Source organism: Dipodomys spectabilis, unplaced genomic scaffold (assembly GCF_019054845.1).
Source record: "Dipodomys spectabilis isolate Male_0828 unplaced genomic scaffold, ASM1905484v1 ptg000783l, whole genome shotgun sequence".
Taxonomy (NCBI): domain Eukaryota; kingdom Metazoa; phylum Chordata; class Mammalia; order Rodentia; family Heteromyidae; genus Dipodomys; species Dipodomys spectabilis.
The window spans coordinates 4,703,021-4,775,109 of NW_024871460.1; the positions used below are offsets into that span (position 1 = coordinate 4,703,021).

A 72,089-nucleotide genomic window follows, 5' to 3' on the forward strand; every position below is an offset into this window, starting at 1 on the left:
TAAGTGACTTTTCCTTTTTCTTGTTTCTTTTTTAAATTTCAGAGCTTTCCCTTTTCCCCATCTTAGAATAATAGTTCCAGGTTTTGGTAACTTGTCTTGTGAAGCACAAACTCTTGAGGATAGATGTTGTTGGCATTTAAATAAAAGGCAGAGAGTTGGTCCTGTTCTGTAATCTAGGTCTGAGGAATACTTGTGGTAAAAGATGTCTTTGAGGATATGTAAAATAACTTCTGAAACAGACCTGAATCTGGAGAACATTCTTAAACTTTAGGTAATAATATAAGAGACTAATTTAAGGGAAAGCTCCAAAATACAGGGCTTCTCTTTTGTTTAAAATAAATAGCTGTGGCCTATGTTAAGTTAGGTGAGGCAAGCTCAGAGACCCAAAGGGCACATACTTTCTCTCCTATGTGTTGAAACTAAAAGGAGAACTCTTAGGAGAACAAGAAGGCCCAATGCCTGTGTGCATCTGAGCATACAAAATGATGTCAAAATGAACTCCAGGAAATAGAAAATTTTTGTCTTTGTGGTTGCTTTCATTTTCTCTTCTCTTGCTTGTTTATCTGTCTTTGGGAGGGCAAGGGGGGCACAAAAATGGAGGGACAAAGAACGAATACATGCAGCAAGGGTGTTCATCATGCTGAAAATGAACTTTACAACTTGTGGGAGGGGATGGAAGGGAAAAGCTGTGAGAATGCCAGAGAAAGGTGACATTGTTCACAAAGAAAGGTACTCACCATATGATTTATGTAACTGTAATTCCTCTGTATATCACCTTTACAATAACCATAAATGGTATGAAATGACTGTGCATGATGGGATAAATCTATTACCTCAACACTTGAGAGACGGAGGCTGAAGGATAGTGAGTTTAAGACCAACCTGAGCTGCATATTGAGAAGTTTCATAAAAAGGGAGAACTGCCAGGCAGTGGTGGCTCACGCCTGTAATCCTAGCTACTCAGGAGGTTGGGATCTGAGGATCGCAGTTCAAAGATAGCCCAGGCAGGAAAGTCCATGAGGCTCTTATCTCCAATAAACCACAAGAAAACCCCAAAAGTGGTGCTGTGGCTCAAGTGGTAGAGTGCTCCCTTTGAGCTGAAGAGCTGAGGGACAGTGCCCAGGCCCAGAGTTCAAACCCCATAACCAACAAAAAAAAAGGGGGGGGAGAGGAACCCAAAATCCAGATGGCTTTGGTAGATTTTGTTGTAAATCAAAGCATAATTATTTATTTCCCATACATTTTTGGGGTTTTGTTTGTTTGTTTTTTGTTTTGCTTGTCCTGGGCTTGAACTCAGGGCCTGGGCTCTGTCCATAAGCCTCTCTGTGCTCAAGGCTAGAGCTTTCCCACTTAAGCCACACTAAAACTTTTTCTGTTTATGTGGTACTGAGGAATCAAACCCTGGGCTTCATGCATGCCAGGTAAGCATTCTACCACTAAGCCACATTCCTAGACCTTCCCATACATTTGAATGTCTACTTTTGGGAGTTTATCCTAACATATAATATTAAGAAGATTTTTCTTCATTTATATGCTTTCCAAGAACCAACAGAGTCACCATAGAAGACATGAAAATAAAGAATTTACTTTTGCATAGACGGGTACACTGTCAGCCAAAAATCTGACAAGCAAGCACACAAAGCAGGCAGTCTGCTGGGGTATTTATCCCTAGTGGATTGGACCCTGCCCCTCTGCTCAGATTGGTTGAGCTCAGGTTCACAATCTGCTTATGATTGGCTAGTTTGAATACAGTAAAATGTATTACATAAGGCGATTTTGAAATAAGATCAGCAGTTTTCAAGCAATCTCAAAATATACCCAAACTCTTTGCCATTTCATGAACCAGCTGGGGACCAGTTCCTTCCTTCCTTCCTTCCTTCCTTCCTTCCTTCCTTCCTTCCTTCCTTCCTTCCTTCCTTCCTTCCTTCCTTCCTTCCTTCCTTCCTTCCTTCCTTCCTTCCTCCCTTCCTTCCTTCCTTTTTCTTTAGAAATTATTTTATGTTAAGGGTGATTTCAGAGGGGTTTCAGTTACATAAGTAAGGTAATGAGTATATCCCTTGGTGAACATTGTTACCCCCTCCCTTGTTTTTCTAATTCCTTTCTTATCCCAAGGCAGTTCTTTTCACCTGACTGATGCAGGAACATTTAAGCAATACACTTTGATAGAAAAGTTCATTTTTTTTCTCACACAGATGATATGGTTTCTAATGATTTTTGAATTTTTGTTTCTTTTCATTTTGGAAAATCTGAAAAGGTAGCTCAAATAAGAATCAGCATCTAATTTAAAATGATTGAAGAAAGATTGTCAAATGATTACTCGGATATAGTAAAGTCTCCAGAAATTATGAGGAAAATAAAATCATCCTTCTTGAGCTCCATCAATGGATCAAAAGATATTTTGACCTCTTCCAATCTGTTCACCCTAATGTTCTAAGTGTTTGATACCCAAAAAAAAGTATCTCATTACTCACACTGTCAAATTTGGAACCATTATTAACATAGCCTCTTCAAGATACTTTCTGAATTATTTCTAGAGGCATCAGAGATCAGCCTTTTCATTAACATAAGGTTAAGTAATCCAGTTTTATATGTGATACTGGAAATCCCTTTATATCATGTAAACTTCAAACCTAAGAACTAAATTATTACATTAAAAGTCTATCCTTTGCCATACTTACTATAACTCCTAGAAAGTGTACTATGTAAGAGTTTTCTTTTCTTGGACTTGAATTATTTTTTCAAATATTTTTATTATCTTCAAGTAGTTGTACAACAAAACAATTTATGAATATACTGCATATTGCTCAAGATCATTGCTGTCAACATTCTTACCATCTCAAACCACCTCTTCCACCAGTTCTTTTTTTTTTTTTATCATTTAACAAGCAGTTTATGTATATAATACATATAATCTGTATCATCTCTTCAACATTTTCAGCCTCCTTCAACTCACCCTTTCCATTATTTTTCTTAATTTTGTGGTATATACAATAAATTCTTGACTGCATTTTATTCCTTCCTCCATTCTATCTCTCTCCCCTTGTGCAAGTACCCATTTCCTGGTACTTATTTTGTTGGGCTTTAACTTAGTGTTTCCAAAAAATATACTTTGAGATCTCCATAGACTTATTATACTTCAGTACATTCCTTTGTAATTGTTTTGCATGCCACCTGGTATGTATACTTATAGATTTATAGGTACATTCTAGTTATCATAAATGAGGGAATTTATGCATTGTTTTGACTCTCTGCCAATTTACAGTATTTGAATCATGGAGAATGTGTTAACTCTCACATACATATCCAAAGCAAAATAGGTCTGTCATGTTCTCTGACCCTTCCTGTCGTACAAAAAGTGATAGATAGCAGTTAGGTAGGAATAATGGGGAAATGGAAAAGAAACCTAAAATAGAGGATTAGATCACAAGGTCACTGGATCAAACTCCCATACTTAAACTGCCCACCAGCCTGTGAGGCTCACCAACAACCGAGACTCTCAAAAGACAGGTTGTAAGTAATCACTTCACCCACCTAAGGGTTAACAGTAGGCTTCAGAGCAGCTTAAGATGGGTTAACAAATAGCTCCTGAAATAATAGATCTTATCTACCCAGGTGGGGATAGCACACTTAAGACATCAGATGAACTCAGTAAACCTCTTTAAACCAAGCCCTAGTAGTCAAATATACATAACTCTATAAACATCCCCAATACTTAGAATAATTATTCTGTCTGTGGGCAGAATCTGAGACCTGGCTTCACTACTCCAATAAAACTTTTGTGTGGAGGAGAATCATTGTCATTCTCTCCCTGATGATGAGCTGCTTTTGACCTATTGAAAGTACATTTGTTTGCTAATAAACTTCCCTATCCCTTTAACCTGACTGTGATTCCTTCTTCTGTTCCACCCAGGGAATGCTGTAGATAGCTTTGCTGACTTTCTAGTAACACAAAGCACAACTGTTACCAGAAATCCAATAGAAATTCAATGCAACTATTCAACCTCCATTATTAGAGTGTAAGGGACTTGGCATATCAGTTCTTCCCAGGACCAGCTTTGACAGGATTTTTCACCCAGGATAGGGTATGGCTTAGTGGGGATGAGTTAAAGATTGGTTGTTTAAGGACCTCTGTATTGATTGAGCCAGCAATGAAATGGTGGAGGACCCAAAATACCCATCTGTGGTAGTCTGTGACTTTCGTGGGTCATGGGGGCTGGTTGGAAAGTTGAATCACAATGTTTTCTTTCAGAAACTTGGTGATCCTGGCCTCCATTTTAGGTTTCTTTTCTGTTTCTACATCCCCCAGGTTTCTTTCTCAATGATTATTTTCCACAGCTGTGCATCCTATGACAAAATTGCTATGATGTGAAGTTCCATTCTTATTTAGAACTCAGTGTCTGTCTGTCCTCTTCTTGAATTTTGCTTTATAAAAAGAAACCAGTTGAAAAGCAGTGCACTTAGCATATAAAACGTAAGCCATTATTTGTAAATGGTGAGTTTATAAAAACCCTTGGGGGAGCTGAGTGCCGGTGGCTCACACCTGTAATCTTAACTACTCAGGAGGTTGAGATGTGAGGATCGCGGTTCAAAGCCAGCAGGGCAGAAAAGTCCGTAAGACTCTTACCTCCAATAAGAAAAAGCTGAGGAGTTCAAGCCTCAGGTCTGGTGGGAGAAAAAAAAAATCCTTGGGGGAACCAAGACTCCTTCAAGTGATCAAAACTATTTAATTTTTAAACTATTTTGATTTTAATATTAAGAAATTATTTTCATTTTTTACTGTGTGAATATGTATAGAGACTGGATAAGTTAAAACTTACTAGTGTCTTAGCACAAAAGGGGTTTGTAGGTACCCAAAACATCAAGGGTTATAAAAAGCATGTTTTATTTATGTTTCACTAAGATCCTTGATGAAACAGTGCAAATGACTAAACTTATTAATTTTCAGTCCTTGAATATTTGATATGAAATTACAAATTCACCAAAAGCACTTTTTTTGTTGTTGTTGTTAGTTATGGTGCCTGAACTCTGGACCTGGGCACTGTCTCTGAGCTCTTCAGCTCAAGCTAGTGCTCTACCACTTGAGCCAGAGCGCCACTTCCAGCTTTTTCTGCTTATGTGGTGCTGAGGAATTGAACCCAGGGCCTGATGCATGTAAGGCAAGCACTCTACCACTGAGTCACTTTCCCACCCCCACTTTTTTTTTTAATACATGAAGTTATCTACCTTGTTGCTCACAAGAAAAGCTTTGGCATAGTTGAGGTGTGGATCCAACTGACTTTATTTTTGTCGGTCGTGGAGCTCAAACTCTGGGCTTGGGCGCTGTCCCTGTGCTCTTCAACTCAAGGCAAGCATTCTACTGCTTGAGCCACAGGGCCACTTCTGGTTTTCTAGTGATTTATTGGAGATAAGAGTGTCACAAGCTTTCCTGCCTGGGCTGGCTTTGAACCGTGACCCTCAGATCTCAATCTCCTGAGTAGCTAAGATTACAGGCATGAGCCACCAGGCTCCAACTGGCTATTTTAATTCTCAAACATCAGTGCTATTATTCAGATTTGAGCGGGTGGAAGACTTTCCTTATTTTTTTTTTAATTGAAAGAAGTAAAAATGTCCCTACAATGGAAGCAATGGAAGAAATAATGCTACTAATGAAATTACTGAGCATTTGAGAAAAGCTCAGAGTTTTGGAAGACTTGTATTTGTTACCATGGATGTGACCACTTTGAACATTTGAAGACCTGTTGGACAAGATTGGTGGCAATATTAGTGATTGTGAGATTTGTAAAACTTAAAAATAAAAAAAAATTAGAAAATCCATATACTTCAATAAACTGATGTTTTTGCTGATAACCACTGTTACCGAGAATTCAGCACAACCATCTACCTCTGCATCTGATGAGAGAATTCATACAGGAAATGAAACATAGGGAAAGTAATTGTAATGTCGATTAGGGAAGAAATGCACTTTCAATAGACTGAAAGCATGTCATCTCTATGGTCAGAATGACAATGATTCTGTCCCAGGCACAGGTTTTTCTGGAAGTATATGGAGCTTAGAGCTTGTCCAGGGACATGAGTCACTGCCTTTAATAAACCTGGGCATGATTTGAGGATCTATTACTTTAGAACTATTCATTGACCCCCACCATAGGATGCAATGAAGCCATCATTAGTTCCTAGGTAGATAAGATATCCTCAGAGAACTCATCTTGTGACCACATGCTGATTGGAATGTTAATTACAATGTTTTGTTTTGTTGTTCTCAGTCACCATGCAATCTCATCCTCCATTTTAAAGTTTCTTTTGCATTTCTCCACCACTCCAGACTATTACTTATCAGCCAACTCATGATATTACAAATATATGAATGGTTGTTTGAAAGACATGGGTTTTTTTAGAGACAGGGCTGGTTCAGTTGTCCAAGATAGTCTCCTGATTATTTTCACTCAGATTACCTAGGAACAGAGCAACTCACCCAGGAAAAGATGTACTTAAAATGTCAGACCAATAAGAGTTCTTTATGACATTTCTGTGCTTGTATATATTGTATTCCTGTCAAGTCTCTCCTGATTCCCCCTTATCCCAGCTCCTCTCTTCCTAACACAAATTCAAGGTATTTCATTTTATCTCAATAGTTGCCAACAATCTATTTTGACAATATCAACCCTCTTTCCCTTCATTAGCCCAACTTCTGCACCCTACACCTTGCTAGTAGTACCCATTCCCCCAACAGAGCTCATCTCTCTCTTTCTTTCCTCTCCTCCAACCTTCACTGAGGGGCTTTATGTTATTTTCATAGACAGTTGCAGTGTACTTCAAAATTATTATCTTTCTTTTCCTCTATGCTCTATGTTTATCTATCTAACCTTTCTTTTCCTCTATGCTCTGTTTATCTATCTTTCTTTTCCTCTATGTTCTATGTTTATCTATCTATCTATTTATCTAATTACATATATGTTCAATTCATGAATATGTATTTTAGTACATCAACATATTTTTATTGTAACAGTTTGCAAAGTTCATTCACATTGTTTTAGATTTAGCACAGCCACTTACTAGCTTTTGATGTAAATAGCAGAGAAGAAATTCTAAAGACTATTTCAAAGACCCACATTTTTTTCATTAATAAGTTTTTTTTATTGTGAAAATACTGTACAGAGGGGTTACAATTACATGAGCAAGGTAATGAGTACATTTCTTATCAAGCATTCTTGCCTTCTCCTTTGTTTCCCCTTATCATCCCTGCTCTCCCATTCCCCCCACCCCCCGCCCTGCTGCCAAAGTTGTAAAGTTCGTTTTTTGACATAACGTCTGTCTTGTACATCTCATTGTTGCAATGGGTCCACCTGTATCCCTATTTAAACCATTTGTTTTTTCCCTTCCCCTCTACAAATTATACCAACATCAAATACAGTGAAAGCAGGGGTTATACCGAGGGGGAGGGACATACAAAGCAACAAAGAATCTTATAAATATGTTAGAAACAATAGCAAGAAAGAAAAAACATTTGAATCCTTATCTTGGGGTTCATTTCACCTAACATCAACTTATCTGACTTTTTCTGCTTGTCTCAGAGTTTATTTGGTCCTGGCTTACTTCACTTAATATAATTTTTTCCAAGTCTTTCCATTTCCTAGTAAATGGGGCGATGTCATTCTTTCTGATGGAGGCATAGAATTTCATTGTGTGTATGTGTATATATATCACATTTTCTTGATCCATTCATCTACTGAGGGGCATTTGGGTTGGTTCCATATCTTAGCTATGGTAAATAACGCTGCAATACATATAGTTGTGTTGGTAGCTTTAGTATGGTCAAAGACCAACATTTTTTTTCATATCCTTCCACAGAGCAACAATTGAATGAAAAGCAAATACACCTCTTTTCCATATAAGTAGACAAACTTTTTTCTCTTTGCAAAAAAAGCAAACAACTTTACTTCCCTGAAAATGTTTTCCCTCCACTATCCACTAGAAAATGAAGGCTCAAAAAAACAAACAAACAAACAAGAAAAATAAAAAAGGAAAAAAAAAGGACGGTCCACAGCAGTGATCTACCATCCTAGAATCTCACAAACTATAAATAGGCAAGCTGGGATTTCAATGGAAGTTCTCTCTTATTTTAGATCCCTTTTGTCCACAAGGAACTATGTCCCCCAGCTGCAAATTGTGCTAGCCAGATATAATCCTTGCTGGAGGAGGGAAGGGCAGAAGGGTCTGGCTATATCATAAACTTTTATAGAAGTCCACAGCCAGAGGACATGTTAGTTTTGCTTTATAAGTTATGAATTACAGGGTGTTTGTCTTTAATAAAGACATCCTTTTCCCTAAGTGTTCACAATTGCTTGAACTCCTAGCCATAGATGCAGTTTAAGGCTGCTAAGCAATAGCTGCACTCCTGCATTTCCTGTAATATTCATATGGAAGTTTAGAGTTGGGAAGTGTCCCTCTGGTAGGTGTTTGGCACCCCGCAATTTCTACACTACCCGTCAATCAAATGAATGTGCATGATATGTCACAGGATAGAAGTTAGATGATATATTCTAAATCGTAATTCACCACGTGAAAACTACCAAAAACATTAAGAAATCAAGGAAGCTCAAGTCTGCTTCAGTAAGATGAAATTGTACTCTGAAATTTAAGCCAGTCTCTCCACAGTTGAGCCACCCCTGGCAGAGTTCAAACAAAGGCTGAAGGCAAACAGGTTTGTTGGGGGGAAATGAGTAAGTGGGTCTCCCTGGAGCAGTGTGAAGTCATGTGGTCAAGGTAATGCTTCCCAGAGGTGAAACTGCTGTGTGTGTGAGACAGGGTAGGAGTGGAGGAAAGGTAGAGCAGAAAGCAGAAAGCATAGCAAGGCCCAACTGGGATGCAGTGCAGACTCTGGTACTGCTGACCCTCATCATATTCCTCAGCACCACACCTAGTCTGATGACTTGCATGCATCACTCCAGTTGACCTACTTTTCTGTTTCTCACTAACTCCTTTATCATTGCCCACATTCCTAATAATCCTGATAAGAACCAACCTTTGCCCAGTTATCAAGACCTGGTTGAACTGAGAAAGGGCACACTTCAGAGGTCTTTGGAAGAGAAAGAGAAAAGTCAAAGAGATGGGAACCAAAAAGGAAAGTGATGTTTTTAATCCACTACAATTTCAGCAGATTCTCGGGGAAAAAAAAGTTAATTTGGAAACTCATTTTCATTTTTTCCTAAACAGTGCCACCTACTGTCCATTTTGAGTCATAAGGATTTTTTTTTCTTCTTTTTTTTCTTTTCCAAGAACAGAGAAAGAACAGCGAAAGGAGCTAGGGAAACGGACCCATCAAACCAACGTTGGGAGCATTAAAAGAAATATATGATTTCGAAGCAAGAATAAGTATGTTGAGCATTCGTAGAAGGCTAGCAAGAAGCAAAGGTCACTGAAGACATTTCTTCAGAGATTACCGTATTTTTTTAAGCATGCTATTCAACTCTGGCAGTTTTTCTTTTTAAATTGAATTGCATTTTCATTTTTCATGCATGCTGCTTGCATATTTCAGGCTTGGGAATCACGTCGAGCAATATACATTTTCCTTTTTTCCCGCCCACCCACAGCGAAAACTTGGGCACAAGGGAAGCTTTTGACATTTGATGTCCTCAGCTTGGAAACTTTGGGGTTGGCAAAAAAAGGAAAGAGTTAAAAAGTGGCACCCTAAGTCACAGTCTTTTTTTTTTTAAGAGTTCGGGGTGACTTGGGGGAAGCCTCCAGGTTCGCGCGCTCACCCCTCATCTTCTCCGTCCCAACCCAGCGATCCCGCCCCGCGCAATTACTTAGCCAAAGGGCACCATTTGGCTTTCAAACAAATTACTTCAACGCCACGGGGAGTCGGGCGCAAGGAGGGGGGTCGGGGAGAGACCATCCTCCAAAGGGACCCGGGATTTGAGGACCATCGACAAAGCGGGGCCTCCCAGCGCCATCCGCCGCTGGAGGAGAGGAAATCAGGTGGTGGCCAGAGCGTTTCTGCTGCACACGTTAACAATCAAGTTAATTGAATTCATTGGCGTTCAGAATCTGCTTCTACCTCCGAGAGGGCTTTGAATGGCCAATTTCTCTCTCCTCCCCCCCCCCCCCATTCCCCGCAATCCCTCCCTCCCTCCTCCCCGCCTCGCGCCCTCCCACACTCCCAGTTCCCTCCCCTCCGGGTTTCCCAGTCCACACCTCCCTCCTCCACTCCCCTCACCCCCCACTCCCTCCTCCGCCCTATTAAAACACCCACTAGCTCACTTGTTAAGACCCCCTTAAGTTGGAGGAGGCAGACAGGCAACAACAGCGAGGAAGAAGTCAAGACGTCTGGAAAGAATTACCCAGTCCTGGCTTCAAGCAGTCCATTGAACCAGGGACTTGAACCAGCCCTAGCCAAAGACTTTTCTCTTGATTCTGTGCTCCTTGGGTTCTGCTGAGGTTTCTCCTCCCCGCCAACCGGCGCCTTTTTTTTTTTTTTTTTTTAATTTTCTTGACACAAAAAAATAAAAAAAAAAAAAGGGAGAGACACGCAGAAAGAGAGAGACAGAGACAGAGAGAGACTTTTCCCACTGAGGGGAGGGAAACTGGAACCACAACAACAAAAGTTAATTTATTTTTAAGGCACAGCTCGTTTTTTAATATTTTTTAAAACAATGAATTGCAAGGCTGAAGTGCAACGGACGTAATTAAGAGACTATTAGTGATTTTTTTCCTTTGAAAAGTGGGGGAGCACCAAATATTGAAGACCCCCCCTCCTCCCCACACACCCTATCTTTTTTTTTTTTTAATGCTGTTTTTAAATTTCTTGTTTTTCTTGGCCGATCGTCTCAAATTCATCTGATCTCTTATTACCTCAATTTTGGAAACTGCCTTCCAGCGACCCACCGGGACCACACAGCCAGCCTGCCGACGATTTTATGACCAAGAGCCGAGCAAGGTAGGGGAACAGCAGGCGTGTTTGGGTGAAGGAAGACGATCCTTCCTTGGGTCCGGGAGAGGGAAGAAATAATCCATATTATTATTATCATCATCATCATCGTCGTCGTTATTAATTATCAGTTTCTATAGAAAAGTTTGAGGTCTGAACATTTCCAACAGGCTGAAACCTCTAGAGCTGGTTCCGCATCCTAACGGCTTTTCTGGGTACCAGGTCACCTCTGTCTGGCTGAGGCCAGTGTTCCCTCCAGAGGTGTACTTTTCCATCCTGCCTTTTCCGGACGGAGCTGAGTGAGGGAACAAGCTTTTTTTTTTCCCACACTTGGTCCGCACACGCCTTCTTTCCCCCCTAAACCATCTCTCTCCCTTCCCTCTTCCCCCCACTTTTTTTTTCTCTCTCGCGCTTGGTGAGGGGAGAACGATCCTAGAAAAGCCTGGCCCATTTGACCTGGAAGTGAAGCTCAGTTCTTGCTTGGGAGGACAGGGTTAAGCGGGTCCGGTCGGGCAGCTCGGGTGGGGGGGGGGGGGGGGAGGGTCCTGCGCCACCGGCCTCTTTCGGCCACTCCCCCCTTCTCCTCGGGCCCCCCCCCTCCGTCTAGGTGTCAGGATCGTTGTGCCCAGGGGTGGGGGGGGGGGGGGGTCGGCTCCGCCGGGGATCCCCGCGGCCGGCGGTGGCCGGAGGAGGCGCGCATCCCTCGGTGCGCGGTCCCCACGCGCGTCCGGGGCCAAGGCCGACGTGGCACGGGGTGCGCGGGCGCTTCTCGCCTCCGCCTGGGCCGGGGGCAGCGCCGGTGGGGTGGGGTGGGAGGTGGGGGACACGTCGGGAGCTTCCAGCCCCGGGTGGGGTGGGGGCGGCCCTCAGGGCCCGCGGGAGCCGGGCTGGCGCTGGGGACGGACTCCGGCACCTCGGGCGTGAGCGCCGGCTGGGGAAGGGGGTGTGGGGGACCGGAGGGCGGGTCTGAAAGGAGGTCTGTGTGAGGCTGGGTGGGATGGGGGGGGGGGGTGAGAGCGAGCGAGCGGGTTCCCCCAGCCAAGAAAACGCAGCCCGGGCTCACGGCGCTGAAAGGATCGTTCAGGCTGAAAAACCCGAGCCGGGTCCGGTTACACAGGGCGAGGTGTCGGTTTCCAGCCGCGCCCGGCCCGCCGGAGGGCTCAGCGGGTACCCAGCGCCCAGGGCGGGGGAACGCCAGCAGCGGCAGCCTCAGTTTCCCCTCTCCCCGCCCCGCGCCGTCGGCCCCGCCCCGCCTCCAGCTCCCCACCCTGGGCGGGGGGGACGCAGCTGCCAAATGGGACTCTCCAGCCGTGGCGCGGAAACGCGGCTCTGCTCCACCCCACGTGGCCGAGCTGGGATCGCCTCTGACGTCACGGCCAGGGGTGGGGGAGACGTGACGCAAGCCGTGCGGAAGCCCTGATTGGCCACCAAGGGCATCCCCCAAGGAAGGCCTGAATGGATCTAGAAGCTGGGGGGGGGGGGGGACGGTGGGGTGGCACTGGGGGAGTCGGTGGGTGGGCTTCCATGGAGTAAGAGGAGGAGACTGAGAACTTCCCCTCCCACCCCTTGTAGATTTTAAGTGTGGACCTCTGGCTTCTCACCACCTATAATAAACGCAGCGCTGGGGATGATTAAATCAGATAATATTTTTAAGCGTAATTTTAAGATTCCAGATCCTTACTGGCCTATGTACATTCAAACTCAGAATATATAGAGCTTTAAGATTTTTTTTAATACACGAAGCTAGAACAAATACATACCTATACCCCTCAACCGATTTGTAGACAACATTTAAAAATTTTTAAGAGAATTGATGTGAAAAGAGCGCCTAAACTTTAAATGCTTTCTTTTCCTTCCAACGTGTGTGTTAACCTTTTTTTGTCTACAGAATTAATAAGAATATATGCTGACATAGTGGTTTTTGTTCATTGTGGTTAAATATATATGTGTGTATATATATATATGCCAATATGCCATCATGATCTAGAGGTTTCCCTAGTATTTGGCTATTCTTTTACATTTTCTATGAAAGCTAATACATTATAAAATACTTAATCTAGTGTGTATGCATATTTATATATACATACATATATACTGCATGCATATCAATATATATAATGTGTGCATATAATGTGTATATATTATATTACAGGCACACTATATATGATGTATATGTCTGTAGTTCTGGGACAGATAATTTCAAATTCTATGTGCACTTTTTTTATTAAAGCCTTATAGACTATTATTCTTACAGGTTTCATTTTCTCATATGAGTTGGCTGAATAGAGAAACATTGCAGATACATTGACAGATAAATGATTTTTTAGTACATAAAAATGAATTCACATATTACCAAGAAGAATTATACAACATATTAAAAACTCAAGAATTTAACCAATTATCAACTAGCATCAAATTTAAATATCACTCTCAACAAACTAAACATGATAACTGTCAGCTACTATCCTTGCCAACAAGAATTGTACCACAAATGAACAAGAAACTACTACTAGAAAGTAAGTTAGCATGTAAGTTTCTGGGCTATAACTCCACAATACTGAATTTCATAAATACTTTACCGTACGCAGTTTCTGTTTTCAATATAATTCTTTTTTTTTTTTTTTTTTTTTTTGTCAGTCATGGGGTTTGAACTGTGGGCCTGGGCACTGTCCCTCAGCTCTTCAGCTCAAGGCTAGAGCTCTACCACTTGAGCCACAGTACCGCTTCTGGTTTTCTGGTGGTTAATTGGAGATAAGAGTCTCATGGACACTCCTTCCTGAGCTGGCTTTGAACTAAGATCCCTCAGCCTCCTGAGTAGCTAGGATTACAGGTGTGAGCCACCTGCTCCCAGTTCATGATAATCCTTTTTTTTTTTTTTTTTCCAAATCCTGAGGCTTGAATTCAGAGCCTGGGCTCTGTCCCTGAGCCTCTCTGTACTCAAGGCTAGCGCTCTACCACTTGAGCCACTGCACCACTTCCAGCTTTTTATGTTTGTGTGGTACTGAGGAATCGAACCCAGGGCTTCATGAGTGCTAGGCAAAAGCACTCTACCACTAAGCCACATTCCCAACCCGCACTATAATTTTTTTTTTTTTTTTTGGTTGTGGGGCCTGAACTCTGGGCCTGTGTCCCTCAGCTCTTCAGCTCAAGGCTAGCGCTGTACCACTTGAGCCACAGCGCCAGTTCTGTTTTTTTCTATATATGTGGTGCTGAGGAATGGAACCCAGGGCTTCATACGCATGTATGAGGCAAGTGCTCTACCACTGAGCCACCTTCCCAGCCCCTTACTATAATTCTTTTAAAACATTTTTCAGCATGTATCTTTCTCATTCATTTTCTGTTCTTGTCAGTAGGAAGAAAGCCCTTTGCTTAGGGAGCAAGGTGGAGATCCCTGTTGGTGAAATTATAGTATACAATTTCATTTTAAATCTAAGACATAACAAGTAGTTTGTTACGCTATTAGCTTCTTGCATCTTGCATGAAGTACAATCCATAAATTATGAAATGGGAGAGTAGAGAGTAAATCCCATTTTGGGGGACTCTCCTTTCTAGCCAGGTTGTGTTTCCTTTAAGAGACTACAGGGACAAAGCTGGCACCTGCTACAGCATCAGCCAAGTGGGCCAGTTCTGGCTATAGAAAACTCATTTCTTCTACCACAACTTGGCTGTAGTAATCCTTCTCTTCACAATTGGAATGTGGTAAGTATCATCCTCTCATGTCCAGTTTTAAATAATCTAAGAATAAGATTTCACAGAGACTGGACAGTTATGCTATGTTTTGCTACCTATGGTTTTGACTTAACATAGGTAGTTTGTGAGAGTCAATATAGGTAATACAGCATATCAAGTCATTGTAATATTTGCCTTTAATGTGAATTAAGTTTAGGATGGTGAAGCTCAGGAACCCAGAGAGCATTTGGAAAGGTTGACTTGCTAGGAGTAATTGATTGAAGTTGATAAGGCAAAGGAAGAGAAATCTGAAACTTGAAGCTCTGGATGAGGCCACCAGTGGGTTAAGGCCTTTGAAAAGTTTGTATACCAGCCTTGTCAGTTTGGCTCCGGGATCTCTGCTAGGAAAACTCCAGTGGGACTGGGGAGTAAAGCCAGAGAGGAAAAAGCTATGAGAGAGAGAGAGAGACAGAGACAGAGAGAGACAGAGAGAGACAGAGACAGAGACAGAGAGACAGAGAGAAAGAGACAGAGAGACAGGGAGACAGAGAGAGACAGACAGAGACAGACAGGGACAGAGACAGACAGAGACAGAGAGAATGAGAGACAGACAGAGACAGAGAGACACAGAGAGACAGAGAAATTGAAAGATACACAGAGAGACAGAGGGAGACAGAGAGACACAGAGAGACACACAGAGAGACACAGAAACAGACAGAGAGCCAAAGAGAGACAGAGAGAATGACAGAGAGACACAGAGACAGAGAGAGAATGAGAGAGACAGAGAGAGACAGAGACACAGAGACAGAGAGACAAAGAGAGACAGAGAGACAGAGACAGAGACAAAGATAGAGAGAGGATCTTCCCACACCACGTGCTAAAGGAGTAATGTTCTGTAATGCCAAGATGGGAGGAAATTCAGCTAGGTAAGTTTACCTCAGATTTCGAGTTCAGAACCTTAGCAGAGGACATGCTGAATACTGAATGAAGTTACACAAATGCAAATGAGGGCATAAAGTTGTTGACTTTCATGCAGTGTTTGCCAGACTGGGTTGTACATTAGATTTCTCCAGGGGAGAGTTTCCACTTTGTGATGACCTGGTCACAACTCATGAATGCACTCAGCATGTTGAAACTACAAATCCATAACATTTATGAGTCATCTGGTAATTCATACAAGCCACAAAATATTGGAATTGCTATTTTCCTTTAGCCATGTCTTCACTATGCCTTCCTAACCTACCGACAGAGAGCTACCAAGGGCACATGTCTGATTACAAAGAAATACGTTTGCCTTCTCCTTGCATGTGTCACCTGTCTAGATCAACATTCCCAATTCCCAGTGGCATGCATGTGTCTTAGGCCTATGGGAATAAAGATTCATATTCACATGAATTTACAAATAATGAGGGCCTATGTCCTCCAAACCAAGTTTACTTTTAGATGTTATCTTGAGCAATACCTTGGGTGTCTTCTATCAGTTTTTGGTGACATATTGGTTACAAGCTGAAAAGGACACTGGCCCAGTCTCCAGTAGATTTGAAAATATAATGAGAAAGGTAGGAAGAACAAGTGGACTTTTTACCTTTAGCTATTCTTTATTTGGATTAAAATATTGGCTTACCTTAATAATAGTAATGAGGATCAACCAGTCATTGGATGTGTACCATGTTTTAAGTCCTGAGCCTTCTACGTGCTGTATTTACTACTTATAGAGATCCAGCCTGTTACCTGCTGTTTTATTAGCACAAATAAGAAACTGAGGTTTAGGAAGTAGCACTGTGGCTCAAGTGATAGAGTGCTAGCCTTGAGCTGAAGATCTGAGGGACAGCGCCCAGACCCTAAGTTCAAGCCCCACGACCGAACCCCCCCCCCCAAAAAAAAGAAACTGAGGTTTAAAGAAGGGGTGCCAATAACAATTTTTACTCTACTCTCAAGTGATAGACCAAGGCACAGAAATAGGATTCATTTTATTTTTTTAAGCATTTTTATTTTACTTTTTTGTCAGCCCTGGAGCTTCAACTCAGGGCCTGAGTGGGCACTGACCCTGAGAATATTTGTGATCAAGGCTAGCATTCTGCCACTTAAGCCACAGCTCCACTTCCAGCTTTCTTGGTGATTAATTAGAGGTAAGAGTTTCATGCATGTTTCTATCCAGGCTGGCTCTGAACTCTGTTCCTCAGATCTCAGTCTCCGGATTAGGTAGGGTGACAGGTGTGAGCCATTGGTGCCTAGATGTAGCTGTTCTTTTAAGGAAGGTTTTAAAAATCATGCGTGTTCACTGCCCGACGTGAAAATAGACTTTCTCTACATTGACTACTGGAGTCAGCAGTCTAGTCATTTATTCCAAATATATTTATCTATAACTACCAACTGTCAAGTTCTGCTTTTGGTCTAGGGACAAAACAGTCATCAACACACACAAGGCCCTGTGGTGTAAGTAGGTACAACTTAGAAAATCAAGCAGGATAAGGAGAGAGCAGGGGACACCAGAAAGGGAGTTGTGAGCTGTGACTTCTCAGAAGAGGTAGCATCTGAGCGCATCTCTGTAGCCTTTGTTCAGATGCTGAATCAACACATCTGAACGCACTTCAGCTCCTCCCGGATCAAAAGTGAGAGGACTACTGTATAAAATCTGTGGGGACTCCTTTCTCGCCACTGCCCTAGGCCAGTGAGTGCAGCTGATATTCTTCCTGTCTTGGAGCTTCCTTTCTAGTTAATGTAAACAGAAAGATCAAGGGAGGGGCTGGGAAGGTGGCTCAGTGGTAGAGTGCTTGCCTTGCATGCATGAGGCCCTGGGTTCGATTCCTCAGCACCACATAAGCAAAAAGAAAAAAGCCGGAAGTGGTGCTGTGGCTCAAGTGGTAGAGCGCTAGCCTTGAGCAGAAGAGCTGAGGGACAGCGCCCAGGCCCAGAGTTCAGGCCCCACAACCGGACCCCCCTCACCCCCCCCCCCAAAAAAAAGAAAGAAAGATCAAGGGAGAAGGAAGGGCTCTGATTCGCTGCATTCTAGAGTCCCATTTGGAATAGATAAGGTAAAGGAAAGCCTGGCTATCTGCTCCACAGATGGGAGCAGGAGAAACAGTAGTACCTTTCTTATGATGAGACATGATGTTGGCTGCTAGCTTTAAGAGAATTGTGGTTGCGTAGACAGACTAGCAGTGTCTTTTAAAGCAATACCATTTCATATCCCTCTAGGTTGGTCTCATGAGGAAGGAATTCTACCTGGAAATCTTTGAGCATTGGCTGGCCTTTGTACATGAGTGTGTGCTCATTCCATACTTTCCATATCAGCAGGGACACATGGATACACTCTTTAGATATTGTACAACATAAGGGATCTTCTTCTTCTTCTTCTTCTTCTTCTTCTTCTTCTTCTTCTTCTTCTTCTTCTTCTTCTTCTTCTTCTTCTTCTTCTTCTTCTTCTTCTTCTTCTTCCCCCTCCTCCTCCTCCTCCTCCTCCTCCTCCTCCTCCTCCTCCTCCTCCTCCTCCTCCTCCTCCTCCTCCTCCTCCTTCTTCTTCTTCTTTCTTCTTCTTTCTTCTTCTTCTTCCCTCTTCCTCCTCCTCCTCCTCCTCCTCTTCTTCTTCTACCTCTTACCTCTTCCTCCTCCTCCTCCTCCTGCTCCTCCTCCTCCTCCTCCTCCTCTTCTTCTTCTACCTCCTCCTCCTCTTCCTCCTCCTCCTCCTCCTCCTCCTCTTCTTCTTCCTCCTCCTCCTTCTTCTTCTGCCGGAAACAGAAGGATACAGCCTGTTTCATTACATGGGTTTAAATCTGTTCAGCAGATTTATTGAGAATGCTTTAATCATTTGACCTCAGGCTGCTGCAGGGTTTGTTTGTAACTTTGGGTAATTTCCTTGTCTCATGCATACATGATAACATACAATTAATAATATCTTTGGCACCTAAGCTATTAAGATTAAATGTTGTTAAATGAGACAAAAAACTTTCCTCACTGTTTGAAAGAATGAATAACTAACTATTAGCTGCTATTATAGCCATGAGGGTGAGGATCATAAAATTGTATGAATTCAGCAGATATTTATTGAATTTCCAGTAAAACAAGGCAATGTTTTATGTCACTGGGGCACATTAGAGAAAACAGACTGTATACATGCACATACACTCAAACACATGTTGACATGGTAGAGCTTGCATTATTGTGTGTTAAGCCATTCTGTACATTTTGGTTTAGCCCAGAATTCTGTGGAGACTATGTTATTAAATGATTTGATATCATGTCCAGTAGCAATTTAAAAATAAAAATCTGATACATCCACATTTTATATTTTGAATATTTATAGAATGTAGATTTCCAAAAGCATATTCTATCTAACAATAAGCCGTTAGGATTTAAGATTGAACTAACCTTGTTTTTCCAAGTTGACAGGGGAGAAAAACCCACACAGTTTTAAGTGTATTTGTGAGACAGAGCATTTGAATTAGGGATTGTCTCAGAAAACCTTTCACATATGGTGCCCATATCTGTGAAATCGCCTAAGGGAATTAAAAAAAAAAAAGCAACCACACATCCTGTGTGTCACTCTCTGAGATCAATGTATCCCCTCAGCAAAGCTGTCTCTAAAATGTGCCTTTTGGCCTCTGGCCTGCACTGAGAGATGCTCTGTGTCACACCAGGCAATGCTGAGGTATCTAGCAGGAATATAAAGGTTCATGTTGTTGCACTTAGCTAGCAGTTTTTCCCAGGCTTCAAAAGGACATTCTGTGGACTCCTATGATGTAAGAGGGTGTTCCCACTTCAGCTGTGGCCAGCAGATGTGATGTGACCATTTTATGTCCACGTGTGCTGATAAAAGCAAGGAAAATGTGAATAATGGAAAAGAATGGCAGACAGGGTGGGTTTTGGTTGTGTTTTTTGTTTTTTTTTCTTGCTGGCAAGGGAGATTTTTAAACGTAAGCGAAACACACACTTAAGCTTCTCCCTGGTGAAGTGCTTTAGTCCCCTTGAAAATTTTCACTCTTGTGAGAATGACTCATGTCTTGGAAGTGACAAGTTCCAAGTCTGGTGCTTGCAGCACCTTTAAGCAATGGTTCATGGAGCCCTGGAGGAGTGTTCAGTGTCCTGCCAGCTGTGGTAATTAACAAGGGATGCTGGTCTTGCTTGCCTGTCACTAGAAAGGAAGCATGTCTCTGTTTTCCCAGAAGCCTCAACTTGCCATTCCTGTTATGGCTGCTTTTCCCAGGCATATACTTTCCTAGACAGCTGCTAACAGTGGAACACAGTTTGTGTTCTGTTTTATTTTTTCTTCCAGCTTCCTATGTTAGTGATCCTTTACACTGCATGCATTTCTGATTTCTAAAACCATTTCCATGTACTCGATTAGCTCTTCAGCAAAGCCCTGTGGAAAAAATCTTTGATAAGTATCAATACCACCATTTTTTTCAAGTGGTATCCGCAAGTTAGAATCTGGTCTCTAGATTGCTTTGCGTTTCCTAAGGTAAACCGGTTAGGGTGAAGCAGACTCTAAAATGCATAATGACAAACAAGAAACAAGAAGGGAACAAACAAAAATCTGTAACTTATTTGGGCATGTGTATATGCATGCGTGTACGTGTACACACATGCACCCACACATCAGTAATACTGGGGCTTGAACTCAGGGCCTTATGCTCTTGCTTGGCTTTTTTGCTCAAAGCTCTCATTTTGACCACGTTCAGCTTTTTGGTGGCTAACTGGAGATTAGAGTCTCATGGGCTTTTCTGCGTGGGCTGTCTTTGAACCATGATCCTCAGATCTCAGCCTCCTAAATAGCTATGATTTCAGACATGGAACCACCAGTGCCCAACTAGAATTCAATTCTTGCTCATGGAAGAGTCCAAGCCAGGTATCCATATTTGTGAGTGACTCCTGTCTTAATGACAATTCAAGAGCCAGGCTTCTTCTTTCTTGGGTCTATGCAGTGCCCTAGGACCTTGTTAATACACATTTAGGCCTGTGGAAGAAAAATAACTCTCATAGGAGACACAACGTCCCTCTTCAACTGGCCCATCTCAGATTTCCAGACTGCACCATATAGTTTGTGCTTGACATGGAGAGGTATAACACAACCTTTGAGCACCATACTAAAATCTCCCACAATTGAGGACTGCTTCCTTGTACAGTTACAAGCAATGACATGGGAATACATGAGCAATATCTTTCTAGAGCTGAGCAAGGTGATGTCCATGCAAGTGTTTACAGTCCAGAGCATCTGTGTTCTACTGGACATTCAAATGTAGGGCTTGATGTGTATTAGAAAGTTATTATGGCATCCTCAGGAGGAGCCTTTACAGAGTTACTTGTATTCATTTAACATAAAAGTATTCAACGTTCAAAACTTAGCTGGAAGTACTCGTTGTACTTCATGGTATCCTCAAAGATACCTTGAAGGTCTGAAGACAGGAAGATTACATTTATACCAATAGTGTCCCTTAGAAGATAGTTCTTAGCTCTATTGTTAAAAGAAAGGGAAAATTCAGTCTTCAAGAGAAAAAATAAGCCTGTTATCCTAGCCACTTAGGAGGCTGAGATCTGAGGCTGGAGGATTGAGAATGCAAGTGTGGTCAGCAAAGTCCATGAAAGTGTGAGACTCTGTTCAAGCTCTAGTGCCAGCAAACGGAAAAAAAGAAGGAATGAGAAAGAAAAGAGGGAACATAGAGAAATGTCTTACCTGCTGGTTCTTGAGTTGTCTAAAAATCTTATTGGGGAAAAAATGAAAAATCCAGGGTGAGGACAAAATTATTAAGATCAGAGGTAGTTTTCATTTCTAATGTTCTAGGCTTTTATCTTTTTTATGTACTTTTTTCATTTGTGAGGCTTGAACCCAGAGCCTCAGCACTGTCCCTGAGCTTTTTCACTCAAGGCGAGCTCTCTACCACTTTGAGCCACAGCACCACTTCCAGTTTTCTGGTAGTTAATTGGAGATAAGAGTCTCAAGGACTTTCCTGTCAGAGCTGGCTTTGAACCCTGATCCTCATATCTCAGCCTCCAGAGTAGCTAGGATTATAGGCATGAGCCATCAACACCTGTACTAGAGCTTTTAAAGTAGACGCTCATCTGCTGGCATCAAACATGCTGTTATTTCTTTTTTAATGTACTCTTTTCTTTTTCCTTCCTTCCTTCCTTCCTTCTTTCCTTCTTTCCTTCCTTCCTTCGCCAGTCCTGGGGCTTGAACTCAGGGCCTGGGCTCTGTCCCTGAGCCTTTCTGTACTCAAGGCTAGCGCTCTACCACTTGAGCCACAGTACCACTTCCAGCTTTTCCTGTTTATGTGGTACTGAGGAATACAGGGCTTTATGCATGCTAGGCAAGCACTCTACCACTAAACCACATTCCCAGAGTTGTGCTCATTATGTCTAAAAAATATTCATTTTGTGCTTACTGTGTTTCAACAAGGGTTCTGACTCCCCAGTATCTAGCCAATTAATTTTGGGGATGACTGACAGAAGCAAGGATGGCATCTCAAAATCACAAGGACTTTGAAATGTATTTGTTTAGAATCTCTAGGGATGAAGCCTTATCACTGTAACTGGAAATTTGGAAATAACCAAGCATAAACACTCACATTTAGAAGATTAAAACAAAAGAACACCCTGAGGCCCAGTGGGGTCAGATGAGTCACACAAAGTCAAGAGCACAGAGCTGGTTTATCACCAAGGACTAGCATCCAGGTATTCTGATCTCCACTCTCAGCTAGCTGCATGGAAAATATGTAAATTGTGGGATTTCACTAGAAATGAGATGAAATCACACATGAGAAACTTAGCAACATTTTGTGTGGATTTTTAGCTTTTCAAGGTCCTGACAGAGAGCAAGAACAAAGATCTCTTGGGGCTTTAGGACATTTTGGTTCTATCTCTAGCTGTGATAACATACATAAAAAGCAGGATGAAACCAAAAACTGATGCCTCCAGGTATTTGTGTTTACATTATGATGTGCAGTTGAATCCTCACCTCTTGGAGAAAAGCATCCTTAGTCTATGCCTTTCTTGCAGATGGACCAAGTGGGACCACACATAGGTGACGTGAAAAATTTAGTGTTATGACTCCTGCACCCTGTCTTGTATAATCTTCCTCCAAGTCTATAACAAACTTAAGTCAAGAATGGTTAACCAAGAGTGTCATTTGATTGCATTTACAGATGCATTGTGAGAGGTTTCTATGCATCCTGAGGATAATTGGAACCACACTTTTTGGAGTCTCACTTCTCCTTGGAATCACAGCTGCTTATATTGTTGGCTACCAGTTTATCCAAACGGATAATTATTATTTCTCTTTTGGACTGTATGGTGCCTTTTTGGCATCCCACCTCATCATCCAAAGCCTGTTTGCCTTTTTGGAACACCGGAAAATGAAAAAATCCCTGGAAACCCCCATTAAGTTGAACAAAAAGGTTGCTCTCTGCATTGCTGCCTATCAGGAAGATCCAGACTACTTAAGGAAATGTTTGCAATCTGTGAAAAGGCTCACCTACCCAGGGATTAAAGTGGTCATGGTCATCGACGGGAACTCTGACGATGACTGTTACATGATGGACATCTTCAGTGAAGTCATGGGCAGGGATAAATCAGCCACTTATATCTGGAAGAACAACTTCCATGAAAAGGGTCCGGGTGAGACAGATAAGTCCCACAAGGAGAGCTCACAACACGTCACCCAGTTGGTGTTGTCCAACAAGAGTATTTGCATCATGCAAAAATGGGGCGGAAAAAGAGAAGTCATGTACACAGCCTTCCGAGCGCTGGGACGAAGCGTGGATTATGTACAGGTGGGTCTCCAAAACGCCTGCCAGGGCAAACATATGTTTAAATAAAGCAGCTTTTGTATCTCTTCAGTCATATGCTATAGCCCATCCTTGTTCCTTCTGAACACAGAGCTTCTTTCAGTTCATTTGAAAACAGCACGACTGTGGAAAGCACATTTCGAAAGCCAGAAAAAAAATAATCTCATAAAACTGTTAAGGCTATCTATGAAAATGCTTACGCGTGCCATGCGATTGGTTAGAAATCAGGATTATTTTTGACAGGAGACCCTTCCTTTCCCTCTTCTTTCCCGGCTCCTTGCCTTTTTGATCCATTTAGTCCTGCCAAGATAAACCCAACGTCATTTCCCATACTCTTAAGAAAAAGAAACAAAAAAAAAAGTCCTCCAGTTCTGCAAGAAAATAGTGTCTGCCTGAGCAGAAAAATTTTCAGGCTGAAAGAAAAGGCTATAAAATGATTTATACAGAGACTCGATATTAGGGAGGAAGCGAGAGTAACTTTGATTTAAAAGAACACAGAATGGAAAACTAAGAGTGAGAAAGAAGGAAATGAAAAGAAACAAAAAAAAGAGTGTTAGAGCAAAACCAAAATAATGTTTGTTTCTCTCCTCCTCACACAGCTTTACCTCACTCATTTCAGCTTGACCTTTGAAAGCATTTGAGATGGTGTTTGCTGCTAGGCTAGCTGTGTCTCTCATCAGTTCCCTGACAGCTTAGAGTAGTGTTTCTTCTGTCTTGGTTTCTTTTTTTCAATAGGTATTACCAGCTTTGCACTGAGTACGTTCACCATCCTTAGCCTCAGTTCACTGAACAGAGTAAACTGATGCCTTTAGTGACCCGAGATAGTCGTGTCATACATTCCAAGTCCTTAGGTGGCTCAGTGGTAGAGTGCTTGCCTTGCATGCATGAGGTCCTGGGTTCGATTCCTCAGCACCACATAAGCAGGAAAAAAAAAGCCGGAAGTAGTGCTGTGGCTCAAGTAGTAGAGCGCTAGCCTTGAGCTGAAGAGCTGAGAAACAGCACCCAGGCTCAGAGTTCAAGCCCCTTGACCGACCCCCCAAAAAAGAAAGTTATAGCTTCTATATAAGCCAATAAAAAATCGTAGCATCTGCCATTTGTCACCATTAATAGCTGAGGTTGGTGTATTGTACTGATACCCTTTTGGCATCTCTACTGCTGAGTCAGCAGAGATTCTTTCTCAGGTTCCCTAAAAATTTCTCAATGGCAGAACCTTCCTAATGAATGCATATTTGCTAACTCAGGACAACCATGTTTCTATACTCACTTTGGGCCTAGCTGAGAGGATGCTAAGGTATTTGCCAAAAAAGCCACATTAGACAATCTCAGAGGACATGAAGACCAAAGCTCTGTGCCTAAAATGAAGCAACATCTGGTTTGATATTTTGCCTTTAATTCTGCTTAAAACAACTGCTACAATTGTTAGTCTTAGTCAAGACATCATAGTGTGAGTTCTTTCTTTCTTTGAGCTTATTCCTCCCAGTGTCCCTTTCTCCCATCACTCTTGTTTTGAATTGTGTATGTATCCTTGACAACTGAACACTGGGCCTGTTCAGGAAAAAAAGAAATAGGAAAGGTTAGACTAAGAGTTTCTGCTCAATCATTAGCTTCTGCTAATCATGTTGGAGACACTTCCTTTCTCCAAGCTGATGCCTGTGGAAGATAGACCCCAGCAGCTGCTGTGAACTTGGCCCTGAGCTGCCCTGGGACACTCAAGTCACTTGCAAGCAGAGTAGAAATCCGTTAGCATTCTAAGCTGATAATTCCATTCTATTCTCTCTCATCAAACCTTTGATACTTAGCTATGTTTGGCCTATAAAAATGGCACTAACTGAAGGTTCAAACCTTCTCATCTCTTATTCTGATTCACTCAGGCTTGAAGAACAGAAGAGCAGAAGCCATAAAAAGAAAAAGGGAAAAGTGTTATGAGGGTGTTGACTACTAACATACTCTGATGGTTGATGGACATTGGTGGGTCAGTTACTGAGCGAAAGCAAGAAGCGAAGTTCAGTTCTTATGTAGAGCACAAGACAAAATAGAAGCCTAGGGAAGAACCTGATGACCTGCTTACATCTTTGCAGGAGAGTGCTTGAGAGCTATAGCTAGAGGTGGCCAAAGACGTTGGTTCCCAGCCAGCAGCTGGAGCCCCAGAGCTCATCAGCACTCTTCACTGGATTCTGAATGTCTTGGTTATTGCTCTCATGACCTATTATTTCATACTGTCACCAAGCTCCCAGAGGCCTGTCCAAACTCCGCCCTGCTTAACTACTAACAGATGACCTTGTTTCTTCTTAAGAAGAAAATGAACAAGACTGCTTCTGAATGTGCTTAAGCCCATCTCTTCTGTTTTATTGGATTTCAGCAGTACCCAACCTGACTTCTGGTTTCAATGTTAGTTCTACTTCCTTTGGTCTATTCAGGAGCAATGCTCTATCTATTGCTACCTGTCCATCCTTCTGTCTATTTTCACCTAGATCTATTTCTACTGACTGCTGTCCAACCTATAACCAACTAACCAAAGCAGGTAGGAAGTTCTAGTACAGAGGAAAGCAAGTATGATGTCACATTTAGTGATACTAGTGATTTCAGAGATAGGTAGTGGATGTAGAAAAACAAAGAAGAATAATAAAGTGAGAAAATAAGGTAATGTAACACTGTGTCCTTCAATTTTTTTCCCCTATTCTTAAGATACTTTGGGTGGGTTTTAATATCTAGATTAGCCAGTTGTTTAATATCTTATTTTGTAATTGTTTAATGTTAGTTCAAGATCAAAGCTACTAAATTAAAGACATTTAGTTTAGAGCCACCATTTTGTAAGATTAAAGAAAATACCCTTGATGGTATATTAAAGATTTCTCAGGTATGAAACAAACAAGATTAACATTTTCTAGTTTAAAAATTATTACATCTATCATTATCTCATATGAGCTTTTTCTGAAAAAAAAGTATAATGAGAAATAATTTTTTTCTTACATTATAAGGTCCTACAAATTCGAAATTCTTTGGGAAAAGAAATAAGACTATGTGAATCATCGTGGTACAACTGACCCTTAGTATTTATGGATTCTGTATTTGCAAATTTACCTGTTCCTTAAACTTTATAAGTAATTCCCAGATCAATAGTCACAATTTTATGGTGCTCATTTGAATATATCTGCAAGAGCCTAAAACTTTGAGTCACCCAAATATACATGTTCCAGCCTAGATCAAAGAAGGGGATACTTTATTTTCTCCACTCAGAAGTTTTTGTTTCCTTTTGTTTCGTGTTTAGTCAGTTGTGTCATTTGAGTTTTTTCCACTCAAGGCTAGTGCCTTGAGCCACAGTACCACTTCTGTTTTTTTGGTAGCTATCTGGAGATAAGAGTCTCACAGACTTTTCTGCTCTGGCTGGCTTTGAATCATGATCCTCAGATCTCAGACTCCTCAGTTGCTAGGATTATAGGCATGAGCCACCAGTGCCCAGCTCCTCTCAGATTTTTATATTGTAAAAATTCCTCTCCATAGTCTTATTTAGTGTCAAGTTTAGGTGTGTATGTTGGTATTGCTGTTTAAAATGTTTCCCACGTGTGGTACTGACGTTTTGTCCTGTGTTTGAAGCACTAGATGGTTGTGGCATGGTTTAATGGAACTGATTTAATGGAACTGATTTTCCTTCAAGTATGAGTTATTGCCGTGCTGGGTATGAGTTCAGTGACTATAAATCAATAATGTAGCCTAATTACCTTATATTTGAATAGCATTCCCAAGAAAATAAGGCTATATATTGACCAGTAGGAAATTATTTTTAAGCAGAAGCTCAGAGGATCCTAACCTTGTGTTTCAACACTGGTCCTTAAAACGTTTCAGTTATTTATGCTGCCTTCACAGAACAGGACCTGAGCGAGTATTCCATGAAGCTGGTTGAGTTATTTGTGGTAGTTGTTCTCTATAAAGTTATAATGAACACCGAAATAGAGATTAGTTTTAAAAAACCCTCCCAAAACTACCTGTTTAATTCATTGGGTATTAAATGAGGCACTGACCCTCTCTAAGAGAATCATAGCTTATTTATAATGATAAATTATAATTTATAATAGTATTTTTAATGACAACAGGGACTCCTGCTTTCTTTGAAGCTTCATGAGTTCAAACCTTTGGTTTAGTTTCTTATTAGTATATATGACTTCCATTTAGTATTAGATAGCCATCATTAAATTGTATTATTCCACATATTATCTTGTAACTATCACAATATATATGAGGTTGATAGTGATTAACTGTATTTTTCATCTGAGGAATGGAGCCCTTTTTAATGATTAAAGATATGAAGTGATGAGGCCAAGCTAATGAGCTAGTTCAAGTTTACCTAACTGGTTAACTGTTATTTGGGAGTTAGAAAAATTTGATTTCCAAAGCTTTCTATAATGATTTTTTAATTTTTTCCCAATAATATGTTTACTCTGGAGTTTAGGTGGAGTGGTATCATCTTATATTTGCTGATAAGTAACTATATATTTGGGGTTTTATCTCTTGTCCTTTATTCCTTTTTATTAGCTACATTGGTTGAACTCTAGGGCAAGTTTTGTGATCAAATTGTGACAGATCCAAGGGTAAATTCTGTGCACTCCAGAATCTTAATCTTCATTGGGTGAAGGTTAAGATGAGGTCAAGGTTAAGAAGAGAGATGAAGGTTAAGGGGAAGGGTCAAGGTGAAGAAAGAGTTGAGCCTTAGAAACAGGAAGAGGTTTGAGTTAATAGTAACAGAAGGGATTTGATTTATGTTCAGCCTTTTTCCTCATTGAGGGCAGTCAGAGCAATTAAGATTTCTTCTTGCTGTGCAGGCTTACAAGGTCTTTTTTGAAGTGGAATAAGTAGTGAGGGAGCTTCATTAATTAAGCTGAAAGAAAAGACATTCTAAAGTTGAATGTAAAAAATTGGGGACTTGTCAGTTTAGGTTGGGTTAGAATTGGTAAGGCATTGGGAACAGCAGTATTTCCAGCGCTTTTGTACAGATTCTTGGAAGATGGTTGAACTTGTAGGATTAGTGAGATCCTTTGGAATGAACAGGAATGCTCTAGACAGATCAGTTTGCAGTTTCTTCGTACAGTAAAGGCCCTCTCTTTTCTCCTTTCCTTTCTTTTCCTCTCCTCTCTTCTCCTCTTTATGCCTCCTCCTCCTACTGCTTTCTCTTGTGCCAGTAGTGGAGCTTGAATTTAAGGTCTTGCATACTTACTTGCTTAGCTTTTCCCTTAAGGCTGGTGTTGTAACACTTGAGCCATTTCCCTGCTTCTGGCCTGTTGTTAGTTGATTGGCAATAAGAATCCCTCAGATTTGTCTATCCAAGTTTGGCTTCCAACAGAGATCCTCATATCTTAGCCTAGGATTACAGACATGAGCAACTGATACCAGGATGAGATTTTTCCATATGGGATTGATCTTTATTCTTTGTGTCAGTTTTCTGTATTGAGATAGGTGGTAATGACTGCCAGTGATCATTTAGGTTTGGGCACATTAAGGAGTATAAAAGCTCAAGGGTTATTTTTATTAAGAGCCTACTTCTCAGTAAGTCCTTTGTAACTCCAAAAGTGCTTTTTATATGCAGTGTTTTTACTAATGTCCCATGGCAGTAGCAAATGACTTGTTGACAGTCGTAGACATAGTAAGTTACAGGACTCTAGACTTCAGGCATTTTTTTCCTGTAGGCACTTGTTCTTAAAATTGGCAAGGATTTGACTGGAGGAAATCTATGGTAGTTTTAATATTCTGTGTTTTATGTAGCCATCTTTCTACTGCCTGGAATGGAGGCATCTTTGATAGATCTACTAGATTTAAACCATTTGATCTCACTGTTTTTGTTATTTTTATGAAAGCAGAACCTTTCTCCTGTGACTAAATATTTTGAACCCAGCATTGGCAAACTTTGCTTGCAAAGGCCAGAAAATAAATAGTAGGCTTTGCCATGGCTGCTGCTTACTGTTGAAGTATGAAAGCATCCATAGAGACTATGTAAACAAATGAACATGGCTGGATGCCAATAAAACTTTATTTATGGATAATGAAATTGAATTTCGTAGAATTTACATGCATCACAAAAAAATCTTCTTTTGATTTTTGTTTTTTTGGTCAGTTATTTAAAGACACAAAACCATCCTTACCTCCTAGGCCCTATCAAAACAGTCAGACTTCATCCACAGACTTTAGTTTGCCAGTGGCAGTTTGAGATAGTGGCTAACATAGGGAAACAGGCAAAGGGGAAGTTTTAGAGCCTTTAATGGATTCTGGGTTAAAATTGAGGTGGCTTATTTTTCCCAATGATTGTGAGTTGGTTTCATGCTCCTATCTCCTTGTGAGAACCCTTTTCACTAGTGATCACTTGATCACATGATTTTGACAAAGTCGTATTGGTACCCTCAGAGTCTATTTGTTTTTTTCCTGTCTGCAAGTTATGTCCTATGTAACTTTTCCTTTGATGGAGTTCAGTTTTTCATGAACTCAGATGTATCTCTCCTAGATTGTAGTCCAGAGCTAAATAATCACCATTCATAAAATTGCATACTTATTATTTGTGAGGAAACAACTAGAAAATCCTGTCAGACCATAATAGAATGGAATGAAGAAAATGACAACACATCCTTGAAATGACAACACATCCTTGAATTTACCTGTTTTGACAGATTGGCTTTCTAATTGACTCTAATTGACTCTGATTGAATGACTCCGTATCCCAGAATGGAAATATACTAAAGTTGTAACAAAAAGTTGATAACAAACCTCAAGAGATTACTGAGAGCTTGTCTGCTGATACTGCCAAGCTCACCAGCTCTCTCATAGAATTTCTCACAGTTTGCATTAGGAAAATGGGAAGGGCAGAGACCAATTTAAATATGTGGGATATCAGAAATTTGGTTTGACTTTAGACATTTCAAAGTGGCTGTTTCTCTGGCGGCTGGCTTATGGTCAGAAGCAAGATGAGTTATTTGAACATTAAGTCTGGATTGCTCCCTTCCTGTTGTTTTTAAGCTTATTTTAGCTTTCTGGTTTTTACCTTTCCCAGTGTAAGTCAATAGAGGTGGGTGTGATTCGTAGGGATGCTGGGTTCTCAAAGGGGAGTGGATTTCTGCCTTCAACTTTCTCTACCCTTATTATAGGGCCTCCTGCCCAGCTTGTACCTGTAATACAAACTTATGATAGGCAAGGAAAAGAAGAGGCAAAACACCACTTACAGATGACTTTGTGGAGATTCCTGATGCCTGAGATGTTTGGATTTTAAACTGAGTGTTCATAAAGCCCTACTTTGTAGTGTGGAAAACATACGCTGGCTGGCTTCTGCCTATTTTTTTCCACCTTAAAATTAACAAGACCGTGCTGAACCTAAGTGCAATGCCAAAAAAACAACAGACAGGTTTTTGTTTTGAAAAAAAAAATGAATGCTTCTAAATAAGCAAGAGAAAAAAATTTAAATCTAGAATTTAACCCTCAGATAGCTGCAATTAGTTAAATCTAGAGGGGTAATACATTTCTTATAACTAGATGTCCCTTGTATGCCTTCATTTCTTAAATTCCCATAGTGTTGTTTATGTAGGTGTTTTTGCCAGCATTTTTTTTAACAAGAATTTTTTTTTCAAAATATAAAGCTATTAATGGGGCTGACACAAGTACTTTGAAAATAGTTGTTGTTGTTGTTATAATTATTAGCAAGTACAAGGGCTTGAATTTAGAGTCTCGTTCAACTTTCTTGTTCAACTGGAGCCATGCCTTCAGTCCAGCTTTTTGCTGGTTATTTTGGAGATAGAATCTTGAAGGTTTTTTGCTCAGACTGGTTTTGAAACAAAATCCTCAGATATCAGCCTCCTAAGTAGCTAGGGTTACAGATGATATGGATTCTGTGCCAATCATGTCGTTCTTATTCTAGATGGTCATATCCTACTGGTTTTATATGTCATTTCTGGTGAACTTATGTTTGTCAGTACCTTACTGCACTCAGCAGAACAATATACTATGGCCCAACAGTACTTGTTTTGGGTACTGGGAGATACCAGGGTGTGGCGGCTTGCATTCAGTGTCCCAGGATGATGAAAAAGCTGAAGGCTAACTTCAAGATAACAAACAAGGGACATTTTCGCTTGTAACAATCTGTTCCCACAGTAACGAGTCTAGTTCTTGCTAGAACTCACTGACTCATTGGAGGAATCCTAATCCTGTGAACTCCATGAGGGTTCTATAGCTTAAGGTTCAACACCATTATGTGAGGAATGCGGCTTCAATCACTTTTGGGAGAGAACAAAGCATTTTCAGACTGTATAGCAGATAGGGGATGGGAGTACCTTGCTCCTAGTCTGGTCATGGCTAATAATGTTAAAGCGAGACTGTATCTGCAGGTGGCATTCAACTGGCCTTTACCAGCTATCTTATTGAGTAAGTGTTTAATTGGAGTAGTGAGAATGGAAGATGTAACAAGTAAACCAGCTTCTTTCTTCTGGGAGTGGGCTATTGCCAAGAAACAAGCTTCAGTTACATCCTTTGGAAAAGACACACAGTAAGATGTCAGTCGCATTTAGATACTATCCAGGACTAAGTCCAACAGTGAGGAACAAAATTATAAAGACAGCTTTTCTATCTTTATAATCATTCAAGTGATTTTTCAGTTTCTCCTCTCTACATCATGCTTTTGTTTAGCTTTGCAATTGAATAATAATAATAAAAAACAGGTTGGAAATCAGGCTAGGTACTAGTGGATCATATCCATAACTTTAGCTACTTGGGGGGAATGAGATCTGATGATCCCAGTTGGAAACTTCAAGACATGATGCTCAATTAAACAGCAAACGCCAGATGTGAAGGCATGGCCCAAGTGGTGTAATGCCAACCTTGAGCAAAAAGGCTTGTGTTTAAGCCCCAGGACTGGCTTTTTGTGATAAATCAATCAGTCAATCAACTCATCAATCAATCAGCCAATTAAGCTGGAAATGAAAGTACTTCTTACAACTTACCCTTCTTCCTTTGCACTGGGATAGAAATGTCTCTTTTTTTAATATTGTTATAATAAAGGTGATGTGCAGGTATGTAAGTCAGTTAGAGTACATTTCTTTTTGGACAATGTAACCCCTTTCCTCACTCTCCCAGTTTTTCCCTCCTGTCCTAACCCACTAGTTGTACAGCTCATTTTCAACATAGGGTCTAGTGAATACCACTGATGCATTTGTTCACCCTAGTTATGTCTTTAAGGAGTGCACAGACACACAATTTCCAATAAGATTCTTAAGGTTATATTTGGTTTGGTTACAGGATTGCATGACTGTTTTTAAGCATAAAAATAGATAATTCCATCATAGCTTCAGGTGATTTACATCTGCTTTTAAGCCCAAAGAACTAGAAGAAAAGTTAATACTGTAGAATAAGGAGATGTTCTGCAGTTCATACCAGATCCTTTCCTCATGCAGTGCCATTTACTAAACAGAGGTCCCATGGACATCTTTAGAACTGTACAGTTGCATGGAGAAAAACTCTTTCATTCACCATATCAAAAGGGGGTGGTGCAAAATCCCTGCTAGATGTATCTTCCCCTCAATACTTATAGATTTTAAAATTCCAACTCAGACACCATGGACAAGTTGTTTAAAGTCACTACTTAAGGAAAATGATAACAAAAAGAACTCTAGTGTGAATAACCATTTTAATATGACAGGACTGAAGGGTTATTTGGACACAAGATTTTTATTACCAATCTTTGGAACATTTCTGACCAAATGGCTACCATGTTATTCTAACTATTCTATTTGTCCGTCTCATTAACTTAAATATTGAGCCCGTTATAAGACAAACTATTTAACTTTTACGTGATATACTAAATGCTCTGCCATGCCTCCAGTATTGTGCCAATAAGGCTGAAGGAACAATGTTTCTGCCCAATTTTGACTGTATGGTGTTCACTCCTAGCCCTTTCTTCTTTTATTCTTTTGTCAGTTGTGGGGCTTGAACTCTGGGCCTGGGTGCTGTCCCTCAGCTCTTCAGCTGAAGGTGAGCACTCTACCACTTGAGCCACAGCACCATTTCTGGTTATCTGGTAGTTTCTTGGAGGTAAGAGTGTCACTGACTTTCCTGCCCGGGATGGCTTTGAACTGTGATCCTCAAATCTCAGCCTCCTGAGTAGCTAAGAATAGAGGCATGAGCTACCAGCACCCAGCTTTCTTCCTTTTTAAATTCATGTTCTACTTTTTTCTCTGTAGGTGTGTGACTCAGATACAATGCTTGACCCTGCCTCATCTGTGGAGATGGTAAAAGTTTTAGAAGAAGACCCCATGGTTGGGGGAGTTGGAGGAGATGTCCAGGTATGTATGATTGCTTTATTTATTTGCATGACATACTTTTAATGACACTCTTAGTCATTGAGTCCTCGAATATATATTTATTGTGTACCAACTCTGTGCCAGAAATTGTTCTTGGTGCTAGAGACACATTGGAATTTCAACTTCCCTGCTTTTGTTTTCCTATCTAGATTGATTTCTTTGATTAAATCTCATCTGTAGTGGCTCATCAAATTGAATGCAACATAATATATGTAATGATTCCAAGCATTCATCCTTGGGCCACAATTTAATATTAAATGTTTTGTTAGAGTCTCATACATGAAGTTTATTTGGTTACAAGCATAAAGAAATGGAAGTATGGTAAAGAATGGATTATGTATCTTATGTCTGCATATTTTAAAACTGGCCAATATATGGTTGCTTGCAAATATAAATGGGAAGAAGATGGGGGGAAAAAAAGAAACTAACTCAAATTATGCCAGCAAGAAAAGCAAAACAAATGAACAAAAATGGGGGGGATTTCCATATAGCCCATCATTTACTACTAATGGAGAAACAATTAGTAAAACAAGTACTTATGAACATAATTTGAATGTTACACAATGGAAGAGTTTGCATGTGAGACAAGATAAAAATTAAACAATAAGTATTTTGAAAACAAGAATTTCAATTTTAGCAAAAGGTGAGAAGGACATGGAATAGACCCTAAAATTTGTGTCTGAAGAACCTATTTTGTGTATGCATGTCCACAGAGAAGGCAAAGAAATTTTATCAGGAAGAACAAAGACACAGCTAGTGACAAAAAAGGATGCAAACTGAATAAAAGTGAGACAGAAGAGAAATGTAGGAATATTGCCAATAAGGAGAAACATATTTTTCAATAGGCTTAATTAAAAAAAATATTTCAAGATTCAAATTCTATGGGAAGGCCAGAGAAAGCTCTTTTTTTTAAATCGCTGGCATGGCATTACAAATTTTATAGGGAGAATTGAGAATGAAAATTAACAGCCACGAATTGGATAACTTGGAAATTTACTGGAATAGGAGAGACTGCACTTAGAAGCCTTCTAGTCATAGAGAGTAGAAAAAAAGTGTCAGGGAGAAAAATTTAGGGTCTGAGAATGGAAACTTAACATTTCAAGCTCTGGCATAAGAGCAAGAGAAGGATTGAAAAAATACATAGCAGAAAGAGGACAATCATGAAGTAGAAAAAAAGTTCATCATCCAAGAATCACAACTCATCTCCCCAACTAATCAAACTCATGTAGTAGCACAAAATAAAAGAAAGCAAGATACAACCATATCAAAGAGAGAAGGAAAATTCAACTTAGAGCATACAGTAACAGATAGCCTACAAGGTAGTAATCTCAGGGCAGTTGTTATCTTGGTATTCTGTAGCTAAAGCTTACCTTTATTCATCTGTGTTCTTTTTTTCTTGCAGATTTTAAACAAGTATGATTCCTGGATCTCCTTCCTCAGCAGTGTGAGATACTGGATGGCTTTTAATATAGAAAGAGCCTGCCAGTCTTATTTTGGGTGTGTCCAGTGTATTAGTGGACCGCTGGGAATGTACAGAAACTCCTTGTTGCATGAGTTTGTGGAAGACTGGTACAATCAGGAGTTTATGGGCAACCAATGTAGCTTTGGTGATGACAGGCATCTAACAAACCGGGTGCTGAGTCTGGGCTATGCAACAAAATATACAGCTCGGTCCAAGTGCCTTACCGAAACACCGATAGAATATCTCAGATGGTTAAACCAGCAGACCCGCTGGAGCAAGTCCTACTTCCGAGAGTGGCTATACAACGCAATGTGGTTTCACAAACATCACTTGTGGATGACCTATGAAGCGGTTATCACTGGATTCTTTCCTTTCTTTCTCATTGCCACAGTAATTCAGCTTTTCTACCGGGGTAAAATTTGGAACATCCTTCTCTTCTTATTAACCGTCCAGCTAGTAGGTCTCATAAAATCATCTTTTGCCAGCTGCCTTAGAGGAAATATTGTCATGGTGTTTATGTCTCTCTACTCAGTGTTATACATGTCAAGTTTACTTCCTGCCAAGATGTTTGCGATTGCAACCATAAACAAAGCTGGGTGGGGCACATCTGGAAGGAAAACTATTGTTGTTAACTTCATAGGACTCATTCCAGTCTCCATATGGTTTACAATCCTCCTAGGTGGTGTGATTTTCACCATTTACAAGGAATCGAAGAAGCCATTCTCAGAATCCAAGCAGACAGTTCTAATTGTTGGAAGCTTAGTCTACGCATGCTACTGGGTCATGCTTTTGACGCTCTATGTGGTTCTCATCAATAAATGTGGCAGGAGGAAGAAGGGACAACCATATGATATGGTGCTTGATGTATGATCTTACATTAGTTGTTTCTGGACACACACACCACACACACACACATTCACACCACACTGCCTTAGGGATGTGTACACCTAGGGACTGTACAGCATTGTGGCATCAGATCATGCCACCAAAGGAGACATATCACTGCTGCTGGGACTTGAACAAAGATGTTTTATTGGGTTTTGTTTTAATTCTGCCAAAGTAATATGATGCATCAATAAGAAGAAACTCAGATGTAACCTGTCATTTCTATGAAAATGAGATAAATTCTTTGTTTAATGCACTTTTTTTCCCTTACTGTACATCTGCCTGACAGAGTTTGCCCTAAATACCTCACTAGCTTTATGTGGGCCATCATGGAAGAAAAGGAGTTTGGAAAACTCAAGGAAAAGTTCTTTCAACCTATACAACCTAACTTATGGACTGTTTCTTGTTAGCTACTCATTTTTAGGAAGGATTTTCTGTTTAACTCTACCAAATGGAATGCCAAAGGAAATCTTCAAGGCCGATGGCTGTGTTGTATTTTGATATAATTGTACTGTGTTTTTAAATTTTGTATGCCAATTTTTAAGACAAATTTTACATACTCTATATTTTATTTTTCTGCCAAAATACACTTGTGTTTTCTCTTCTTTTTTATAATAGATTCTGAAAAAATTCATACTTAAAAAAAAAAAAACCCTGCCCAAAATGTGAAGCTTGGTTAACTGATGTTCATGATAGAAAGAATAAAATGTATCTTTCTTTTCCTTTTACAATTGAATAGTTTATTTCTGTGAAAACATATTGAAACTTTCAGTATTTTAACCTTCTGTTTTCATTTCTCTTAGCAAAGGCCAATAAACCTGTCATACTTTGGGAGTAAACATACATGTTTATGTATGTACAAAAACAAATTACAAAATATCAAGGCCAAGGGGGTAGAAAAGTGCAATTTTTCCCATAAGATTAGAAAAGAAAAGAGAATGCTACTCCTTGAAAGACATCATGCAGCACAGGACAAACATGAGTATTAAAGATGAATGACCTTAGAGATTATGGAAATCTTTTTGTCCGGGTCAAGTAATAAAAGGAAAGTAGAAAATTACCTATTTAATTTGGATAAATTCAATGCAGTTCATCAAAGGTTTTGTTCTGTGGCCTGAATTCACTGGATCCATGTATATATATGTGTGTGTGTGTGAGAGAGACAAGTTTCACTGATGTATTGTTTTTAATCTTGCCAATTCACATTGCATGTTAATTGATGTTTACATGGGTAAAGTGAATAAATTATAATAAACATAAAATAATATTGATTCAAACTTGGGAAAATTTAAGCTTTGACTGTCCTGTTTTACTTCCCAGGAAGGATATTTTTCTGAAGTAGTACACAGATAATAGCATTTTCTTTCTTGTTTCTGTGTCTCATAAGTATGCCTATATAGATGGTATCATGAACTGGTACATACAGTAAAAAGGGATGAGCCAGGTACTCTGAACTTGCTTAGTGTAGTTACTACAGGGCCTCCATGATTCCGTGAGACTTTTTACATGATTGGCCTTACCTTGTAGCTGGTGCTACATAGACCTGTGTTAAATACACCATTGAAACACATGAATCTTTGAACAATTGTTTTGTAAAGCTTCTGTGGTAGAGCAGAGACACATGAAGTGTCAAATGGTGTGCTTTCCACCTCTCTGCTTCCTTTTGATGCAAACAGCCATGTTCCATCTATCCTATACAAGAAGCTGCACATTCTACCTTCTGAGTACAAAAGAAAAGGTACACCGAATTCTGAAACTCAGGCTCTCACTGACAGAGATGTTCCTGGGAATCAAACATACCATGCCAATAAGTGAGACTAAAACTTGACTTTGTCTTTTTTTTAACTATTTATGTTCTAAATTAAGCTTTGATAACATTCAAGTGTTAAATTCTCTCATTCTTATAAAAAGTTGAATTAATTGCCTGTATTTATTTTAGCAATTATTCAATGTATTTCCAGTATAGGATGTATAGTATAATTGATTTTTTTGTAAATAAAATATTTTTGATAAGATTACTGCCTTTTTTTCTAAGGGAAAGGGGTGCATTTGTTTTCCTGTTTGTAGTGGTGTGAATTTGAGAATTGGGTATTTAGAAAAAAAAATCATGGTTGGTCAAAGATAAGATGCAATTTAATGGTGTTTACACTAAATAGAAGTTCTCCAAATCACTAATTTTACTATCATTTATGGGTGGTAGCAGATGTCTAGTTATAATTGTTTTCTGAGTGCCAATAATGGGAAAATCTCGAAAGACTGAGACAAAAAGACTTCCAACTGGCATTGCTTTTGTCTCTGACCTTTTTTTCTTTTTCCTGATCATTTCAAGCTGCTCAGGTTTTGCCAGAAATTTATTACAGTAAGTTTATGGCAGCAGAAAAAAATCACAAACATGAAGAAATTTAAGCAAGATTGTTATGGCATTATTTACAAATATAAACAAGGAAGGCCTTAAAAGAACCTGAGCTTGAATCATGACAGCCATGATTGAATGGATGGCAGCATATCCAAGCACTGCAGAGTTGGTAGACATTAAACAATGGTTTTCGGAGATGATGTGAGGATGTTGGAAAAGTATCACATTTAAAGATATGTAATCATTTTGTACACTAACACATCAATTTTGTAAAGACAAAAATGTTTAAATGTGGTGATTACTAGTCCAGAGAATCTGACGGACGTATATTCTGTATACATTCTTGTATTCTCCAAATTCCATAAACATGTATTGCTTTTATAATCAGAAAGAAAAAGATAATAAATATTGCTTTTGGAAAGTAGGTTGAGACATCTACTAGCATTCCATGGTCTGAAAAGCTTTGATATTTATTTATCCCATTTTTACCATTTACCTCTCAAATTCATCTAATTTCTCATTTTTCCCCTTATTTGGGTCTTCAGAAGCCTTCATTCCTTTGGTACCGTTACAAGATAAACTATAGCCAATAGAATTATTGCCTTGGAGAACAACATAGATTTATGGTACTAGTCCCAGCGACTTTGCCTACGAATGGCTACCCAGACGTTGAATCACTGATAAATTGACTTAGTGCTCCATTAGGCAATGTAAACGAGCAGTATACATTGCAGGTTATGCTGGCCCTAGACCTGTCATAGCAACCCTTCAGTCTGCTGTCTATCCGAGGGAATGCATAAATGCATATATATGGCTTTGATCTAGTAACATTTTGTTAATAAGCACTGACATTTAAATCATTTAATTATCACATGATTGCTATTAATTTTTGCCAGTCTTGGGACTTGAACTCAGGGTCTGGGCACTGTCCTTGAGCTTATTTTTGCTTAAGGTTAGCAATCTACCACTTGAGCCACAGCACCGCTTCTGGGTTTTCCTGTTTATGTGGTACTGAGAAATCCAACCCAGGGCTTCATGCGTGGTAGGCAAGCTCTCTATCACTGATCCACATTCCTAGCCCTACAAATTATATTTGTTATAATGTTTTCCAAATATTTAAATAAATACAAAGCTATTCCCATTACCAAAGCAATGAGTGAACCAGAGTTACCCTGCGAGACATATTAATGGCTCCAGCTATGGGGAAATTTATCCACTTATTTATGCCATGAAATACACTGACACCTGTTCTGAACACATACTATGCAATAAATATGATCTGCAGCATGTTTTAAGTATCTTATTTTAGTTGCCAGTCCTAACACATTTCTGTTATTACTTCCATCTTATAGACAAGTAAGTTGAGGATTAGGTAACTTAAGATCAAAAAGCCAGGACTGAGGGGCATAGCTCAAATGGTAAAGCACTTGCCTATCTTTAAGTTCAAACCCAAGTACCACTGATATAAATTAAATAGATAAAAATGAAACCAGTAAAATGTAATAGTGGATTTTTGCATCCAGGCATCCAGACATTAAGTTAACTCCTTAAAGTAGTGGTATTGACAGTGTGGCCCTCTATTCAGCCGCTACATCTATGAACATATTAGAAATTTAAATGAGTAGCCCCATCCTACTTGTGTTAGTCCAAGGTAGATCAAATCACATAGTATTTCTTGGGACAGGTTAATCAGATAAATGAGTGGTTTTTGTACACGTTAGAATTGGAGATATATTACTTCAATCTAACATCTCATACTGTTGCTCACAGGTTGAATATCTAAGGTAACTGTCTAGTAAAAAAATGTGCCCTCTTCCTACTGACTTTTGCCCATTTTATCCATTAGTATCAGTAATGCTTGTCGGCAGCTTACGTGTTCTAATTGTTTATTCAATATCAGTTATGGATAAGAAAGAGAGGTGTACATTATGTCTATATTCCAAATGCTTGTAATTGACCAAGAAGTCTATGATAACTACATGCGAAACAAAGTCACAGGGATATAAGTAATGCTGTGAAGATGGAAAGAGGAAATAAGCATAAGTAATTACTTGATAAAGGTGGACTTTAAGATATGATATCTGGGACACATTCTTTAAACATGGATAGGAACTAAGGAGTTTCTAGGGAAAGAAGTAATATTACTTAGTTAGAGGTGTGATTTTACCAGAGAGTCCTTTAACTCAATTACCCAGTTTAAGTGTGATGTGGATTGCATGTAATCACTAATAGGATATATTTGCAGAAAGTAAAATTGGAAGTGGAATCTAGAAGACAATATCACAGCTTGGGAAAAGTTGTGGTAGGGTATGTTTGAACATTCCACATTATTTATGATTTAGTTTGAACAGGTTTATGAGGAGTTATTATTATTCTCTCATTTGCTTGACAGCTTTGAGCATGCAACTTCCCATGGTATTGTCTGCTTTACATGCTCAATTGACCATTGGAATCACAAACCATAGGTTACTCAAATACTAAATATTATTTTCAGCTTTTCTCTCTGTCTCTGTCTCTGTCTCTGTTCCTGTCTGTCTCTCTTTCTCCATCTCTCTTTTTTAAAATTTTATTTATTTATTTATTTTTATTGTGAGAATACCGTACAGAGGGGTTACAATTACATGGGCAAGATAAAGAGTACATTTCTTATCAAGCATTGTTGCCTCCTCTTTGTTTCCCCTTCCCATTCCTTCCCATACTCCCCCATTCCCCCACCTGATTCTTCCCCCAACCCCCCACCAAAGTTGTAAAGTTCGTTTTTTTTTTGTCGGTCGTGGGGCTTGAACTCTGGGCCTGGGCGCTGTCCCTCAGCTCTTCAGCTCAAGGCGAGCGCTCTACCACTTGAGCTACAGCGCCACTGTAAAGTTCGTTTTCGACATAACAACTTGTACATCTCATTGTTGCAATGGGTCCACCTGTATCCCTAGTTAAATGATTTGTTTTTGCCCTTCCCCTCCACAAATTATACCAACATCAAATACAGTGGAAGCATGGGTTATACTGTGGGGGAGGGACATACAAAACAACATAGAAATCATCTTATAGATATGTTAGAAACAATTGCATGAAAGGGAAAAAAACAAAACAACATTTGAATACTTATCTTGGGGTTCATTCCCCTACCATCAACTTATCTGACCTTTTATACTTGACTCAGACATATACTAGTTATTGCAAATAAGGGAAACTATGGGACCTATGTTTCTTTGGGCCTGGCTTACTTCACTTAATATAATTTTTTCCAAGTCTTTCCTAACAAATGGGGCAATGTCATTCTTTTTGATGGAGGCATAGAATTCCATTGTGTATATACCACATTTTCTTGATCCATTCATCTACTGAGGGGCATCTGGGTTGGTTCCAAATCTTAGCTATGGTAAATAATGCTGCAATAAACATAGTCGTGATGGTAGCTTTAGTGGTATTGTTGATGGGAGTGTAAACTTGTTCAACCACTTTGGAAAGTAGTATGGAGGTTCCTCAGAAGACTCCACATAGAGCTCCCCTATGACCCAGCAATCCCACTTTTGGGCATTTACCCAAATGTTCACAAACAAGACCACACTAAAGCTACCATCTCTCTCTCTTTCTCTCTCTCTCTCTCTCTCTCTCTCTCTCTTGTGCTTGGGATTAAACTTGGAGCCTTACTCATATCAGGAAAGTTCACCACTGAGCTGTGTTCCCATCCTTTCTACAATCATTTGAGCCCATCAGTGCCATCACCACATGCATTATTCCTCTCAATTTCCTTAGTTACTTTTTATTTATTTTTTGTATTGAGTATTAGACCTAGACCTTAAGCATTCTAGGCAAGTGCTCTACCATTTAAACCATACCCCCAGTCCTGATTGTTATGTTTTGTTTCTGAAACAGTGACTCATTAACTTCCGTAGGCCTATCTTGAACTCACAATCCTCCTATCTCCACTTCCTAAGTAGCTGGCATTGTAAGTATATATCATTATGCTTCTCTGCATCTCACATCCTTATTAAGAAGTTTTTTGTCTCTTATTCAAGTCACAGCTCTTTTCCTCATTTCTGTTTTGTTTAGTGGTCAAACAGATAAACTCCTGAAACCTCCAACAATGCACACAAGGATGCAGGTTACCTCTTCAGCTTTTCTTGAAGACCTTGACTCCTGTTCTTTCCCACAGTTAACCTCAGTTAGGTGTTTTGCAACCTCTTGCCCACAGTTTTCCCTTCACCTTTGTCTTTGGTTGCCTTTTGCTTTCAACATGAAACAGATTTTTACTTCTTTCCCCAATCCCTGTGTATACACATCAGATTTGTTATTTCTTTTATTTTACTAGCATTTGCTTGTCCCCAAACCATACCTTTAAGGGATTTCTGCTACCTTCTCTTTTATATTATTTTGTATGTTCTCTACTAAGTAGTACTGACTTTTTTCTACCTTGTGTTGTGGACATTGATACTCATGGTAACAACCAAAGAGACTAAAAGTCTTTTGAGACTAAAGGTATGTCTTAATCATATTTGAATCTTTTATTGTAACCAGCACAATGAGGTGGACAAGAAAACTTGCTAGATAAGCAAAACAATATATAGAACAACAAGAAAAGAAGAAGAGAAACAAGGGTTCATGCTTTTGTCACTAGAAAAAGAGTTCTTTGGCACAGTCAACAAAATTATGGCATTTATTCAACAGTTATTTTTTATTTTTTTTACTTGGAGTATACAAATTGTACAAAATAATGAATTTCCTTATGTTATTTTCATACATGCATTGTTCACCTCTATTACCCTCCCTTTCCCAATTCCTCCTCCCTCTCCCATTCATTATAGGGGATATATATGAATATACATGCATACAAATGAATTCATATATATGGTTTAGATTCCATATATAAGAGAAAATTGTGTATCTGATTTGTATGTATGTGTGTGGTGTGTTTTGCCTATTTTTTTAACGAGATGATCTCCATTTCCACTTATTTTTCTGAAAACAACATTTCCATTTCCTTATGTCTGATTAGTACTCCATTGCATATATGTACCATGGTTTCATTTTCCAGTTATTAATTGATAGGTATGTAAGCTGACTTTCTTGCTGACTGCTGTGAGTGTCGCTATTAACATGGCACTATTACTATTAACATGGCTTGTGCGGGTATCTCTACTGTATACATTCATTTGTATTGTAATATATGCCCAGAAATAGCATAGCAGGATCACATGCTAGTTCTACATGCAGTTATTTGAAGAGTCACCACCCTGATTTCTATTGTAGCTGCATTAATTTCTATTCTATTCTACAAGGGGACCATTCTCTACCAGCATTTGTTGTTTCTTTTATGAAAGTCACTCTGCCTGGGTGGGATAACATCTCAATGTTGTTTCAATTTACATTTCTTTTATAGTTAAGAATGCTGAACATTTCTTCATGTATTTATCGGCCATGTGTACTTCTAGAACCTGCTTCTTGAGTTCAATTATTCCTTAGATGATTTGTTGTGTTGGCATTTAAGCTTTAGGGCTCCTTATGTTTCTAGATACCAAGCCCTTGTCAGATATATTGCTGGCAAAAAATTATTTCCCACTGGTTGTAGGGAAAATACTGGCTGTGTCTTCATTCTAGAAACTATTTCTTTGATAGACAGAATGTAGTGTAAGGCAATCCTAGTTATAATCCTTGTTTTTTATTTTCTGAGCTGTTCAAGTCTTACCCAAAAAGTAAATCCATTTTTAAGTTATAATTATTCACCAGTCCTTCCTAACATTTCAAAAGTAAGAATTTTGTTTGTTTTAAAGGGAATTCATTTAATTCCTTTACTAAACCATCTCCCTACCTCCTCTGGACATTTTTGTAAGCTCTAACTTTACTTCTTTTCTATCATTATCTTTATTTCATTAATTTTTATTCCACTATTATTGTCATAACCAGGTTTGTCCCTCTACTATTTCTGATACAAAATGTCTTTAGTTGCATGTCTATTTTTTTTTGTTGTTGTTTGATAGTTGATCTGTCGTTGGAATATAAGCTCCAGGGTGCTAGGAACTGTGTAAAATTGCATAGAAATTACAGTCCTGATCTTAGTACATAGTTTATAGTGGGTAGAAATTCAATATAAATCTGTGGACTGAATAAATGAGGGAGGGGAAGGAAACTCAATATAGGTTGGGAAACAGCCAAAGAGTTTTGAAAAGTAAAATTCCTAGCTTTTTATTTGTAAGGGATTTCACCCATGGGAAGATGTAATTTATGAACAGAAGATAATGTTGATGATTTTATTCTATCTTATTTTTGCCAATCCTGGGGTGTGAACTCAGGGTTTGGCTGCTATTTCTAGAGGTTTTTTTTTTTTCTTTTCTTTTCTCAAAGCTAGAGATCTACCACTTGGAAGGTCCACTTCTGGCTTTTTGGTACTTAATTGAAGATAAAAATCTCATGGATTTTTCTGCCTGGGCTGTCTTCAAACCACTGTCTTCAGATCTCAGTGTCCAGGCATGAGCCACTGGTGCCTGGCTTGATGATTGTTTATAATGTTGTACAGGGCAAGGAAAATCAATAGGTAGGAGGTGATCCTTCAGTTTTGAGGAAGCTGAGTTGTGGAGATCACTAGCATATTCATAACAAAGCTGTTTTAAGAAAAAATTTAAATCACTAACTTCCTTGTTAAATACTATACTTTCTGTGCTGGTTCCTGGTTTGTAATTTTCTTGAATATTCAGTGGAAATCTGTTTTGACACATGTTCCTGTGTTACCAGGTTTCCTGGATTATGAAACAAGCCTCTTCATCAAAGCATTTCTAATATAACATATTAACATCAAGATATAAAATACCTTTGTGTGTCTACATACGCTTCATCGTCATGATGTCATATATCTGAGACTTTTCCTGTATGCAGGCTCCACATGTACCTGTGGACCCACCTCTTTGTGGAGTTCATTCTAGCGCTTCACTTTACACTCACCTTTGTGCCACCATTCTCCACAATCTTCCTTGTCTCTCCATTATGCCTGGAGCACCTCTCTTGGCTGCTTCTTAGCTACCTCTCTTCAATGTGTGTGACATCCTGTCTCTTTCACACACATAATATCACATTACCATCCCCATATGCTAGATTCTAAGCTTGCCAACACCTAAAGGGCTTCCCAAAGAGCAGGCACTTAATACATGTGAGCAGGGTAATGTTCTTGTTCTTCTAGGGAAAAATATCGTAGGGCAGATGTCCTACATACATAGCTCATCATGTTGTATGATGGTGTTCATTCTTGTCCTTGACTTTCAGCAAATATTTGTATAGGTATCTACTGTTATAGCTTTGCGATTTGGAAACCAAAAACCAATATGGAGTCCTTGTGTGTTTGTTGTCTCTGTGCTCCAAGGTGGCAAAAGAGAATCCAAAAAATAAAAGTTCTCTTCCCAGGAAGGTTTAAGAAACACTGAATGTGTTTGATATCCAAATTTCAGACTTTTTATCAATATGAAAAGAGGTTCCACTGAATGCTAAAAGTCTTATACTTCAATGACGATGGTATTCTTCCCACAAGGGTGTTTGTTAACATATGGATGAGCATTATTCTTGAAAACATAGTTCAGGCCACACAGGTATATAATTCCTGACAAAGCAGAGCGGATTTGTTTTCATGTTACATCTAGAAACATAACTCAGAGCTTAACCTCCACGCTGCTTGAGTAATCAGCTCCACGTGTGGAAATCATGGGGGCAAAGGGGAGAAGACTTCCTCTTTGCATGGCTTAGCCTCTGAGCTACAGAAACAAGCTCTCCACAGAGTTCAGCATGTCCGTGTTCTGTCAGAAAGCTCTCCCTGTGGACACTTAGGCAAACCTAAGTGGCTGGGCTTAGTTCTGCCATTCAGGGCAACATTATCATAATGTTTGAAGATAATGGACAATCAAGGGATTAAAGACTGACATGACTTTGGCTTACATGAGAGCACTGATGGGAAAAAATAAAGCACAATTGCTTTATAAACTAAGGGAAAGGTTGTGTTTTGTTTTCTACTTTGGATTGGGTTGATTACTGAGTTGCAAAATCAAATGTCGTCATTTTTCATCAGGTCAAGATAGAATCATAGGACACATGCTTTCTTGCAGAGTGAACAGAGGCTGGCTGTGTGCTATGTTGTCGAGTTCAGTGTTTCTCCTCTCCAGACTATAAACACACATGTCTCTCTTCAATTAAAAATACATAAAGTTTTAAGGAAATAAAAATTCAGGAAGCAAGATCTCCATCTCATTAGGCTATTAGAAGTACAGGGGAAGGGAGAAAAGAATTAAGATAATTTATTTGAACTTTATAGAAAAGTAAAGATAGAGCAGACTGGAGAGAATGCTTCTTTCTCAAGTGATTTGGTAGAAATCAAAATGATTCTTATCTCCTTGCTCAAGTTATCAGAATTCCAGGATGAATATTTGGGACTCTATTTTTTATATATGTGGGGGAATTTATAGGCAGTGTTTCCCTTCTTAAATCTGACATATTAAGGGTATTTCCCTTGGAGTTATAAATTATAGACTTTCAAGTTTATTAGCTTTTCATATTTAGAATTTGTATATAAAGCCACCTTAATAATTAACCAAAGACCTGAAATTTTCAGTGCCATTAAATATCCTAATGCTCTAAAACTAGATTCTAATGTTCTTAGTCCAAATGAATGTCATGTCTCCCATTTTGGAAGTGTGTAAGGCAGACAAGTTTGCACCTCTGACTCACTGGGCTTTGGTTGTAAACTGATTTGTATTCAGAGTTCTGCTCTACTACTTATCAGTTGTATAAACTTTTAGAAACTTACACCCTTTCTTTGAATCTTATTTGCTCATCTGAATAATAAAGGGAATGACACTTATTTGTCAGAGTTATTGTGTAATCAAAATGTATGAAAAAGCCAAGGAAAAAACATGCCAAATAAGAGTTTAATAACCGTGTTCTTTCTCTGTCTAGTCTTGTAAATAATCAATTTCATTAGCATTCCTCCCTTCTTACAATTCCTTTTCTTGGCAAAAAACACTTTACTAAAGCTGGGGCATGTAACTCAGATACCAAGGAATTTTACTCTAAACTTCATTGTAGATCCATTTTTGATGGCTTCTACCTAATCTTAAGATTTCTGTTTTAGGAAAGGCAGACTCTCCTTCAGACCTGGAAGTAATACATTACTATTTATTCTTCAATTTAATGTAAAAGTTTCAATTAAGATACAATCATTATGCCTATCAATGAGATATGGTGTGCTATTTCAACACAAAATCTGTGCATTGATCAAGTCACAGTCATGCATGTTTCTGATTTTGAAGTCTCTGAACGCCTCCCTTCTAAATCTTCATACAATATACACTAAATTTTTCTGAACTACGTAAGTGTCTAGCATGTACTGATGTCCAAAAGAACACTCAATATAATTTTTTATTTCACGAAATAAATGCCATAGCATATGCAAAATGTTGGGTCAATAATAGGGAAATTTCACTGGGTTGTTGCTCTTAGTAGATAGGCCCTTTCTTTTTTCATTTGTGAAAGTAACAGGCCTTAAGCTCCATAGAAATGCTTTTGAGATTTTATTATCATTATCATTATTATTGAAGGGAAAGGCAGTTAGAAATTCAGGGTAAAAAACTCTTCCAATTTGACTTCTTCTTATTACTTTAATCATTAGAAGTACATATTCCATCTTCTACCATGACAGAGCTCAGATTAAGGCTCTGAGTCCTTTTAAGTTGTAGGTACGTTCATCCCGTCTGTCATCTTAGGCTAAGCTACTAGAATCTTGTGCTTATTGTCAAATATGTGTCAAAGACAACTATCTTTTGTTTCCTCCATTCTTTCTGCTCCGTATTCCCTGGTGGAAAAGCCAGTGGGAGAGCATGTCACCCACTTAGCTAAAAGTCTTTAAATATCTTATCTCAGGATACCATGTTCCCTGAGGCTCAGCATGAGCCTGTTTAACTTCTCTTTTTCTTCTGTATTACACTGCAAACTGGCATTTTTTTTTTCTTTCTGTTACTCAGCCAAGACAAGCTTGTTCTCATTTCAGGGCCATTAAGAGTTGCTATTTATTGTGCCTAAAGCACTTTTCCCCAAGAAGTTAGCATGGTTGATTTCTTCTTGTCATTTTGATCACCTAACTGGAGTCCTTTCCTAAACATGCTATCTAAAGGGACATTCTGTCCTGTTAGCACTTGAGACCACATTGTTCCATTGCTTTTCTGCAAGCATTGATCATTACTGGACATGAGTGTATTTATCAATTTATATGATTGTTGGCTCTCTCAGTTATGCAAAATAGAGAATTCACAGAACAGGAATATAAGACTATATCCCAAAATCCAGGACAGAGTGTGACATGGAAAATGGTGAGTACTGTGGTTGAATGTGTGCAGATATACAACAATGGCACTAGACATTCTAAACGTTTGTAAGTCTTGAACACAGCTGACCAAGATTAAAGCCTAAGGCATGACACGAAAAATATCAAGGTTTAAAGAATGGTTCTTCTGTTATTCTGGGCTGGGAAGGTGGCTCAGTGGTAGAGCGCTTGCCTTGCATGCCTGAGGCCCTGGGTTCGATTCCTCAGCACCACATAAGCAAAAAGAAAAAAGCCGGAAGTGGTACTGTGGCTTAAGTGGTAGAGTGCTAGCCTTGAGCTGAAGAGCTGAGGGACAGCGCCCAGACCCAGAGTTCAGGCCCCACGACCGGACCCAAAAAAAAAGAAAAAAAAAAGAATGGTTCTTCTGTTTTTCTAATGAGAGAAAAATACTTTTGTTCTCTCTGATATTCATTCTTGCGAATCAAGAATTTATCTCAAAAAGTAAGACCCAAGAAAATACTTTAAAAATGTATGATTTGATTTTTCTTTCTTGCTATTGTTTCAAACATATTTATAAGATGATTTCTTTGTTGCTTTGTATGTCCCTCCCCCACAGTATAACCCCTGTTTTCACTGTATTTGATGTTGGTATAATTTGGGGAGGGGAAGGGAAAAAACAAATCGTTTAAATAGGGATACAGGTGGACCCATTGCAACAATGAGATGTACAAGACACTATGTCGAAAAACGAACTTTATAACTTGGGGGGGGGGGTGGGGGGTGGGGGGGGAGAGATGGGACTGGTGGGTGGGTGGAGATGGGAAGGGATGGGAAGGAAACAAAGGAGGAGGCAACAATGCTTGATAAGAAATGTACTCATTACCTTGCTCATGTAATTGTAACCCCTCTGTATGGTATTTTCACAATAAAATAAATAAATAAAAACATCACAGTGCTATTGCAAAAAAATGTATGATTTGGTGATATATTTACTGTGGAACTAAAGCTCTATTCTTTATAGTCAATTTATCATGAATATATATTTAAGTTCCCAAGCTAGGATTTTGAAGCTATTAAGTCTGTGTTATCTTGTAATAATCTTAAAAAAATGTAAATATATATTATTTTATTGTAAAGATACTATACAGAGGGGTTGCAGCTACGTGAGTAAAGTAATGAGTACATTTCCTATTGAACATTGTTACCCCCTCCTTTGTTTTTTTCCGACCATCGCTTCCCTCCCTACCTCCCCAACTCTCCCATCCCCCCCCATGCAAAGTTGCAAAGTTTGTTTTCAACATAGTGTCCTGTACATCTCATTGTTACAATGTGTTAACCTGTATCCTTATTTCAGCATTTTGTTATTTCCCTTTCCCTCCCCAAATCAGAAAAATGTATATACAAGATACAGGACACCAGAATCAAATACAGTGACAGCAGGGTTATGCCATAGGGGGAAAAACATACAAAGAGACACACAAAAAAATATAATACATTAAAAAGAACAACAAGAAAAATAAAATCCCTTATGTCCCTATCTTCGGGTTCATTTTGCTTAGCATTAAGTTATATGGTCATATGTACATAGCTGTTGACCTATTCTGCTTGTCCTAGACATATACTAATTATTGCAGATAAGGGAAACCATGAGACCTATGTTTCTTTGGGCCTGGCTTACTTCACTTAATATAATTTTTCCAAGTCTTTCCATTTCCTAACAAATGGGGTGGTATCATTCTTTCTGATGGAGGCATAGAATTCCATTTGTGTGTGTGTGTGTGTATGTGTGTGTACACCACATTTTCTTGATCCATTCATCTACTGAGGGGCATCTGGGTTGGTTCCATATCTTAGCTATGGTGAATAATGCTGCAGTAGCAATCTTTTTTAACCTTTAAATATATGGAAGCATTCATGTTAGGAAGGGAAGTATATTATAAATTCTTTATGAACTGATGACTGTAGTTATTGCTTGCCTAAATTTGAGCATCTCTGGGATAAGCCCCAACTTACAGAGCCAAGAATCTAAGCATTGGGTGGTGATTTGTGACTAGCAGTAACTGTGTCTAAGTAAATCACTGGCAGTAGAGACCTAATGATTAGAGAATACAAAGAGTGCTCAGAGCTTACAGTGGCTTTCAGGGTGGTAACAGAGATTGTTTGTTTTACTGTGACCCCATAAGATGGTCACCTTCCAAACTGTTCCCAACAATGCTTCTGGGCATATAAAGTTGACAGGTCATTCATTGTATGGATAGAAGCCCAGCCTGGGAAAGGTCTGATTAAGAAAGTGTGTGCATGGGAATGCTATTATCTGGCAAAGGACTAATCCAATGATGCCAGAGGTGTTTCCCATCTTTCCTCCTCATGATTAAGTCATTTCCTTCATAGACAAGATAAGGAACTTGAGTGGGTGAAAATTCATACATAAAGGTCAAATTGTTCTTCAGAGTTTCTCTTACCCAGCTGAACTTGAGTCAGACAACTGTGTGCCCATACAACCATAGCATTATTTTTCCTTCCCGTCTATTGCTATGAATGAGAATATAGAAGGCCATCATTTTAATCCACTGATAAAAATAGATTAGCTACTTTATCTGTTCAAAGTGAATGGGTAGAGTAAACAGAGGCTTAGACTTGGTGGTAAACATTAATTAGTAAATGATCTCTCTAATTCAACCAGGTCCTGCTCTTGGAATACTGGCTAATTAATTTTTCAAGGCTTCATTCAACTTATTCTATTACTGTACAAAGCTCCAGTGAAATATTAGCTCCTCTGTAATGCTTCTCTGGAAATAAATGACTCCATCCTTTATTTCCAAGTCTCATTTCTGAATTCTAGCAGTAATGAATTTAATATATTATGGTTAATTATTTAGGAGACTCTTCTCTCTATGTGCTGGAATATGTTTAGTTCATCTTTATAAATATCTCTTATCAACATAAAATGCCTGTTGACTAAAAGAACATTATAGGGGCTAGGAAGGTGGCTTAGGGGTAGAGCGCTTGCCTTGCATGCCTGAGGCCCTGGGTTCGATTCCTCAGCACCACATAAGCAAAAAGAAAAAAGCCAGAAGTGGCGTTGTGGCTCAAGTGGTAGAGCACTAGCCTTGAGCTGAAGAGCTGAGGGACAGCACCCAGGCCCAGGGTTCAGGCCCCACTACCGGACACCCCAACCAAAAAAAAAAGAGCATTATATTTGTTGAAGTGACTAAGTGATCTTGTCTTTTGTAACTTATCACAAAATACAAAGCCCTTCTTTAAGTAAATAACAAGTTGGTATTTACTGATTGCCAACCAAATGATAGGCAGCATGAATATATGTTTACCCCAAATAAGCATGAAGAGTAAGTCTTGGTAACCTGCACTGATAGAGGAGTGAATTAGAATTTAGGAAAATGTGAAGATTTTCCCCAACTTCATTAACCCATAGAAGAAGAATTAAAAACAGATTTATTGTCTTCAATTCTGACATTCCTTCCAATACCCTATAACCATGTTTACAAATATTTTCTTTCTTTTATGTCCAACACTGGGACTTGAACTTGGTACCTAATGCTTTTGCTCACTGGCTAGTGCTCTACCAAATTAAGCCTCACCTGCAACCTTTACAAATATTTTCTTATATAAATGTCATTGGCATAAAGAGAATTGTATCTTTTTTTCATTTTTTCTTTTTATTCTTTCGTTTTATTGTAAAGATGCTGTACAGAGGGGTTACAGCTACATGAGTAAGGCAATGAGTACATTACTTATCGATCATTGTTAAATCCTCCAAAAACAAATCCTCAAAGAAATGACTGCCCCATCAACAAGTAAGCTAAAGACTTAAAAAGAGACTTCTCTGAAGAGGAAATAAAAATGGCCAATAGACCCATGAAGAAATCCTCAACTTCTCTGGCCATAAAAGAAATGCAAATCAAAACAACATTGAGATTCCACTTCACCCCAGTTAGACTGTCTATAATCAAGAACTCTAATAACAACTGATGCTGGAGGGAATGTGGCCAAAAGGGAATGCTGCTGCATTGTTGATGGGAATGTAAACTTGTTCAACCACTTTGGAAAGCAGTAGGGAGGTTCCGCTAAAGACTCCACATAGGGGCTGGGAAGGTAAAGGTGGCTCAGTGGTAGCATGCTTGCCTTGCATGCATGAGGCCCTGGGTTCAATTCCTCAGCACCACACACACACACACACACACACACAAGACTCCACATAGAGATCCCCTATGACCCAGCAATCCCACTTCTGGGCATTTACCCAAATGATCACAAACAAGGCCACACTAAAGCTACCAGCACAACAATGTTTATCACAGCATTATTCACCATAGCGAAGATATGGACCCAACCTACATGCCCCTCAGTAGATGAATGAATCAATAAAATGTGGCATATATATATGCATATATATGCATATATATACATATATAATGCATATATATGCATATATACATATATAATGCATATATATATATGTATATATATGTATATATATATACATATATATATATGCATTCTAGCTTCCATCAGAAAGAATGACACTTCCCATTTGTTAGGAAATGGAAAGACGGGGAAAAAATCAAGAGAATTATATGGAAAGATGGGAAAAAAATCAAGAGAATTGTATCTTAAGAGATACATTTTGCTGGGTTTTCTTCTTTTTCCTTTTTAGACATCTCTGCAGTGTTTTGTTTTTGTTTTTGTTTGTTTTTGTCAGCCCTGGGGCTTGAACTCTGGGCCTGAGTGCTGTCCCTCAGCTCTTCAGCTCAAGGCGAGCGCTCTATCACTTGAGCCCAGCAACACTTCTGGTTTTCTGAGTGGTTTATTGGGGATAAGAGTCTCAAGGACTTTCCTGCCTGGACTGGTTTTGAACTGCAATTCTCAGATCTTAGCCTCCTCAGAAGCTAGGATTACAGGTGTGAACCACTGGCGCCCGGCTCTACAGTGTTTTGTTTTTTGTTTTTTTATTGGTTGTGGGCTTGAACTCTGGGCCTGGGTGCTGTCCCTGAGCTCTTCAGCTCAAGGCTAGCACTCTACCACTTGAACCAAACACCACTTCCAGTTTTCTTGTGGTTTATTGGAGATAAGAGTCTCATGGACTTTCCTGCTCAGGCTGGCTTTGAACCATGATCCTCAAGTCTTAGCCTTCTGGGTAGCTAGGATTCTAGGCGTGAGCCACCAACGCCCTGCTCATAGTGGTTTTTTAATTAGCCTACCCAGGTTGTACAAGGGTGAGTTTTACTGTGATGTTTCTGCACTTATGTAAATGCTGCCCAATTGGTCTCACCTCTCTCTTCCCTCTCCCTTGTCCCCTTACTGTTTATTGTTGTTAATGTTGTTTTGTGGTATTGGAGTTGGGGCATGAATTAAAGAACTGAATCTTTGTATTTTGCAGTTTTAAAATAGTGGAGTCCATGGTTACTTTTTGGTTATCATACTACATAGGTATTTATATGTCTAACAATATTGAATGTTGTATCTCAAAGACTGATTTATATGAAATTAGAGTCCTTACAGACAAAATCTTTGATCTAAATATGTAAATTAGGGTTCTAACTCTCCCATTTATAAAATAGGAGACTTTAGATAGGTTATAAAGACTCAGTGAAATTTGTTTCCTCACAAGTAAAGAGCCATATATATATATATATATATATATATATATATATATATATATATATAATATGTAGCCTTTTATATGTAATATATATTTATGTATATTTGTTATATACACAGAGACACAGACACAGACACAGACACACACACACACACAGACACATAGACACAGACACACACACACACACAACAAAGTAAGCCTAGCTAGCTAAAGTAAGGAATCTATTGACTATACTCAGGAGGAAAATATCAGAGAACCAGGAAAAGAGTACAATACAGTGCTTGTGGGTAGATAAAGAAGAATTCTTGCCCTTCTTCCTAATCTTTCCCAGACTTATTTTTACAACAAATGGAATTCAGACATGGTTCTGTCTTGTTATTGTTCTGCACTCAAGATCCAAATTCTCACAAAAAAGATTTTAATTAGTTCAACTTAAGTCAATTGTAGTCAGTTCTGCACACAATGAAGAGGAGGTAATTATCCAAAAAGGAATGGGAGGTCTACCTATCAAGAAAATCTTTCAAAAGCAGCACCAACATCTATGGAATTCCCTCATGGAGTTAACTAAATATGTTTAAACAGTGCTGGGATTGTTGAAAATAGTCACCAGGGTCATATTTTTTTTATTATAGCCTATGGAGTCATCATTGCTTTGAGAAATAAGGGAGCATACTGGTTGGTGCAGAATGACTTGTTTCTTCCACTCATCGATTATGCTGTTTTCTCTTTTTTTTTTTCAACAATTGTAAAAATGCTATCATAAAAGTACTAACCTCAAGGGTTATATAAGTTATTTAAGTCTTTTTTAGGTATAAAAACCTCCTTACACTTAGTGGATTAAAGCAATAACACTTAATACAACTCAAAATGTTGGGCTTGGCTCTTATGGATGGTGGCTTCTTCCATTTCACGGAATCTCCTGGGACTCCTATGTCCAAAATGCTTCACCCATGGGTATCTTATTTTCATCCATGATTTATAGAACAAATTTTGCTAAGTTTTCATCTCTGTTATTTCTTAGCCTGGTAGTATCATCTCTCTCTCCTGTCTTCACCTATTCTTTCTAGCAGGGTAGCCCCAAACCTCCTTACATGGTAGCTTTGTGGGAATTTTAGAGAAAGCTGGACATTTTTTAATTAATAAAACCTCCGACACACAGGTAATTATGAAGGAGTTAATTATATTGTGGTGGTTCATATCTAGCCAAATCAATCCATATAACTAAATTTAGAATCAATGTGAAAGGATTAAACAATAATGCATACAGTTTAGCATACAAAGTTGATCAGGATGCGCAGCACTCTACCACCCTGAACAATGAGACAAAAATATATAAAATATTTAAACCATGCTTACTAAATATTCTCTAATAACCCAAGTTCTTCAGATTGGAAAAGGGCAAAGTAAGGAAATATATATATATATATATATATATATATATATATATATATATATATATATATATATATATATATATATATTAGGCAAACTTTGAGTGAAGTTTTATCATCATGATCGACTAAATTCTCATAATGAATGCCTATAGTCACATCATTCTTTCTGCCTTGCTCATTAAGAAGGAATTCAGATGCTTCAGACACCAGACATTTAAATGGTAAGGTAAACATCTTAATATAATGAGTTACTTCAAAATTGTAATTCCCAACAGAAGACAAGCTACAGGAGCTACATTATACTGCCCACCATTTTCTTCACTTAATGCACTTTAAGTCTGTTCAAACACTTGAAAGATGATTAAACCACGTCCCAAGGTTTTCTTCTGCAAATGAACCACAAAAACACCTTGAGTCTGAAAGACTTAAGAGCAAGTGGTTACAATTACTCCCTTGGCTAATGGGAAAACCTTCGTGAGGAGAGCGTTCTAATGCGTTCTAATGAGCAAGGTTGGTAAATCTGGAAACTGTATTCTCCCTGATGCGAATTTGGGCTGAGATTATTTAATAGTACCTGGTCTTGTCTGTTTCTGTCTTCTAAACATGACTATCTTCTTTGTCAGGCATCTAGTTGTTATTTTAGAGAATAATTATCAATTGTTGTCTACTTGTCAAGTTCAGTCTCTTTTGAAGACACACAGTAGCGCCTCACGAATACCATGTTTCTTCTGCATCTGGAACCCTCAATATTATGACATTTCCTTTGGGGAAAAATAAAAAGTAATTTACATGGAGGAAAATTTATCTTTTTTTTTTTTTTTTTTTGGTTGGTTGTAAGGCTTGAACTCTGGATCTGAGCGCTGTCCCTCAGCTCTTCAGCTCAAGGTTGGGACTCTAGCACTTGAGACACAATGCCACTTCTGGATTTCTGGTGGTCAATTGCAGATAAGAGTTTCACAGACTTCCTGCCTGGGCTGGCTTTGAACCGCGATTGTCAGCTCTCAGCATCCTGAGTCGCTAAAATGCTAAAATTACACGTATGAGCCATCAGTGCCCAGCCAGAAAATTTATCTTAAAGACCCTGAGGAAGACAATAGTTGCTCTGCCTCAGCTTAATATTGTTCCCATCCCAGTAGATGGAGCCTGTGAACCCGGGTCTTCCACTTGCTCATGGTTATCATGGAGAGCAGAATCTAGGAGAGGAAAAGAGCAGATATTTGCATATGCATTAATCACAAATATTGATCTAGACCCTTTGATGCACAGGTCAGTAAGAACAAATCTCCTTGAGAAGCCAAGTATGTGGAAACCCAGCTCCCTCTGTCTTCTACTAACTCTCATCCTTACAGCACTCCAAGTATCTGCAGTTCCTGCCCAAATCCTTTCCTTCCACTCATCTTGGTAGGATGTGCACGTGGGATACCTCTGCAGAGCACACATCCTTCAAGTACCTCTGACGTGGTGCGCAGGCTTTGCTGAGGCCTCTGTCTGAATATCGCCGCCCATTTCTTTGCTTCCTGTGCCCATCCTCCCACTGTCACATGCTTAGCAACCTTGCTTCTTGTAGCGGTTGGGCGTCTCTTGTTCCTTTTTCATTACCCAAGCATAGAGATGACAGTTTCTGAAGCCTCTAATGCCTTACATGACATAACCCAGAAATGAGAGCTTCTGTTGTTGATTCTACCTGATGTCCAGAGACCACTAAAAACAATTCTGAATAATGATAGTATGGTTTACATTCGGTTCCCCAGGAAACACACTTGGAGAGAATATTTTTACGTGGTCTAATGTGAAGTGCTTTTAGGAAAAACACCTATGTGTTAATGAGGGAAACAGTTCACAGGCAGAGAAAAGAGTTGAGAAAAGATGTCATTGCAGGTAAGGTTTCTAGCTGTTGATTAGAAGTTTTAGAGATCTAGACTCTCCAAGCCGGGCGGTGGGCGCATACCTGTAATCCTAGCTATTCAGGAGACTGAGTTCTGAGGATTGCGGTTGAAAACCAGTCGAGGCAGGAAAGTTTGTGAGATTCTTATCTCCAATAAACCATTAGAAAACCGGAAGTGGTGCTGTGGGTCAAGTGGTAGAATGTTCCCTTTAAGCTGAAGAGCTCAGGAACAACACCCAGGCCCCATAACTGGCAAAAAAATAAAATAAAATAAAAGACTCTCCAGAGTCGTTCAAAACTTAGATATAAGGGGACTCATACTTAGATATAATGGGGTTAGAACTTTTTAAGACACCTCCTCCTATCAATTAGAAATCAAATAAAAAGTCATTATGGGGTTGCTATGGGAAAAGATGAGCCTTAGGAAAGGTAGCTCCCCATATCCTAGGAAATTCTTGTGGAATAACTCAACTGTAATTCCACATCAGTAAATTTTTGGCAGCTGTAGGGGTAACTGTAACCTAAAGCAGAGAAATAGCATTGCATCTACTGCAGTGAGCAGTACATACTCCCCAGCCTTTGAAGTTTCTTAGTCAGTAGACTCTAACTCATCATGACATTCTATGCATCACACAGTTTATATATTGGTAAGAGCTTTGGTAAAAATTATTCAAATAATAACGACATCAACTCCTATATGAAAGAATCCTTCTCTTACTTTTTTCCCCCTTTGTCTCCATGCTTAGCCAGATTTTCCTCTTGTTCTTCAATAAATCACTTTACGAGATTTCTCAGGCTGTGTCTGGGAATAGTGGACTTTCCCCAACAAGGGCAACTACAAGATCTATTTCACTGTTTCTAAATTGCTTCTAAGCTAAAATTTTCCTTACTTTTCATCTCTCAAGAGGTTATAGTATGATACTAATTTCTAATGTCTCTCAAAAATCAACAAATCTGGCATTCTCTAACTTTCCATAAAATCTGACATTTCTGTACCTGGGAATAAATCCCAAGGCCTCTTAGAAGTACTTCACTAAAGCGCTTAGCTGTATTTTTATGGAAAATTTGGGAGAGTCATCCCAACACTGTTCTGTAAAAGTGTGCTTTGAGTCAAAAGTAAAGTATGATGCCTCCTGCTGTTTTCTACAAAACCAAAGTACGGAGAGTTAGTTGTGCCCACAGAGATCATTTGTGTCATGTAGGAAAGTCCAGAGTCATAACCTCTTAAATCTAGGAGAGGCCAGAGAGATGGTCCAGCTATTGTAATTCTTCATCCCTACACCCTTTTGAATCTCAGTCTTGGGTCTTGAACTCTGGGCCTGGGCACTGTCCCTCAGCTCTTCAGCTCAAGGCAGGCACTCTACCACTTGAGCCACAGTGCCACTTCTGGTTTTCTGGTGGTTCATTGGGGATAAGAGTCTCACAGACTTTCCTGCCTGGGCTGTCTTTGAACCACAGCCCCCGGATCTCAACCTCCTGAGTAGCTAGGATTACAGGCATGAGCCACTGGAGCCTGGCCAAGCTCAAGACTTTTTAAGAGTAACTTTGAAGGATGGGGTTTTCCATCAGTGAAGATAGCAAAGATTGTGTGTAGATATTATTTTGGAAAGATTCAACATGTCTGATTCTCTTAGATATCCTTGGAGGGAGGCTTAACAGGGTAACTGGAATTTAGGTTGAATTGGAATCATACTCCACATGGAGTATATTTAAATATATGGGACTGTATATGTCACAAGCAAGGGAATGCAGAGAGAAAAAAATTAAATAAAAAAAATTAAGTGCTGGGTCCCAGAATGCACCTGTGTTAACACGTCATAGAGTGAAAAAAAAATGTCTGCAGTTGAAACTAACATAGTTTAACAAAATGAATATCAGGGAGCTGGAACACATGTTTTTGGGGAGAGGTCAAGAGGAGGAAGGCAGATGAATGGAGAGAAGAAAGGTGGGTGAATGCAGTCATAATAATCAATGTATATAGGTGAAAATAGAGCCAGGTAACTTGAGGTGATGGATAGGGTTGGGAGAGATGGGAGAAGATGATGGAAATGGTGATGTTGGTCCAGATGAGTTGTACTCGCAAACTGATACGTTGAGTTGAAAATCCCTTTGTACAACTATTTAAAGATAACAATTCAGAAAGAATCTTCAATTCAGAATTTTGAGATCTTAATCTGTCTTAACTTTATATATTTTTAGTTCTTTAGTTGATTATCCTCTTATTTAAATGTTCTCCACATCCCTTATGGATTTCTTGGCTCTTGCAGAAGACTTGAAACGTAATTTAAGTAAAAGTGCTATATTCTAGTTTTTGTGGGTGCATGTGTGTCTGGAACCTGTATCACATATAGACTAATCCTGTGAAGTTGATCTCTGGTTGAAATTTTAAGATCTTGGTGTTGACTGTGCATTTTGTTACTTAGAATCCTCCTTCCGTGTGGTTAATGAAGCTTCATTTGAGGCAAGAGGCACTACAATATCAATATTAAAACATGGTTGCATGTACAAAAGCACTATTGCACATATCTCGCCTAACCCAGACTCAAGAACAAAAACTGAAGCTCAGACAATAAAGGAAACAAATCACTGATATTTTGTCATCATTCTCCAGGCATGTGGGGAATTTGGAGAATAACAGGTCAGGGAGTGAGATCACCTATAAAAATCCTTCCTCAATAGGTGAGTTTTCTCACACCAGCTTCTCTTCACAAAACAGTCTGGCTGTTTCTTTAAGATTTAGGAAAGTTTTTCGTTCCCCGAAGATGAGTTGTCAGTCAGGGGTGAACCGCAGGAAACAGTGTACAACAATGAACAGCAAGCCAGGTGTCTGAATAAACAGCAGATGCCTGCCTGGGGGCTGTGGGATGAGAGTCAGTGAAAGGAAAGGCCGCACGGTGCAGGGAGAGAGCCATGCTGCCGACAACTCTGTAGACCAGAGTTTTGTTTAGTGAGAATTCACTGCTCAGGGGAAGAAGGCTTCATTTTTTTTTTTCTAAATTAAAAAAAAATCTTTCTTTTTTAAATCACATTTTTATTTTCTGTAAGTAGTTGTATAAAGGGATTAGCATTCCAAAGGTCAGTTGATGAGGACAATGCATCTTGGTCCATATCACCTCTTTCATGCTTCTCCCCCATTCTTCCCATCCCCACCGATCCTCTCAATGGTCCTGGTTTCATGGGATAAGTATTGGATCTTATGACTACCCACTCCTCCTTCCAGTTTGAAGGTGGTTTCTTAAAGATACCTATTTAACTTAATTTTTGAAATAAAAGTACCCCCCCAACCCCACGTACACATGGTCTACAGGCAATACACACAGCTTTCTGAATGTTTTACAGAGCACACACATTTTGGGATGCTTGTATAAGTACCTTGAAATCCTTACAATGAAGAGGAAGGTCCCTGGCAAGCTTCCTTTATTGCAAAGCTGGATCTCAAGCTTTAGGCTTCCCTGGGGGCTTACCATGATGGTTTTCATTTAATTCTGGCTAGGCCCCCCAAGTAGAAGGCTTGAACATTGCTTCTGAATCAACTCTGTCATGCAATACTCCTGGTGCCAGTTTTGAAGGAAAAAAAAAAAAAAGCAAAACAAGAAACACTCCTGAAGCCCAGAAAAGTTTGGCTCATGCCTATACACATCATAAAAAATAACAAAGGAGGAAAAAGTGTGTGTGTGTTCTTACAAAATATGGAGTCCCAGCTTTTATTTGTCATGAAAACTTCACTGTCAAAACTCAGTCACAGCTGTTATTAAATGCATTTGAGAGATAGCTGCAAGGTGGTTTATGTGATTCGTTGCTTGACAAAACTTTTCATTTCAATGCCCAGCTAATTGCCCAAGCAGGGCAGCCTAACTACTGACTATCTACAGATGGAGAGATTGAATTCCATATCCACTCCACCTCCGAGTGTCCAACTTCTGCTCTCAACCCACCCTTAGAACAGGCTGTCCTCAGGTCCAGGCTACCTAAACCCAAGAGGAAAGAGGAGGAAAACATGAATTGCTTTTTTCCCTTTCAAATTCCAGCTGAACCCAGGCTTCCAAAAGTAAAGGGGAGACTCCTGTATCCCTGAAACTCCATGTCTGGGATTTGAAGGGTTTTAAATCAATGTGTCTTCACCCTGTTTGGACAGTGTCACGGAAATTTTCCAACACAATTGTATTTCATGGTCCCTCCAGTCCACAGGGATGAACTGTGAGCCTCTGCTATCTGTGTCACTCCCCTGGACAGAGATTTAGATGACATTGTGCCAGCTCTTCAATGATTGTAGGGTTTGTTTAGTGATTACAATCTATGGAGATGTGCAGTGTAGAGTTTCTGAATGCAAGCTTGAAGAACTGGATTGTCTGTGGTTAGATTTCAGCTCCGCTATTTAATAATCATACAATTTCAATCTAGTCAGTTGGCTTCCAACTCTGTATTCTCAGTGAATAGACTGAGATAAAAGAACAACTACTGGTTGAATTCTTACTCTGTAAAATGCACTCAGAATACTGTATGTTCTCAACTCTAGTCTTTATAGTTTTCCTATGAAACAAATAATCTTATCATAATCCTCATCCTTATTTTATTGAGAATAATAGAACACAGAGAAATTAAATAACATCTCCAGGCCACATAGTTTGTATCCTCTATGGTAGAGAAAAGCTTTAAATCTAGAAAATTTAGTTTAGTGATTTTTGAATATTGTGATCACCATAGCTACAGTATCCCTTGCATTATTTCTTTTGTTGGGATGGAAAAAACTACCACTTACCACAGAAGGTTATGATTATGCTTAAGTGAGCCCTACACGAAAAGCTTTTAGCACATACATGGATCATAGTAAGCACTTGATATGTTCTAGCTGTGATCATTGTTGATGAAAGAGATGCCACTAACTAGGAGCATATAATATTGGCATTAGTGAAGACACTTAAGGAAATACCAAGCATACACACATACACACATACATACGTATGTATACACACACACACATCTTCTTGAGTGAAGAAACGGATTGCTTTATCCCTTGAGTCAATGATTCAAAAAAAAAAAAAAAAAGAATGAAGCCCCAGTCTCTTTTTAAAAATGGAACCATGAGCTGGGTGTGGGTGGCTCACTTCTGTAATCCTACCTACTCAGGAGGCTGAGATCTGAGGATTGTGGTTCAAAGCCAGCTGGGGCAGAAAAGTTCATGAGACTCTGATCTCCAACAAACCATTCAGAAAACTGAAAGTGGCACTGTGGCTCAAGTGGTAGAGCACTGGCCTTGAGCTGAAGAGCTGAGGGATAGTGCCCAGGCTGAGTTCAAGCCCCAGGACCAACAAATAACTAACTAAATAAATAAATAAAAAGTAACCATGTTTAAAGTCCCAAAATCTTTGGCCCCTGGAGCCCTTGTATACAACAACAAAACAATATCAAGATGCTAATTAGGACTTCACTTGGTACCAATGACATTGCATTTCAGCACAAGGTTAATGATAATCAAATTGGAATGCTCTCTCATCTCTATGGCTATTCATGAAGATATATAGCTTCTTTGAGCCTTGGTTCCTTAAAATGTAAGATGCTCAGCTCCTGGGAGTATTGTGAAAGAAGTTATAGGATGCATGCTACTGAAATAAGCACTAGGAGCATCCACCCAATGCTTTTCACTTCATTGTTGTCATTATTAGCTTGTGTGGAGTGTGATCTGAGCACTGTTAAGGTCTATTTCTACTTATTTTTCATTTATTTTTATTTTTTTCATTTATTTTTCATTCTATTTATTATTATTATTATTATTATATAGGACAGAGGGGTTACATTTACATAACTCAGGTAATGAGTACATTTCTTTCTGAACAATGTCACCCCTTCTCTCTCTCCCAGTTTTTCTTCCTGTTTCCATCCACAAGTTGTATGGTTGATTTTCGACCGAGTCTCCAGTGAGTGCCATTGCTGCATTTGTTCACCCTTGTCTGTCATTCTTTTTTTTTTTTTTTTTTTTTTTTGGTTGTAGGGCTTGAACTCTGGGCTTGGACACTGTCCCTCAACTCTTCAGCTCAAGGCTAGTGCTCTATCACTTGAGGCATAGTGCCAGTTTTCTGGTGGATTATTGGAGGTAAGAGTCTCACAGACTTTTCTGCCCCAGCTGGCTTTGATCAGGGATCTTCAGATCTCAGCCTCCTGAGTAGCTAGGATTACAGGCATGAGCCACCGGCTTCCGGCTATTTGCCATTTTTAATAAACTTATAGCATGTCTGAGATTCACATTTGCATTATAATTGTCCCTGTGAAAACTAGGTAAATATTCTTCAAATTTATGTATGCACTATTTTGGAAAATTCTTCTGGTGATAAGAAAAGACTGTTGCAGCTATTTTTTTTTTCTGTTTTAGTTTTCTGTATCCTTTGTCTTCTTTGTGTTTGTCTGATCCATAGAAGGAAAAGGGAATCACAGAAACAGCAATAGATGATCTAATGCAACAATGATACTCATTTGACACTATGTTGGAAATGAACTATACAACTTGTGGGGGGGGGGGAAGAAAGAGGTAAGTGGGAGAAAATGAGGGAAGGGGCAACAATGTATAAAATGAATGTACTTCTTGCCTTACTATGTAACTCCCCTGTTCATCACCTGTACAATAAAGATTTAAGAAAAGAATCAAAGATAAAAAAGAAAAGGCTGTTGCTTTCCAGGCATTAATTAATTTTCCAGGTAATGCCAGCAATCTGAAAGACAGTGAACAGATCAGTTCTCTTTTGAGCTTCATTTAAAAAGTGAGAAGCTCGAGGGGAATTGTGGTACAGAAGACTGATGTGTGGGCTCAGCGCATAGAGACAGGCAGGAATGCTCAAGTGTGAGGGTCAGCTCCACTACCTCTCAGCTCAGAGTCCCTTTCTCAAATCAGCAGTACAGGCGGACATTTGGGGCTCATATCTATAATCACATCTACTCAATGAGTTGAGATCGAAGATCATGATTTGAAGCCAGACTGGGCAGATGAATCCTAGAAACTCTTAACTATAACAAGGCAGGAAAAAACCAGAAGAATGCAAAGGACCCAAGTTCAAGGCCCAGTTCTGGTGCAAGTGGACACACACGTGTGTAACCCCCCCCCCCCCCCAACTCACATACAGATTAGGCAATTATTCCTGCAAATTACTTAAAAAGCTTGACCAGGAGGGACGTGGGTGGCTTACGCCTGTAATCCTAGCTACTTAGGAAGCTGAAATCTGAGGATGGAGGTTTAAAGCCAGCCCTGGCAGGAAAGTATGTGAGACTCTTATCTCTAATAACCATGAGAAAACCGGAAATGGTGCTGTGGCTCAAGTGGTAGAGCGATCGCCTTGAGCTGAAGAGCTGAGGGACAGCACCCAGGCCCAGAGTTCAGGCCCCACAACCAGACCCCCCCCCAAAAAAAATGTTGATTCCTCAAGGTGTCCCTTGTTTTAGGAATTTATCACGGTAGTGAGAAGTAGGAGGAAAAGCATGAATCTGAATTCTGACTCAGGCTCAAAGGTTCTGCCAATTGTTGACAATACAATCTTGTTCAGCTGGCATACTTTCTATGAGCTTTTGTTCTTTCCCCTACAAAATGGAAAGAATAATACTTCACTGTTTTGTTACCATGATTATGTACTGCTGTACTCAACAGCTACTGGAGTGAGGTAAGGGAGCAGTCTATTGTTCTCCTATTTGACTCTTTTTATTGGCCCCTTCTCTCTCCATCTCTGTTTTCTGTTGTACATACTCAATCAGAGAATTATGTATACTGGATAGACATTTTCTGTCTAATACTATTTTATTTCTGTATTCTTCATGTCTATATAGTTACAGTATAGCAAGTCACTAACATGTGAGGAGCCAACCTACTTATCATGAAAATGACTGACAAATCAGTTAAGTTTTGAAGGAACTTTACATTTATGATCTCACTTGATATTTAAGAAATATCCTGAATCTATATTAGGAGTTATTAGCCCAATTTCACCTTCAATAAGAATGGAAGGAAGGAAAACAAGAGAAAGAAAGAAAGAAAGAAAAGAAAGAAAGAAAAAGAAGGAAAGAAAGAAAAAAGAAAGAAAGAGAGAGAGGAAGGAAGAAAGGAAGGAAGGAAGGAAGGAAGGAGGGAGGGTAGGGAGGAAGGAGGGAGGGAGGAGGAGAAAGACAAAAAGATTAGGTCTCAGCTTTTAGTAGTGTGTGTGTGTGTGTGTGTGTGTGTGTGTGTGTGTGTGTGTGTGTGTGCATGTGTGCATGCACATCTAATGTTTTCCTCTGTCCAATCAGTGCATTTCTGTAAGACACTGGCTAGTTCTCAACCAATTCTTCCAGGTTTTTCCTACCTTCCCTTGTCACTGGTCAAGGTCACAAATTTGAATTCTAAGCAATGGATGTGAATGGAAATGTATGATACATACGAATCCGATTCTAAAGAGCCTCAGCCATTGTACATTTTCCTTTATCATTGTCTATTACATCTCCACTCCCCTGTCACTGTGTGCTATGCTTTGAAGAACTTGTTCTTACTAGACAAATGCTCTACTGCTTAAGTCATACCCCCCAGCTACAACTCTTTATTTCTGCTTATTCCTTTTCCCAAAACAGCCTGCACCTGTCTTCCATATGATGCTTTTCTCTTCTGAAAGCCACTTGGATCCATCCTTAGGGATGTGCTCCATATTGGTTCTCCACGCCCCCCACCACACTCAAATTCCCTTAAATGCCTTTATCTTGAAATACAGACATCAGTAATAGGTTTTATGCATTTTGGAGTTTAAGACAATTGGAGAACATTTGCTATATCTATTGGGTTCTACCCAAATCCAATGGTCATACATAAGAACAAGTTTAATTGGCACAGTGGCAAATAATTGACTATTCCCTGGTTATTTGTGAATTTATAATGAGTATCTATGTCATATGTCTATGACACTATTCTATAAGCTAAGGTCAAACCAAGCATCTTACTTCATTTTTCTCTTCAGTATGGGTAAATGCTCACTTTTCCCACTCTGGTTTTTTTTTTTTTGTTTGTTTTGTTTTTTTAAGAATTTTCTGTTCTCTATGTCTGTCAAGTAGTATATAAGCCTTGAATCCAGATGCTCTGGGGATCTAGTTCTGGTTCCCTTATTTTCTGTTTAATCTTGGATATCATTCTTACTGTCCTTGTATTGTTGTCTCTGTCTCTAATCATGCAGAGAGGATTATATACAATTCATAAGTTGTTGTGGTGATGATCTAAAATTTTTTTAAATAAAATGGCCTAACCCTAAATAAATACAGAATATGCACAGAAAATGCCAATTTTCCCTTAATTTAGGTAGGTCAGTTTAGAGGATGAGGCTAACTTTTTCTTTGGAACATGCAGCTGTCTGGAGATTGGTTTGAGATTGGAGTAGGTGACCAGTCTAGAGTCCCTACTACCTTGTGTTGAAGAATCCCTTGCTTCTTAACTAGCATCTTTACAGAGAAACACGAATACAGGGCATTTGTGTGATTGTTTTTTTTTTTTTTCATTTAAAGGGAAGACAGAAGAAAAATGATTCTAGACATGAGAGTTTGGAGAAAATAGACACTATTCCTAATTTTCTGCATGTCTTTCTGGCTTGCCTGTCCTTTAGCTTTAAAAGTCAGGTTACTAGCAGGTTAATAACAGTTGAAGCTTGCTTCCTCCCTGTGTCAGGATGATTACAATGCATGTCAAATTTACGTACTTGAAAATGAAGTAATTTTAGGGAGTGTGAAAATGGTATTCAGGCTCTAAGCAGCACTGAATGAAGCCAGAATCCGAGAGGTGCAGCGAAACAGCTGCACGTGTAGCGAGATTAGCAATTTCAATTGACTGCTCGCCCAGCATGACTCACCAGAATGACCAGGCTGCCAAGGGGATAATTTGATCTGGGACTGAATTAACAGGACTTCAGTGTCCTGACCAAAGGGAGGGATACTTCTGCTGTTGCTGCATGAATCAGACCACACCTAATGTCCTACAGCTCTTGTTTACCCACAATACTCTGTGTCTTTATGGTGTTCTACACAAAGAAAGGATTTTATCACATTGTAGGAATGATTGTCAAGTATCAGTACTAGAAAACTTTATTCTTTACTTAATCTCCATCGCACAAGTTACCCCACAAGTTATTTTGTGTTAGGTGTGGGTGTTTACTTCTTTGAGAATACAGAGTATTTCTTGCTTTCTTATGTATCTGATGGTCTAAATGGGGTGGAATTTTTCTGGCACTTCCTTTTCATAACAATGGGTGAACATTTAAAGCAATGTCTAGTACAGAGAGCTCGCATATGTAATCAACAGACTAGAATTCAAATCCTTTTCAAGTTTTGTGTTTTATTTACCTTTCTCTTTTACAACATAGTAAACATTGCATCCTGGGAGTTACAGCTCCACAATAATTTGGAAGTCACGGAAATAGGGAACAGAGCAGTGCAGAGATAGGAAGAGCCCTCTGCTAAGAGAAAAAATTGGGGCATCTAGGTTCCAAGTGACAAAGAATCAAGCCCTAGAGGTTAGGGAAGCTCCCATTTCAGCCAGCAGATGAATGCATGCATGGAAGTGGAGTGTTTATAAAACACATCAAACCGACATTTCTCCTTTCCCTTCCTATGCCAGCCTTAATCTGAACAAAAGCTTGAACTAGCAGCCAAATGGGCAAAGACAAAAGCCAAGGACAATTTTCACAGCGATTTGTTGGCAAATATAATGTCTGGCTTGTCTCTCTCTTTCTCCTTCCAAAATTAGTAAAAGCAAAACAATCATTTCAAAATAAGAAACCATTGGACCAATAAAAGTACAGAAAAGGAAAACATATATTATTTCTGCAGACTCACAGAATTTACTTCTGTATTTTTATCTAAAAAGCAAAAGAAACTTTAAGTTCTTCCCATGATTTATATTTTTTATTTTGAAGATTTGTTATACAAATAGTGAGTTTACTTATGACCTTTTCATAATGTATATAATGTATAATGTAATAATGTGCTTTGAACACTTATTTACCCCTCTACATTAAAAAAATTCAAACTGATAACAGGACACGATGTTAAACACGTAAAGGATTTAAAGAAAGTTACATTAAAAGGGAATTTCACATGTCTGCATTTTAAATAAAATTGACCATGATTATAAATTCAGAGTTCTAAGATACACATGTAACCTTTGTGAGTAAAAATTAACATGCCTAATATGTTCAGTGTAATTTTCAAGTGATAAACTACTTATACTTGTCTAGTCTCCTTCCCCTTGCATATGGGTTAAACACAGAATCATGCTTTTCATAACCAAATATGGCTAAATGATGTCATATTTTTAAATTATAAGAATTCTGAAATGATGTTCCAGAAGACTCTATTTCTGTCTTTTTTTGGGGGGGGGGTCCAGTCGTGGGCCCTGAACTCTGGGCCTGGGCGCTGTCCCTCAGCTCTTCAGCTCAAGGCTAGCACTCTACCACTTGAGCCACAGTACCACTTCTGGCTTTTTTCTTTTTGCCTATGTAGTGCTGAGGAATTGAACCCAGGGCTTCATGCATGCAAGGCAAGCGCTCTACCACTGAGCCACCTTCCCAGCCCTCTATTTCTGTCTTAATGATGGTCTCTCTCCCTCTGTCACTCTGTCTCTCTCTCTCTCTCTCTGGTTTTACTTATACTTGCTCTGATGGAGTGTTCTAGAAAAAAAATCATGAAAAGGTGACCCCAGCTAATCATGTAAATGACACAGACTCTCAGTCCAACAACCTGTGAGGATCCAGATCCCATTACAAGTCACATGAAAGATTTCTCCCCCATTTGAGTATTCAGATGAGATCCTAGTGTCAGCTAATTTGGACCTGGCCTTATAAAGGGATGTTGAATCCACATGTCCCTAAGTGGACGAATGGATCAAGAAAATGTGGCATCTATGCACAACAGAATGGAATTCTATGCTTCCATCAGAAAGAATACCATTGCCCCACTCATAAGGAAATGGAAAGACCTGGAAAAAAGTTATATTAAGCCAAGTGCGCCAGACCCAAAGAAACATAGGTTGTATGATTTCCCTCATTTATAATAATTAGAATGTCCTATAAATCTACAAGTAAACCCAATAGATATTAAAAAACAAAAAATTATACTTGGCCATGATTAATTAAACAGAACTCTAAAGATTCACAGTGAGACCAGTAGAAGATATTATTAGGAGAGGATCACAAGGGTTCAAGAGCTATGTGGTTATGATCATATAAAAGGATGCTTAGCAAAATGAACTCTAAGAAATGGAAGCAAGAGGATATTTTCCTTATTGTTCTGTTTGTGTTATTTTTCTTCTGTTTTTTTTTTTTTTTGTCACGTTTGTCCCTGTTTTTCATTTTTGTATCTTCTGTCCTGTATATAAGTTTGTCTGATTTTAGGAGGGGAAAGGAAAGCACAGAAATGATGGGAAAAAGGGTAAAGCCATGTAGCAGTGATACCAGACACTATGTTGGAAATGAACTGTACAACTTGGGGGGAGGGGGATTGAGAGGTAAATACTGGGAGAAAATAAGGGAGGGGAATGACACTGTTCAAAAGAAATGCACTCATTACCTGACTTATGCAACTGTAACGCCACTGTACGTCACCTTTACAATAAAAAACAGCTATATTATTATGGGAAATGGGTAGAGTATCTGATGGGTAAAATTTCTTCTTTCTTTCACAGAAGAAATGCACAATAAATATACTTTTGAAAATATTTCTCATCATGAGGAGAAATAAATAAAACATTAAGTATTAAACAATAACAAAATAAATAAAACAAATAAAGTAATAAATAAATAAAACAAATAAAAACAAATAAAATGAATAAAACATTAAAATAAATAAAACATTAAACAATAATGCTCTTTTCAGTTACCAACTTTCAAAAACTTAAAAAGAAAATAATCACCTGACATTGTAGATCTAAACATTTTTTTTCTGAAAACAATCACTCACTAAGAGTTTTAGTATAAATACTCACAATTTGATCTCAGTAATTATATATGGCTTTCTCTCTCAAAATTTCATCAGGACCTTTACATTCAACAATTTTTCAAACATCTGAATATATATATATGTGTATATATATATATATATATGATTATATATATAATAATAATAAAAATTCCAGACACTAATTTTGTGAGCACCCTAAACATACAAATTCCATTTTTAAGCTATATGGCAATATATGTGTGTTATTTCCCTATAAAATGGAAAGTTCCCAAGTGGTTCTTCAAACAAAACCTATATTTAGCCAGTGAACTATCATGTGCTGTTAAATGATTAATTTTGAAAACATATTATGCAATTGACTATAATTCTCAAGTAGTCTTATTGGAGTTAGTGGCTCTATATTTTATGTACAGATCAAGCAAATATAAGTGTTCTCTTAAGGTGCAAATAACTCAGGTGCCAAAAGTAAGTTGTTTTTAAAGGAAAATAGGCCCCTAGATAGGGCCTAGTATTTACAGCAGAACAACAACAACAACAAAAGCCCAGTGACAAAAGGAAGCCAAGAGAATATAGGAACATCTATTATATTTATTATAGCAGGAAATACAGAGAGAACTCCTATGGTTGTTTTAAAGATTACACAATTTATGACACTTATGATACTTCCCATATTTAGCTCCATTTTTCGCACTTTAATCTTTATTGCCAGTTTTTGAAATTTCTTTTTTTATTTTTTATTTTTATTTTTTTGTGAGCACACTGTACAGAAGGGTTACAATTACATGGGCAGGTTAATACGTACATTTCTTATCAAGCATTGCAGCCCCCTCCTTTGTTTACCCTTCACATCCCTTCCCTTTTTCATGAAACTTCCAGGTTTGTCATTCTCAAACCTTGCATTCTCAAACATTCTGTCAAACATAAACTTTGCACTACAATGGCAGAAAGACCCACAAAAAGCAAAAGCATGCAAAAATCAGTCCTTTGTTAGGTCCTTCAGAAGAAATGGATGTTAACCACAAGGATGGTAAAATCCAGATGAGAAAAAAGTGCAAGTGGCAAAGAAAAAGGAAGATAACTATGAGAAGTAGTAGCAGCCACAAATCATTTCTGCAGCCAGAGAGCTAGGAGGGTTCAGAGAGAGGAGTTGAAGTAAGGTTGGGGGGTGGGGCAGGCCTTCCTGGAGAGTAAAAGCTCAGGGGCAGGAGCTGGGATTCCATAGGGTACCTACCCAACTGCAGAGATAAGGGGTGGGGTGGGTGGGCTTTAAGATGGTAAGTTGGGGCCTAGGTCTGTGTATATCCCTAGGTCCCACTCAGAAGTTTTTTTTTGCCTAAGAAAAGTCTGGAGATAAATATCAAGATTGAGGCCTAGCAGTTGACAGAGATAGCAAACTATCATTTAATTTGACACTCATGGCATACTGGCTCAGAGAAGGAAAGAGAAGGGTAAAACTTATGGCTTCCAATATAAGGCACATTGTTCTTAGAGCCCTGTCTGGATGAACTGTTGAAATTTTGGCCACAAGTTTGTTCACTGAGATTCTTATTTCATAA

The 72,089-nt window shown here is 39.1% G+C and overlaps 1 protein-coding gene across 1 annotated transcript; it reads left to right on the forward strand.

The window, feature by feature from the left end:
* The first annotated feature begins 10,908 nt into the window (after nucleotides 1-10,908).
* Nucleotides 10,909-36,055, forward strand: Has2 (hyaluronan synthase 2). The gene is made up of 4 exons (XM_042673120.1): nucleotides 10,909-10,936; nucleotides 22,735-23,361; nucleotides 33,579-33,680; nucleotides 35,101-36,055. The coding sequence occupies exons 2-4, from the start codon at nucleotides 22,735-22,737 to the stop codon at nucleotides 36,028-36,030; spliced, it is 1,659 nt and encodes a 552-aa protein (XP_042529054.1). The 5' UTR covers nucleotides 10,909-10,936; the 3' UTR covers nucleotides 36,031-36,055.
* The last annotated feature ends 36,034 nt before the right edge of the window (nucleotides 36,056-72,089 follow it).

What these genes read in the sequence shown, in the direction of transcription:
- Has2 (XM_042673120.1), top strand. Translation starts at nt 22,735, where the DNA reads ATGCATTGTGAGAGGTTTCTATGCATCCTGAGGATAATTGGAACCACA. An exon ending in GAAGCGTGGATTATGTACAG is followed by an intron (nt 23,362 to 33,578) that starts GTGGGTCTCCAA and finishes TTTTCTCTGTAG; the next exon opens with GTGTGTGACTCAGATACAAT. An exon ending in GAGTTGGAGGAGATGTCCAG is followed by an intron (nt 33,681 to 35,100) that starts GTATGTATGATT and finishes TTTTTCTTGCAG; the next exon opens with ATTTTAAACAAGTATGATTC.